The 71,392-nt window shown below is 49.8% G+C and overlaps 1 protein-coding gene across 1 annotated transcript; it reads left to right on the forward strand.

The window, feature by feature from the left end:
- Positions 1-24,696: 24,696 nt before the first annotated feature.
- Positions 24,697-51,409, forward strand: Neurl1b (neuralized E3 ubiquitin protein ligase 1B). Its single transcript, XM_051180995.1, has 5 exons — positions 24,697-24,857; positions 41,243-41,788; positions 48,043-48,735; positions 50,284-50,409; positions 50,790-51,409. The coding sequence occupies exons 1-5, from the start codon at positions 24,827-24,829 to the stop codon at positions 51,032-51,034; spliced, it is 1,641 nt and encodes a 546-aa protein (XP_051036952.1). The 5' UTR covers positions 24,697-24,826; the 3' UTR covers positions 51,035-51,409.
- The last annotated feature ends 19,983 nt before the right edge of the window (positions 51,410-71,392 follow it).

The raw sequence follows: 71,392 nt of genomic DNA on the forward strand, positions 1-71,392 counted from the left end.
GAAAACCTGCTGGCCAAGGGTGTGTAGTGGAAAGCTGGTGTCAGGAAGCCCTATGTGGTCAGCCAAGGGACCACTGACTGCTTGCAGGAGCCCCAGAAGGCCAGGCAGGAGCCCCAGAAGAAGGCCAGGCCTAACTCTGCAGCCAGTCCTGTTCTTGCAGGGTTCTGAGTCTAAGTGGGGAATGTTTGGGCTCTCTATCTGTGGTACCAGTGGATTGACACAGGACTGTTGGGATGGCACAGCAAGTCCTGTCTGACTGGAAGGCAGGGAGGTGGCCCTTTCTACTGTGCACATCTGCACAGCCCATGGCCATGTGAAACGGGATCCCCTGACATGTCTGTCTGCAGTAGCTGTCTTCTCTTTGGTCTACTCAGAAGCATGGCTGAAAGCTCACAAATCATTCCCCAACCCGTCCTTCACAGAGGGAACACAGTGCTCACTGCCTGTGTGCCTGTGTTTCTAAGGATGTGACCCAGTGGGCCTCACCTTACAGAATTAGTTGTATTTTTTTTTTGTCTTGATCCAGGAGAGTAGAACTTAGGGGTGCTGCAGGCACCTAGTGAAGAATTTTCTAACTTATCAAATCCCCTACTGTATGTAGCATCCAGGCCATGCACACCTAGTGACAAACTCCTTTTGTTATCATAAGGTTGTCAATGTGTGATGGTTACTGTCAACCCTACAGAATCTAGACTCACCCAAGAGACAGGCCTTTGGGTTCACCTTTTGGGGGATTATCTTGGTCATGTTAATTGATGTGAGAAGACCCATCTTGACTGAGGACAGGACTAGTCCATGGGCTGGGATCACGCATAGAAAACCATGGAGAAAGCAAGTGTGTGTGACACTCTACTCCTTGTCTGGGGATGTAGTGTGGCCAGCTACCCCAAACTCTTGCATTCCATGGAGCTGCTATGTGTGTTGAACTAGCACACAGTGGGAGACCCACAAGCTGCTGGTCTTATCAGCAGATAACCTTATAGCATGTGTATTTTAAGAGCTTATTCTGGGTCAGTGAGATGGCTCAGTGGGTAAAGGCACTGGTCATACAAACCTTATGACCCGAGTTCAGTCCCTGGAATCCATAGTGGAAGGAGGGAACGGACTCCTGAAAAATGTCCTCTGATTTCTACATGTGCATCACATCATGCATGTGTGTGTCCAATCACACACAATAATAATATAATGATAATAATAATAATATAGTTTATGTAATGTGTCGGCTGCCTCCCTCTCCCTTCCCCTTTCTCCCTTCCTTCCTGTCCCCTTTCTTCTTTCTCTTTCTCTTCTCTTTCCCTCCCTCTCCTCCCCTTCCCTAATTAGATCTCACTATCTAGTCTAAGTAGCCTAAAACCAGAGATCCTCCTGCCTTAGCCTGCCCTATGCTGGAACTCCGGGTATTTGTTCCCCCACCCAGACACTTTGAGGTTTTCTTCTCAGAGTGGCTGAGTTGCAATCACAGATAAGGGCAGGTGACTGGGGTCCCTGACTCATGAATGGTCAACGTCAAAGCATTGCTTCATGGGGAGTTCTCCCTAAATCATTAGATGGACACATTAGAATAAAGGTTCCTCCCATTGTCCTTTTAAAATTGATTCATTTAAGAGAAGTGTTTTGCCTGTGTTTATTCTGAACCTTTTACCTGCCAGGGCACCCTTGGCATCCACCTCTTCTGCTGGTTCAATCTTTACTACATTGTATGCATCATGCAATCAGAATGGTCTCATTTTGTACATGCTGATTTTTTTTTGAGAAAGAGAAAGTGTGTGTGTGTGTGCATGAGCCTGACCTGCTCTGGTTAAATTTCAAAGCATTTGGTTCATGAGTCTACACAGCTTCTTTCCTGCCCAGGCAATCCCATGGTACTGACACTATCCCGGTGGAACCAGCCTTCTTGGTCTCTCTCCACTTATCTGATGCCTGGAGCTCCATCCATGCACAACTGTGTGCTTGACCGATCGCTTCTGTGAGAAAGAACTTCCTGTGTCTATGGTTGAAGCAGTTGCCAACAACAAATACAGCTCTCACAGAAGCCTGATGTCAGGTTTTGACTGACAAGTAAGCATTCTAGCGGCCCTGGCCAGTTCCTACAGGATGGCAGGTCTGTCCCAGTAGAAGCAGTCTCCCCTGGAACTTGTGTTTTCCCCCACTTGCCAGATCAGCCTGGGCATATTTTGAATTTGCAACTCATGGTTTAGCTCTTCACCTGTAAAGGTGCTGGCCCGGTGTCCTGAAGGATCGGTGCGACTGAGCATGGCTTTGCACTGTCATCAGACTCCCCACATCTGCTGTGGCTGGCCTGCTTACATTCTCCAGTGTTGTACTGGTTGCTCACAGCATTCTCTACCCATTTAAAGCCAGAAGAAGAGAGGAAAATGCTTTCCTGCTCAGAATAAGCCTGGTGTGGGCAGAAGGCAACTATCTACCATGTCTTGCATTCTGGGAGGCTTGTGAAGTTGCATGAGTCCAGATTCAAGAGGCAGGAGTGGCAGGTGGGCAGCCATTAACCATACTTGGTTAGGGTTTGGGCCAGAAAGGAGCCACAGACTGAAAGCAGAATCCTGGGGAAGTGCTATTTTAGGCTAGCCTCCAGTCCTTTGATGTGAGCACCGCTTTACAGCCAATGGAGACTTCTGCAGGCAAAGATCACTGCACAGGACAGATGGATGTAGGTCTCTACCTAAGCTCTGTTGTCACATTGCTAGGTGCTGATGGGTAGACTACTTCACCTCTGAGCTTTCCCCCTCCCCCATGTGGCTCAGGATCTTCTGAATGCTAGGAGGACTATGAACTTGTGGGTTCAAAAACGAAAGAAGATCCTAGCAGTAAAGAGAGCCAGAGCGAATGTCTAGAATGTGTAAAGCCTTGGATTCGGATCCCATCAGACAGAGGGAGGCAGAGGTAAGGGAGTGGGAATGGAGAAGGAGAGAGAGGAAGACTGGATAGATACTGTGATCTAATCCCAACTCTGACATGTCTCTGGTTCTCAGTTTCCCCATTTGGAACGAGGGGCTGGGATGCTCCCATTTGATAAGGATTCGTCTCTGGCAGGGTAGGATTCAAAACACCTCCAACTGTGATTAGCCAGTGACATGCCAAAGTGAATTTGAGGGACTGAACCAGGGTCACAGTGCCCTCAGGTCACAAAGACACAAGTGTCAACATATCAGAAGCTCTTGGCTAAGACAGCCAGCCCTTGGTCCCCGCAGGCACACACACAGCAATTCACCAGCTTGCAGTCAGCAGGGAGATTGTCTTCTTGGCACAACTTCCTTGTCTGCAGAATGAGACTGATGGTGTCTGTGTCACTGATGCTTGACATACGCTGGTGATTCTGCTGTGTCCCCTATGTGACATGCTGGCTGGTATGGAGAATGGGAAGGCAATGGCTTCGAGACAAGTTGCATGTCTGCAGAGGTCTTCACCTTGGTCCAGATTTCCTGGGCAGCAGCCCCTCGACTCCCCTTTATTCTGTCCCCCACATTGGATCCCTTCAGAGCATGCCTTCCTCTGTGTGACCCAAAGCAGTGCTCAGGGAACTGTCCCTAATTTCCCAGGCAGCACTGTGGCTCTTCCCCACACACGGAAGCTCCACTTGTGGCTCAGGATTTGCCCTCCCCTTTGCAGCAAGTTGGACCAGTCAGGGCCACTGTGTAGCTGCTTAGTGCACAAAGGCCCCCAGATAGGAGGTAGTGGACTGAAGTCCAGCCTGCCCAGCGTCAGGCCAACAGGAGGCATGCCATCAACACAAGAGACACTCGGGCTTTGAGGCCAGGCCACTGTCCTCTTACCTTCTTCTCAGACAAGAAGATAGAGGCACATATTCTCCTCAAGGAAGAAAGCAGCCCTGGGGGCTAGGAAAGGAGTCACTGCTGTCCTGACAGGGGACCACATCACATCTGGGGATGCTGTAAAGGCCCCACCCTAATGCCAGATGCACTTACAAGACATGTCACTTGCCACACACAAGCACTGTCTCTGACCTGAACTCTCTCACAAGCTCTTCGGGCATGCATGGCTGGCCTGGCCCAGCCCAGGCCTACACTGAGACCTTCAAGGGCGTCAAGTAGGGTGTGGCTATGAGATGGGGAGATGAATGAGTCCCAGTGTGGGTGCTATCTACAAGGAGACATCTTATGTGTCATTTTAAAGTGTGTGGAGTATGGCTCACACATTGTTTGAGTCCTCTGAGTGGGCTGGGTGTCCATTCTGGCCAGGCTTGGAGCATTTGGTGTGTGGGGACAACTGTGTGTCACCTGCTCAGGCCCAGAAGCAGCTTTTTCCTTAGAATAACTGACTCCCCTCCTCTTGGTCATTTTTCCTTCCAGTGGCTGAGTCTGTGCTTAGGTTCCCCTAGGCTTCTCTAGATCCTTCATGCAAGGGAAGAGGTTGAGAACAACAGGGACACAGACTAGAAGAGGAAGTGTATGGGGTTGGTCCTCATGCCATTTGCTCATTTGTGCTTCTTAGGGTCTGGCTGTCCCCTAAGCTTACTTGTTGGAAGCTAATCCTCAGTATGGTGGCACATGGGGCAGTCAGGGTTAGTGATCAAGCCATTACAGAAGGACAGGGGACAAGTGAGAGGGTGTCACTGTGTGTGTGTGTGTGTGTGTGTGTGTGTGTGTGTGTGTGTGTCTCTGTATGGATGTCTGTCTCTGTGTGTGTTCTCTCTGTGTTTCTCTGTTTCTGTGTATGTATGTGTGTATATGTATGTCTTTGTGTGTGTGTGTGTGTGTGTGTGTGTGTCTGTCTGTCTGTCTGATTCCCCGTCTGTGTGTGTGGGTGTGTTTTCTGTGTGTGTGTGTGTGTGTGTGTCTTGTGTGTGTATTCCAGTCCAGGGAACAGGGCACACTTCTTAGTGGACTATGAGGTAAGCCCCGAAAGATCAAAATGGGCCTATGGTAGAGAGAATCCTCCAAGACAGTAAGTGCTGAGACAGCCTGCTCCTTCAAAAGAGACTTGCCCCTCATCATCTGGGATGGTCATGACCCAGAAGACAGAGGACACGTGTGGGGAGGGACTGGAGAGAGGATGCTGAGCGCTCCAGGTGAGGAAGCAGTGAGGCAGCCCCTCAGAAGCCCCACAACCAGCCAGCCCACTCCTGGGTAAGAGTCCACTCCCACGAGAACGAAACACAAAAGTGTAAATGTAATTTTAAAAAAATAATGGAAAAGTAAATGTCCATAGAAAAGCTGCCGACGCACATAGACAAAATGTAGAATCCCCCTAAACATGACTGAAGAGATGAATATCAGATGTGCTCTATCCATACGATGGAGTAGTATTCAGCCGTGAAAGGGGATGTAGGGTTAAGACACAATAGAGCATGGGAAGGTCCCAGAGACTGGTGTGTCCAGTGAAGTCCACTTACCAATGGCCATGGTGGCATGGTTACTCTTGTGATGTGTCTAGGAAAGGATTTTATAGACAGGAGGCAGGCAGATGGCAGCCTACAAGCTGTGACAATGGTGAGGGTGAGGGCAGATAGCTAAAATCCAGTTTTCCTTTTGAGGTTCTAAGACTGCTGCTGACAATGGTGTGTGTTTTGAATGGGTGGATTTAGGATATGCAAACTGCATGTCAATAAGTCTGCTTTAAAAAAATAGAGCTGCATGAAGATGGGTACATGTTTGTGGACTTGTGCAGAGCCTGGGACATCTGGGAAGGTGTCACTCACACCTGTCTGCTACAGTACTCTGGGAGGCTCTGCCTCCCACTGTAAAGGGCAGTGGGCCAAGTCCTCACCTGTGGTTTCAGTGCAGTAGAAAATTGTGTCTGCACCCAGCCATTAATCTTCGCTTAGCCCTCTTTTAGGGGGCTCTGCTGCTGTGAAGCCATGGCACAAGAGTTTCAGAAGCCCAGGAACTTGCAAGCCCAGAGGTAGGTGTCTGAACACAACAAGGGCAATCGGCTTCCTGGAGGCAGTGTGAGAACTAAGGCTGCAGGGGGCAGCCATGTTGCCCACTCCCTTCAGCTAATGGTGTGGGAACTGGCAGCATCATGTATATGAGGAAAGAGGCTGAGAAAGGGTATGTGGTCACCGAAGTTACCATAGCCGAGGCTATAACCTTACCCTTTTACACTACCTGTCAATCGCGGACTAGTGACGGATCAGTACTTGGTGAGGTAATGCACTCTCAAGAGGCTAAAACAGAGTTTAAGCCAGCCTGGACTACACAGCAAGACCTTGTCTCAAAAAATTAGACTAACAACCCAAGCACAGGCATCTGGTGAGGCTGCATCAAGGTTCTGACCCCCATCTTCAGCTGAGTTCAAGATGGTTCTCCTCCCCCTACCCACACCAAGTTTCCACATGTGGTCATGTGGCATCTATCAAGGATATTGTGGCCTGAATTCCTCCAGGGAAGAACAAGTATGGCTGTCTCAGTGTAGCCAGCAGACCCCACACTTCATGACTGGCCCATGCCGTTCTTTAGAGAAAATCACAGTGGCTAGGGCTCCGGCCTGAAGACCCCAAGACCCAGCCCAGAGATGGGAGGGCGTTGGCCCTGGGTGTAGTGTGGGATGGGACATAATAGCAGGTTGCTGGGTGAAGGGATATTGTAAACATTCCAAGATCTGTGCAGCAGGATGGGATATGGTGCGATGGAGAGTACTGTCCAGCACCTGGGAGGGTGGAGCTGCCACTCTGTATCTGAGGGATGCTCCTGGTGGGTCAGGGACAGAGAATGGTCGTCAGCCACATGCTACACCTGCCTCCCCTGTGGTCATAGAACAGAGGCTAGGGACTCAGATGGGGTGGAGCTAACATTTTCTCCTGCTCTCTCAGACCATTGTTTCCCCCACTAGATTTCCCCATCCTGCCCCCACTCTACTCTGCCCAGCATCTCTCCCTTCACAGGCCAGGCTGTCCCCAACAATCATCCTGGTCTACATAGCCCAGGGCTCCCACTCGAACCAAGGGGCTATGAGCCATCTTTGCCTGCATCCTACCAGTTCCTCAGAGAGGAACAGGGCACAGGGCACAGGGAGGGGACAGAGGGAGGCCAGGCAGGCAGTTTCCATGAGCAGTTCCCTGCTACTCCCCAAAATAACCTCGGTGTATATCCCTGGCCTCACGCTGTAGACGCTTAGGATAAACCCTCGTAAATCTGTGTCTAGGGCTGAAAACCAGAGGCCATGCCAGGGTCCAGACCCTCAGAGCTCTCTCTCTCTCTCTCTCTCTCTCTCTCTCTCTCTCTCTCTCTCTCTCTCTCTCTCTTTCCCTCCCCCTCTCCCTCCCTCCCATATGCCTCCTTTTCTGTCTGTCTACCTCCCTCCACCACATCTCCACAGTGCCTTCCCCCATCATGGAGCTGTGAGGCCCCAGCCCAGCTCACGCCCACGGACCACATATTTTAATGCGCCTTCACAGTCTTCCAGAAAAACAGCTACAGCATCTACGACATTCTTCCGCCTTCTTGGAACAGCATTGAGGGATGGGCCTGGGGGAGGAGGGCCTGGGAGATGTGGGGGAGGAAGAAGCGAGCTTCCTGCTCTCCTCCCCTGAGGAACCAGAGAGAGCAAGGCTCTTGCCTCCTCCCAGGCCCCAGACATCCAGAAAAGCACCCAGAGTGCAGAGATAGAGCAGAGAGCTCTATCCCACATTTCAGTGGGAGCCTCAAGTTCAAAGTCCATGAACAAGCTTCCTGGTTCTGCCTTTTGGGTCCATGTGAACCCAGCAACCTCAAGGCATTCTCCATTCAGAACCCAATCATTCATTTACTGTGTGCCTAGGACTGGGAAGGGAACACAGCACAGAGGAAGCAGTCACAGAGCACAGGGAATGTGTAAAACTGACCCTCCCTCGGGTGACCCTTGGGAGCTAAGGCAGTTCTGCATTAAAAGACTAGGGCTCCCACGTAGGTGCTATAGCTGACACACAGGAAGCTGGAGGTGCACTGGTGACAGGAAGGCCCCTGAGGGTCATAGGTTAGGGCCTTCCCCTTGAGCCCCCATGGCAAGCCCTCATTCCCAGACAGAGAGTATCTGGGAGGAAAGTGGACAGCCGTCTTTCTAGTAGCCTTGCTCATGACTCCTCTTTGGTGAATGCATTAGCCAAACGTTGCCTTCGTCGTTCAACAAATCCATCTTCAGGTTGCACACCAAAGGCAGCCTGCTTACTAAATAGTGGAAAGGAACTCTTTGGGGAAGGTGCAACCAACTCTCCAGGCTGAGGGGAGAAATCACTGAGTTTCTGGATTATAGTAGGTGAGGGGATGAGGGGCGAAGCCAGAGACGTGGCCAAGGGCCAGATCCTGAGGAGAAGGCACAGAAAGAAAGCCATTCTCTGTTTGCTGGTTAGTTTTCTTGACATTCGCTTCCTCGGAAAATGTGTGAGTTCAGTGACTATGTGTAGAGTGAGAGCAGATCTGAGTCATCCGCTTGTTGGAAGGATGGATGTGTGAATGGACGGGCAATTTGGATGACCAGGTGGAAGATAGACAAGTACTGGATGAATGAGTAGGGGATGGATGGTAGACGATTGGGTGATGGACAATGGACAGATGGGTGCTGGAGGGTTGTGGGTAGGTAACGAGTGGATACTGGGTGGATGGAAGATAGATGAGTGGGTGATAGTTAGGTGCTGGATGGATGAATGATGGGTGGGTGATAGGTAGTGTGTGTTGAATTAATGAATGAATGGAAGGGTATATGCTGAAAGCCCCAGGAAGCATCTCAGGCCAGGGTTACTGACTGGAGGAAGGAGAGGAGGCAGAGGTCCCATCACACTGCTGTCCCCACGCACACAAGGCAGAAGGGACCAGAATGTTAACAGGAGGAAACCTGTAACTGTGCTCTGAAAATGAACTGTTGTGTTTGCTCAAATGAAGGGTCTGAAGTAAGAGGTTCCATGGTGGCCAGGCCATCCTCAAAAAAGACTGTTTGGATCTGGCTGTGTAAGGTTTGTGCTGACCACACTGACCCAAATAGGCAGGGGAGGGGAGACCTGGAAGATTAGATGTCAGGGACCCGTGGTTCAGTACATTCCCGCAGTGGGACAGTGATGCGATGGGTGTCACTTGTTGCACACTGTCTTAGGGATTTTGTTGCTGTGAAGAGACACCATGACCATGGCAATTCTTATAAAGGAAAAACATTGAATCGGGGTGACTCACTTACAGCTTCAGAGGTTCAGTCCATTATCATCATGGCAGGAAGCGCGGTGGTGTTCAGGCAGACAGGGTGCTAGAGGAGCAGCTGAGAGTCCTACATCTTGCAGACAACAAGAAGTTGAGTGACAGGGGGGAGCTTGAGCAAAAGAGACCTCAAAGCCCACCCCCACAGTGGCACACTTCCTCCAACAAGGCCACACCTAATAGCGCCACTCCCTGTGGGGTCCGTTTTCTCTCATACCCACTGTGTGCCAGGCCCTGCGCCAAGCGCGCCAAGCCCACTTGTTCTCCCACAGGTTGTACTTCCCAGCTGCCCCAGTTTTGTAAACGAGGGCTCAGACTGGTGATCTAAGTTGTCCAAGGCCGCACAGCTGCTGAGAGCAGACAGGCCTGCCCCATGACATGTGGTGCACACACAAACACAGTGTGTGTACACGTTCATGTTGAAGTGTACACGTGTGACTACATGCCTGCATGTGGAAGCCAGAGGGCGATGTCAGATAATCTTCCTCTGTGACTCTTCAGCTTTCTGTTTCGTTCTGTTTTTGACACACAGTTTCTTACTGATCTCACCAGTTCTACTAAGTTTAACAGTCAATGGGCAACAGGAATCCTCCTGTTCCCACCGCCCCCCTCCACCACCCAAGCACTGGAGTTACAAATGTGCATAGCCATGCCCAGCTATTGGGAACTGTGTGGGTACTGGGAATGAATTCAGACTCAGGTCCTCATACTTACATGACAGTGCTTATTGACTGAACCATCTCCTGAGCCCCTATCCTTAATTTTTGCAGATGCCACCCAGTTAGGCTTCTCCTACCCAACTCTCAGCCAAGGGGCTGCAGGAGCAATGCCAGGTGGCTTTGCCTGAGACAAAGGTAGGACGATAGTGACGGCACAGAGGGTGGGGTGACCATGACAATGAGGGCTTGAGCAACACAGCCAGGTGTCTTCTGGGAAAAACCAGACACTGTACTGGGGAAAGAGAAGGTCTGCAGTTTGTTCTCATCAGTGAGTAAAGCAGGGCTACAAGCCAGGACTCCCAAATGGCTCCTGGACAGTGTGACCTCAGAGCCTCCACAGACTGAAGGTTCCAGGTGGTTTTTTTGCTGAGTCTTAAGCCTTGATGGTGTTTGTTCAGAGCAAATGAACACAACAAGCAGCTACCACTGATGGAGGATGCAAAGGAGAGCAGGCTGGTTGGAGGGTGGGGTGGGACCAGCAGCTGTCACTCCCTGCAGGCTGATGGTCTGATAGTGATAGTATCCTCTGAAGCTGGCTCTATTCACCAAGCCTCCGGCTGTGTTACGTGGTAACATACATACCAGCTTGCTGTGGGGAATTCATTCTGAGTGAAGGAAGACAGCACACAGTGCCAGATTGCATCATGGGCGGGGCTTTGTGTGCTGAAAGCAGCTCACCCAGATGAGCCAGGACCAAGCTCTGTTGGGAACATGCTGGTGCCTTGCAATCAATGCCAGTGTGGGCATGGACATGAGGATCTCAGAAATCCTGCAGATCTGAAGCCTGGTCGTTCATATCTAACCTTGCTGGCTAGCCTTGACCACAGATGACTAACCTCAGCAGAAGTGTCCAGTAGTCAGAGACTGATGCCTTAAAGGGAAGTTCAAATCCAGCAGAATGGCAGTGGCCAGGAGGCAGCAGGCATGGGGCAACAACCCTGAGGGAGGCTGGAGTAAGAGAGGGTTTGCAAACACCCAGCTGACAGCAAATCTCCAACATGCGCACACACACCTGGGTAGTGTGACTGAAACTCCAGACACCTGCACAGAAGCAGTAGCATGGTGGCATCTAGGTAGGGTCTTCTGAAGATAGGGATGAAGGGCCACCTCCTTTCCCCAGCTATGCTGGCCCCTCTGGAGACTTTCTTATGCTGTGCCTTCTGTTTGAGATGAACTCCTCTTGGCCATGTCCCTCCCCAGCACAGGAAAGATAGGTACATCCAGTTGCTGGCTGCACTTGGCATCACTGAGGTCTCAGAAATGGGCTGTCTTGGTCAGTATTCTATTTCTGTGAAGAGACACCATGACCATGGCAACTCTTATAAAGGAAATCACTTAATTGGGGCTGGCTTGCAGTTCAGAGGTTTAATCCATTGTCATCATGGTGGAAAATGAGACACCATGCAGCCAGACGTATTGGAGAAGGAGCTGAGGGCTCTATATCCAGATCTGCACGCAGCAGGAAGAGAGAAAGCTGGCCTGGCTTGAGGTTTTGAAACCCCAAAGCCCACCCCCAGTGACACATTTCCCCCAACAAAGTCACACCTACTCCAACAAGGCCACACCTCATAATCCCTCGCACGTAGTGCCACTCCCTAATGACCAAGCATCCCAATACTTGAGACTATGGGGGCCATTCTTACTCCAACCACACAAAGGCTTGTTAGTTGAGTGTTTTAGCTTTGTTTCGTTGCTTTTCTGGGTTCTCTGTGTGTAAGCTGCCTCTTGTATTTGGGAAAATGACCACCTGATTCATATGCTACATCTTTGTATGGAGCAAGACAAAGGACTGTTCCAAGGGGTGGCTCCAACTGTAAGGGATGTTGAGCCTCACCCTTGCCAGGAGATGCTCTGAGAACTGCATAAGCCATCACTCCAGCTACACAGAGGAAGGATCTGGCTGGGCATGAGAGCAAATGGTTGCCTTGCTTCACCAGCTGCATGTACACTTCCAAAGCATTGGTTCCTCCCAGAAGGCCAGAGGTTTGTGTTATGGGGAAACAGCAGCCCTCTGTGCTGACTGAGCACCGAACACCTACACCACGGAGTCAGGGTAAACACCTGTGAACTACCACTCTGCCTTGGAAACAAGGGAACAGATACCATTAGCAACAACATGGATGAGCCTGGAGGACATTATGTCAAGTGAAAAAAAGTAGACGTGGAGAGATGACTGTGTAAGTGGTCTCTGAAAAGGGCCAGAGGAATCAGGTTAGCAGACAAGATGTGACTATTATACAGTTGATAGCAGCATAACGTGGGCTTGAAAAGGCAAAGAGGAAATTGTAAGTGTTCATCACCAAATAAAAGAGTGTGCGAGGTAACTGGCTGTTGGCGACTCAGCCTTCTTGCAGGTGTGGCTGTACTTGTGTCTTCCCTGGAAGAGTGCTGGGGCTAACCCTGATGCTGCTTCACAAGGGTGGGATTAGAGGTAGAAGCCAAGAAACAAACCGCTCAAAGTACCAGCCTCTAAGAAGTAAAATGAGTTTTGACCCCTAGATCCAAGATGACAGAAAGAAAGGGAAGATGGAGGTGTCAAGATGACAGAAAGAAAGTTCCTGAAGTGACCGTCTTCCAGACTTGAAGCAGAGTTACTCCATGGACTGTGCCATTCACAGCAAGGTGTGCAGGCATCCATCAGGGTTTAGACCTGCTGGTGTTGCCGCAGGACCTTCATCGAAGCCCGTGCGGAGAGCTGGATGGGGGGAAATCCCAGCTTTGGGAGAAGTAAAGTAAAACAGAAATCTAAAAAGAGGCGTGCAAGGAAGAATAGAGGGGTTGTCCAAACAAATACGTCCCCTTGGCCTTCTGTCAGCTGTGACATAATCCTGGCCTTCTGGGGCAAGCAGGAAGCACTTTCACACAGACCTGTCAAAGCAGCCATTCCCCTGTTTCAGCAGGTCGTGGCTCCTGTGGCAGGGCCTTCTTCCCTCCCCTGGCGGGTGGGCTCAGCATAAGTCTGCTTGCTGTCCCCTCCTCCACTCACCATGTGTGCAGAGCCCCCACAGCTTCCTGTCATCCTTAAAGGATCCCCAGCGGGACAGCCAGAGCCCACAGGCAGGGCTCCCTCCAGCGGGGTCCCATTCCCTCTCTGCAGGTTGGGTTCAGTGATATGTGGGAATCTGTAGAGGACCACTCAGGGCAAGGCCAGCTGACCATTGGTAAGCCACCTGCTATGTGTCAGGGCTCATTCAGTTTACTGTGTTCCCACCTCTCCAGCAACATCTGGGTATGGCTTGAGCTGCACCTGGAGATAGACTGAGCTGCTTGGGTCAAGCTGTTCCTTAGCAAGAAAGTGTTTCCTCCCCCAAACACCTGGACCACATAGCTGTACATGGACCCCAGGAAGGGCTAGGGTGTGGGGTGGGGGCGGACAAGGGCTGCATACTATAAAACCACATGGGATCCAGTTTTGTGCCAAGAGAGAGTAAAAGACCCTGTCAGCCTAGGTGGGGAGGGATTCTGTTCAATGGTGGCACAGGGCTAGTTATCTTGTCCCTACTCAGCGATTCACTGCTAGCCTGTCTTTAACTGCCACTCCATGGGGCAAACATAGGGTCAGGATTAGCTCAGTGCAACCCTTTCAGGGTCCCACAGCAGAATCCTTGGTCAGGGTGACACAGGAGCCAGGCCTGCCTCAGACCTGCAGAACAAGAAGTTGCAAAGGTCCAGCCTCTCTGGCCCCTTGTGATGCTCACATCCACTGAGGTCCCAGACTCCCAGGGCATTCCATTTGTATCTCTGATGACTGGCAGGAGGGGATAAGCCCACCCCTGATGCATTTGCAAGTCTTGTTCCCAGCCACACACATGCTAGAGACCTATCTACAGAGCCAACGGCAGGGTTGCATTAGCTACCGGGGAAGATAGACAGTAGTTGGGCAGTGGAATAGAGGGTGTCAGCCCAGGCAGAGACAGCGGCACCGTGGAGGCAATGGGCAGTGTAGAAGCATCGAGGCAACCATCATAGGTCTCACTGGGCCTCGGCATGTCAGTGGCCCATTTGTAAATGAAGGTATGTATGCCGTGGTTCATTTCTCTGAAGCTCGCTGCTCCTTGTTTTCATGTGCCTGAAGCCAAGGTGGGCTTCATGGTGGCAGTGTCATGTACAGGTCATGGGTTTGGGGCAGCAGGAGGTGGGATGACTGGAAGGAGCCGTCTTCTGTGATGCTGCTGACATCTGAGCCCTTCATGGTGACAAGGGAGCCTGTCATAAACTGACTTTACAACAAACCAGAGAACTGCTGGCCAGTTAACGGCCTCAATGACACACTCTTACGGATGCTGTTTCCGTCCCATTCTCTGTGGGCTACACTCAAACACCTGTCCTCACAGCATGGTGTCCAGCAGCAGCTAATTAATGATGCTCACGGTCCTTTCCCAGCCTGCCCTGCAGAGGAGTGCTCATCTTCACAGAGGAGAAAGGGAGAGGGTGGGCTCAGTGATGGGCACTCCCCGCCCTGGACTCTCTTGGGAGGATGCCTACATATAGGCTGTGTGACCCTGGACAAGTCACTGACCATTCTAAACTTTGGTTTCTTCCGTCTCTTCATCTCTAAGGTAGGAAACAGCTTTGCTGGAAGTTGAGAGGGACCTGCCCATTCACTCATGCAATGGGTATTTATTGAATGTCTACTAAAGAAGGCCTGAGAGGCCATGGTGGTGGACAGTGAAGGTGAAAGGTTCACCTTCACACTGTGGGATTCAGGGGGAAGGGAAGGTAGCTGGCAAGCCACTGGGTCAGAGTAGCGGAGCCTGGTGTGTAAGTGAGGCAGAGGGAAGAGAATGGCACCAGGCTCCCGAGAGTATGGGACAGATTTCATGGGCCTAATCAAGATGGTCAGGACTGTGAGACTTCAGAGAAGACATGAGATGAAGCTCTGAGATTGGGGAAAGGACACCCTGGGGACAACAGGTGCAGACACCCTGAAGCTACGGGAGGCCCAGTGTGCCTGCTGAGCACAGCTGTGGTGGAGGAGGTTATGGGACTCCCCAGGAGCCAGGCCAGCCAGGCAAGATCTGATGGGCAGGTGGGAAGGTGGGTTCTATCCGCTGCATAAGGCCACAGTAGAGGCCGTGGGAGAGGGAGTCTGCCCCTGGACTGAGGATCCAGGAAATGGATCGCAGTGGCACCCAGGCCTTGTTATAACTGCCTTCCCTGTCCGAGGATCAGGAGAATCTATCCCCGAGGCAGGCCACCAGGACTGTGCACGGCCTGCACATTCACGGAGCCCACCCATCTCGCCCCCATATCCTGACACCCCAAACAGTGACTCATGTAACAAGACAGCAACCATGCACTCAGGTTAAAATTATGCAAGCCACGTGCATGATATTAAAAACCCAGGGAGCATGTGTTTCTAGTGCTGGGAGGGGGTGGGGGGAATGCCAAAATGTAGCTGTTTTATTTAAGGAATTTATTGGGCTAGTGTGAACGGATGTTTGTTGAAGGTTTTTCTCCCAGTGGGGGAGAAGCAGGTACCTGCAGCTTGACTGCTAAAAATAGGGGGAACCTCAGCCTGCTCCATGAGATGAGTCCCAAAATACCATGTCTTCCCTTCTCCCCCGCAGCAGCTCCTGCAATGCCTGGGCTGGGGACCATCAGAGACCCCGGAGCTTTTCTTAAGAGCTCTCCCTCTACTCCCTGAGGCACAGGCTTGGTGTATGCCCATTTCAGGTGCCTCGGAGAGGCAGGCCAGTGTCTATGGCATCAAATCCCTGGCCTGACCCTGATTCTGTCTTCCTGTGTAACCTTGACTTCCGATGCTGAGGACCTGACTGCAGCACCTTTGGCCCTTGAGAGGCTGCAAGCACAGCTGTGCAGAGAGGGGATGCATCTGTCAAGAGTGGGCCCAAGAAACGGTGACAGGGCCGAGTGTGACCAAAGCTTATCACAAAGATGTCCTGTCCCGTGGGGCCTATTATTGCATACAACCAATATACACTGTTTTTAAAAGAAAGATCTGCAGAGCCTGGCTTTTTCCTCGACACTCCCACTTCCAGACAAGCTCTACCTGACTGCCCAGGTGCCCCTCTGCCATTCCGCTACTCCTCACATCCGCTCCTCTCTCACATGCATCAGCAACTGTTCTCGGGCCATTTTGCAGGCCTGATCTAGGATCTATATTAGAATCTCATTGCAGTGAAGTGGGGTGGGGGTGGGGCTTTGTCCATTAGACGGTCCCAGAGAGTGACCCAGAGTGACCAGGAGCTTCTCTGAGGTCTAGCCCAGGGTGGGTCTTATCTTGGCACAGGGAATATGTGGAGCACCCTGTGCAGTGGCCCCTGCTCTCAGGGCCATTTGACTCCCTTTGGGAAGGCATACCAGGCAGCCTGCTTTAGTGGGACACCTCAAGTCTTGGAGGTCAGAAGGACCAGCTAAAATCTCAGCCTGGCCCCGGGGTTGCTATGTGACTTTGAGATGGTTTCTGTGCCTTTTCTTTGGAGACCTGTGTGAGCTAGTCGTGGTGGTATATATGAAAAAGGAAATTGGCCCATGTGGCCTTCAGACCACCCATCACCACCGCGACAGCCCCTGTGAGCTCCTTGGCCAGGTCACACTTGCTCAATATTCACCTGCTTTCTTTCCTCCCAGACCTCAGCCCTTCCCCGTGTGCCCCGGGGCTGTCCACCTGCACACCATGTGGATACCGTTCCCTCACATGACTCACTGGTCTGGTGTTACATCACCTGCATCTATTTCTTCTGTCACTCACTAGCTGGGAACACCCTTAGGAACTTCAGCTCCCTCCTGGGAGGAGGTAGTAGCCAGTGTGCCCTTTTCTCCATCAATGGGGGACTCACACCATGGAGGGTCCTGAGGTTGGACATTGTTCCCAGCTTCAAATGAAGCAGGTGTGGAATGAGGTTCAGAGAGGTAGAGAATCTGTCCATGGTGGCATAGCAGTATTGAGACTGTCAAAGTCTGGCTCTTGTCTTTAGAACACACAGCTTGTGTGTGTGTGTGTGTGTGTGTGTGTGTGTGTGTGTCTACTCCCCTTTGCATTGATAATTTTATGAAGAGTGATACAAAGGACAGAGTGCCCCCCTCCTGCTGCACAAAGTTTCCTTGTTAGTATATGTTCCCTGGCCAAGTGATGAGCTGTCCTTCCACCCCTCTCTCCTCCCCCTGACCTGATGGGAGACTGTGTCAGTCAGAGAAGTGGACCAGCATGGGCCTCTCAAGGCAACTGCTATGGAGCGGAGCGTGCTTTGTCCGACCTTTTTACACAGTGCGAGACCTTTTTTGCTTTCTGCCAAACCACTGGGCCATCTGTTCCCCAAAGGGTTCCTCCCATTGACTCTAAGGCTTTAAGGTGGCTTTGCTTCCACTCCCAAGGTGGTCCCACAGCCCTGGCAGACCCACCCTGCTGCCCACCTCTATTATAGCATAGCTGCTGCCTTTGCCAGGAGGGGTCCCACAGGCCCCGGGACTTGAGGAAACCACCCCGACACACAGTTGTAGCAGGATGTGAATGAGCCCTTCAGTATAAATGTGAGTCATCTCCCGGCCTGCTTGCAGGATGTGGGCTTCACGTACCCGGATGAGCCCAGGGCTTGGATTCCGTGCCCCTGCCTTCCACCCTGGCCCGGAAGGTGCCAGCCAAGAGGACCATGCAGCTTGGGGAAGCTCTCCTCAGCCCCAGCTCTGACTCCATGAGGCCACCTCATACCTCTCTGGCAGTTCTCTGGCTTGGCTGCCAGAATCTTTGCTCTCAGGATACTTTCACTGTGAAATTCAGCACAGACAGCACAGCTCAGAGAAGAGTACAATGTGTGGTTCTGAGATTTCTCTAGAAGGCAACAAACTTCCCAGCTCCCATAAGCCCCCCATGCCATGCCCAGGTGGCTACCACCCAATGCCACCCTCCTCCTCACTCCATGTCGTCTGTTCTGCCAGCATGACTTAAAACAGATGACTGTGTACATGGTCAGTGTAACTGCTGCATCATGGAGGCAGGCTAGCTACAATAGATGCTGCTAAATAGATATCTAAAAGATATAGATAAATAGGAATGCATGCTAAGTAGGTATGAATAGACACTAGATATAAGTAATTCAATATATAAACGACACTGCTAAATGGTTTTCTAAAGTGTAAGATTTCCTGTTGTGCCACAATCTAGTCAACACTTAGTATTCTCAACATTTTAAATTTTAGCCATTCAGTTGGGGTGCTGTGGCTATGTCTTTGTAACCTTAACTTTTGTTTCTCTAATCATTGATGAAATTCAGTACCTTCAAGTTCCTTGGCCGCAGAAATAATCTTGTGAAATTTTGCCCACTTTTACACTGAATTAATCCCTCCCGTGTGTGTGTGTGTGTGTGTGTGTGTGTGTGTTTGTGTTGTATACTTGTTAGTCTGGGCGTATACATAGTTTTTGGAGCCCAGAGGTCAATGTTGGATGTTTTTCCCCCATCTCTCCACTTTATTTTTTGAGGCAGGGTCTCTCACTGAATCTGAAACTGTATCCTCTGCACCCCTATCCCAGTGCTGAGGTTACAAGTACCTTTTCACATGGGCTCTAGAAATCCAAACTCAGGTCCTCATGCTTGCAGGCAGTCAGCTCACACACTGAGCCATCACCACAGCTGCTGGTCAGTTTTGTTGTTGTTGTTTTGAATGTCATACGACAAGAAGACTTTTAGGATTGGGTATGTTGAGACAAGGGTTCATGTAGCCTAGGTTGACCTTGAACTTGGGGCAATCCTTCTGCTTCAGCCTCCCTACTGCTTTGGTTAAAGGCAGGAGTCACCATGTCCAGCTACATTTTTCTTTAAAGGATGAGGTTTATTTATTTATTTTTTGATTGATTGATTGATTTGGTTTTACTGATGTTGTTTTTGAACTCCCTGTGTAGCTGACTCCTCTTTCTAGTTCCTGAATGTGGTTTTGCAGGTGTGTGCCATGCCTGATATGAAGATATTCTCTTTGTGTTGGTTTGTTTGTTTGAGTGGGAGGGGTAGGATCTCATGTAGTCAAGGTTGACCTCAAATTCCATGTATAGTCAAGGATGACCTTGAACTTCTGATCCTCTTGCCTCCACCTCCCAAGTGTTGGCACTGGGATTAGGGGTGTGCATCACCTTGCTGAGTTTATGAGGGTTATGGGATTGAAGCTCTGTGCATGCCAGGCAAGCAGGAACTGGCCTGCACTCCATCTCTGAAGACATTCCTCTGTGTCATTCTCCTTTAATCTAGATCCTTCTGTCACTACTGTTGTGATGGTGTGGAGCAGGAGTCTGTTCCTACACGGATAGCCAACTGGACCAACAGGAGTCATTAAAGACTGTCTTTACCCTGTGCTTGGTATAAACCACATGTCTATTTGTGTCTGGCTTCTGTCTTCTACCCAACATGTCTGATCATTTATTCAAGCACAATGCCACACTGTTTTAGTTAGTTTTATAATTGGCATTAATATTCAGTAAAGCTGGAGAGGGCTGGGGAGATGGAGGAGGGAAGAGGGGAGAAGGGGGAAAAGAGGGAGAAGGGTAGAAGGAGGCGGTGGGGGAGACTCAACAAAAGTAAAGTAGGTATAGAAAGTCCATAATGGAACCTGTTGCCTGTATGCTAATCAAAATAAAATTAAAATAGCACAAAACCAAAAGGTACCCACTAAAGGAACTTCACCCATTTCGTTCTTCCTCTTCTTCATTGTAAATAGCTGTCTTTCATCCTTCAGTCTCTAGAGTTTCGTGAAAATTAGAATGTTTTACACACACACACACACACACACACACACACACACACACACACACACACACCCCAGAACTTTGTTATGGTTGTATCTACTGGATCTGTCAATCAACTTGGAAGTGACTTCTTTCAAACACTGGGCCAACCAGGCAGTGAATAGCATGTGCCCCTTCATTTATTTTAGCCTGTTTGGATTCCTCGTAGCATGTTGATATCCAGAGTAGGCCTCCAGTGATCCACTGTTAGATGAAGTGAGAGACCTTGCTGCAGCACAGGAATGCAATGAAAGCCAATGCCTCCCTGTTCATAAGGATGTAGTCTCAGAGCCCAGAGACCTGTCTAATTGCCCAGCCAGAAGAGGGCAGAATGAGGACTCAGATCATCTTGCTTGACCATTCTGAACCTCTTGACAGAGAATGCTATATCAGTCAGGCACAGAGTGGCTGGTCCAGGGGTGATTAGCATCCTGAGTACACACTGACTGCTTCTCAAGCGGTGGCTCCTGTGACTGGCTGATGACCCACTCCTCCAGTGCTCAGAGACATGTATGTCCTGGCCATATCCACTTCATGAACAGCATGCTTGTGACTCACCCAGGGTCTGCCAGCCAGTAAGGATAATGCTGTTTGAAGCTGGGCTCTTGAGTGACACATACTCCTTTATTCTAGTTTTTCTTCAGAGGCCCTTATCTCTGGGCCAGTTTTCTACAACCCCAGGAAGCCATTTGGACCCTGGCTGCTCCAAGTAGGACAGGCTGGTCCCTCTGCAAACTCGCAGCCACTTGCAAGGCCAAGAGAAAGGAAGCAAGGGCTCTGGGTCACACTGGGTGGGCTTTAGGCCTACTTGTGCCATAGCTGCCTCCCAACAGGGCAGAAATAATAGCCCCAGCCTTGCTGAAGGCAAGGGGGTGAGCAGCAAGTCCTCTCAGTCCATGGCTCCTTTTCTTACCTCACTTCGAGATGTGCCCCAAGGCTCAACAAACCAGAATCAGGATGTTCCATATCTCTTCCTGTATGACCACAAGCGCTACCCACATGTGCTGGTTTTTACCTTTCCCCATCTAGAAAAAGAGACACACTGATGGAACTACATCCTTACACAATTGCAATCTTAGTGCACACAAAGGGCCTTGGAGGGCCTGGTGCTCACTCAGTGTGGGCCTCCATTGAATTGTAACTACCCACAGTACTTACACAGCCAAGGAAAGCTAGGATCACAGACTGACACAGTCCACTCTGCCTCAGCCTTCTGCCCTGTGCCCACAGATTGAGTCAAAACACCTCCACTCTGGCTTGGTACTATGGAAATATCTAGTCTGGGCACCCATGACCCAAGCTGTGGCAGAGCTTCCCCCATTGGATTTTAGGTAAATTCCCATCTTGACATCTACATCCATCTGAACATGGTTGATATGCCTTTGGTAAGAATGATCTTCTTGTTGCCCTTAGGTGAGCTCCCACTACAGCTATCTTCAGGACCAAACATGCATCCATTAGCAAACAAGGAAAACCATGGTACAGCCTTCTTTCCTTTTTTACCTTGGCTGCCAGGTATGTGGTTGCTGGGTTCTGTGCCATGTAGAAGGGATTTTGCTCATTGAGGGCAGTGCAGCAGGAGTGAATCCTAGAGCTAGAGAAATTCAGACCCCCTGGCCCCTCCATTTAGCCCTGTGGCAGGTGGCTTCATCACTCTGCACCTGCCTCTTCCTCTATAGAGAAATGAGGACCTTCTGAGTTCTACCTTCTCCTGACTGGGTGAGCCAGACAGCTATCCCACCTCATTTCTGAGCTTGTTTTCTTTCTGAGAGGTTCATGGTCACCTTGTCAGGTGGTGGTAAGTACTCAGAGGGTGCTGCCAGGCTCCTGCTACCCAGCTGCTGGCACTTTGTAAACAGCAATTGATAAAATGCAGGGTTATGACCCCAAGGTTTGCAAATTGAGGCTTTTTCTTCAGTGCCAAGGACCAGATCCGGTGCCCTGTGCACGTCGGGCAAGCACTCTGTCTTGGTGTTAGGAGACAAGAGCTTTGCTCTGGAGCCCAAGCTGACCAGGAACTCACAGACCTCCTGCAGCCTTCCTGCAGCAGGTGTAAAACAGCTTTATAATCCAACTGCAGCCTGGATTCTGTCCTCCTGAGCTGGTAAATGTCTGTGGTGGGCACCCCAGCTCAGGGGAGTGTTTGTAGGTGTACCTACTGCTGCCAGGACTGGACCTGTCAGAGCTGGCCCCACAGATGCAGAGCCAGGACCAGGCCTTTCCTACCCATTGCTCTAGGAGTTCCTGACATTGTATAAAAAAAACTACAGTGATGCTCACCTAGAGCCTATAGCCTATGTGAAACTGATACCAAAGGATGGCAGCCGGCTCTGTGCTGGGTGGGGCAGGTGACGGTGTGTTCAAGAGTAGTTAGATTGAAAGCTATGGCCAAAGCCTGATGGTATCCCATTGTACCATCTCTTGGGCCCAGTGGGGATACTTCCACCTGCCACTCATTCCTGTAAGTTCCAGTGCCCTGGGCCCCAGTAGAGCTAGCTGTCTTTTCTCACTTTTGAGGCACACACACTGTTTGAAGCCATTCTGACCTGGGCAGCAGTCCCCACTCTCTTAGCAGCTGAATGCCCAAGGCAAGAGTCTCTACTTTCTGCGGCTCTGTGTGTGCAAGCTGTCTTCTTTGGTGTGGCACGATCCATCTGTCTGGAGAGGCAGGAGAGGGTCACAGGATGCTATGGTCACGAGCCCCAGGCATAGCACATGAGCAGGGCCCCACATTTCCCCTACCCTTTCATGCTTTTGCCCTGGGTCTGATCCAAGGTCTCTTAATGGTTCCACATTTTCTCAGCTGCCCCTGCTGAGGAGCTAGATTGGCAGGAACTACAGAAGCAGGGCCATAGGAGATCAGCATGGATGTGTGGTTTTTCTATTCTGGGACTCTAGAATGGCCTACCACAGTGCACTCCCGCTATTCAGAGAATTCTGGAAACCCATGGAGGTTCTCACAGCAAAGTTCCTCTCTGTTTCTCACCTCCTGCCACAGAGGTCTCCTACCTAGCCAAGCCACTGGCCCCACCCTCATGCAACAGCTTAGCCTTTTGTTTTGTTTTGTTCTGTTCAGGGGTGGGCTCCAGAGACAAAGCAAAGTATAGGAAGAGTAAATCAGCCTGTACTAGAGTGGCCACACCCTTGGTTATAAGACTACATTTGTGTTTTAATGCATTACCCACACCTGTCATGGGGTAACCCATTCCTTTGCAATTGTTTGCTTCCTCTCATCTTTCTCTTTTGCCTCCCTTCCTTCTTTTCTGTCTTGTCCCAGCAAAGCCAGGCCTCTCTGCAGATATCTTACTCAATGTGCAGTGAGTGGGGCCAGCTCTGTGTGGGAAGACAGGGATGAATGTGTCTTCCTGGCAGTAGAAAGGACAGGACCTCAGTGAATGAGAAATTACCATATACACCCTAATATAAGACAGTCTACAATCTGTCTAGACTCTAGATAGAGGGCTACCTCCATTCTCCCCAAGAGTCCAGACATGTAAAGTTGAATAATCCAAAAAACAGGAGGGAAGAGGGGCAGTCAGATTTCCACTTATAGGGTTAGTGTATTACTCACACATCCATATTTTAAGTTCATGTTTAAGACTCTAGTTTGGAACTCTGGATCTTTGAGAAATTCTTTGATCCCAGTTCTTTTCTGTATGGGTTGTTGCTATGTCATCATCACAAAGGAGGCAGCATTTTCCCAAAGCACATCTTCACGGGGACAGAAAGGCTGTCAAACCCACGAATCCCATGTGGGTACCTCCTATACTACACCAGGATAGCAGAGGGCTTGGTGGCTACAGACGAGCATCCATGACCAACACAACCACTTGCTGGAGGTTCTGAAAGTAGGCTTTAAAAGGCCAGTGAACGCAGCCTCCCACCCTGTGGCCGGCCAGGAGTCGTTTTATCTGAGCGAAATTCCTCCCTCGATTCCTTTTATAGCAATGGTGACCTCTATAAGTACTCCAGGCTCACAGAGAATGAAGGCCACCCAGCTAATGGACCTTCCCCCCATTAGAGTTTAGGGTGAACAAATAAATAATGGAGACAGTACAGAGCAGGCCTAGACACAGCTTCCTGAAGGTGGAGTGTTTGAGGACACCTGAGAAGCTTAAGGCAGAGGATCTTCTTGGAGTGCCCCATTTTATTCACACAGCTTCAGAAGGAGCTGGTCTTCAGCACCTGGGAGATAGGTTTGGGCATCTCTGCCACTCACTAAGCCTCAGTTACACTGTCTGTGATACGAACATAATAACCCCGCTTTATACGGGAATACAGAGCATGGGAACTAAAGTCTGAAAGCAAAGGTTAGGGACAGGGTGTCCTCACACAAGTCATCACATCTCCCCCACCTTGGTGTTCCATCCTACAAATCTGGACGAGGGAGGGACAGGCTGGCTGACTTCAGTATAGGAGAGTAGCCAAGGCCGAAAGGTTCTGAGAAATCCACTAGGAATGCTTACCCCCCCCACTCCCCACGTTACACACGACCACATTCTCCCTCAAACACCCATAACCAATGCTGTTTGACCCTCAATGTTGTTACTCTTTCTTGTCTCTGTCCTGACTACTGTCCCTTCCTGGAGGGCAGGGACCGTATCTGGGGGCTTAGCACAGAGCCTGGTGCATAGGGTGTAGCCAGTATTTTAATGAAGGAAGAATAATGAACTAATGATTGAGGTCCACGTCCCCCCACTCCCGCCACACCCTAGCTCCTCGCCTCGCATACCACGGAAGTCTCCCCTCCTAGGTACGTGGCCTAGGGAATGGAGAGTTCCCAGGCTCCCCAGCTCACACTGGCTGAACTGTCACGGAGTCCTTGACACTGTCCGGGGCGACCTGCCTGTGTGACCGTCGCCCCTGGTGTCGGGCACCGCCCAGAGTGGCCCAGCGCCTGGAGGAGGCCTAGGTGCCCCTCCCGAATGGCAGAAAGAACCCGCGAAACCCGCGCGGGAACGGCAAGGACGGGAGGCCAGCCCCGCCTCTCCCACGCCTTGCCGGTGCAAACTTTCAAAAGACGCGGCGGTGACTGCGGCCCCGCCCCGGCACGGTTGGCGGCGGGCGCGGGGGCGGGGCGGGCGCGCCCGGGCCGGTGGCTCCGCCTCCTCTCGCCGCCGCCCGCGCCGCCCATCTGCCGCCCGCCGGTCGCCGGTACAGCGGCAATGCCCCTCAGCCCGGCCGCGGCCCCCGGCCCGCCCAACTAGCCCCGCGCGGGGACTCTCGGAGCAGCGATGGGCAACACGGTGCACCGGACCCTGCCAGGTACGCGTGGAACCGCGCCCCGAGGTGGCGCGGAGCGCTCGGTCCTCCCCGGGCAGCCCCAGCCGCGGAGCGCCGGGTGCACGCGGGAGTCTGGCTGCCTGAGCTTGATCCCGGAGCCGCACCCCTGCCGGGCGGTGCAGCCCCCGCCTGGTTCTCCTGGCCTTGGCCGTGCGCCCCGCGCCTTTGTTCCAGCCCGAGGTCGCTGAGAAGCGAGCCAGGGGGCATCGGGGCTTACCCCGGCCGGAGCCTCCAGGGGGGCTGCGGGACACCCGAGTCCCCGCACGCAGCCCTCAGGCGCCCCCACCACACGTGCTACTTCTTGGCGGCGTTCCCACGCGCGCAGCGCCGGGCTTCGCCCAGTTCGGGTGTCCGCTCAGCTGGGGTTTCTCCAAGCCCCATCTGAGCCACTGCTGTGGAGCGCATCGCCCCCTAGTTAAAAGCGCCCTAGAATTTGCCAGACCCGAAAAAGGCGGTGGGCGAGGGGCGTGGGGCGGGCGTGCGGAGGCCGGAGACATCACGCCTCGTTGAAAATACCTAGTGATGGTGGAACAGGTCAGCTCGCTGTGGCTGTGTGCCACTGTCTGTCTGCAAAGAAGCGTCTTCGTGAGGAAGGGCACCCCGATTTTACACACGCAGAAGTTGAAGCTTGGAATAAGAGAAATGACCTGATATCAGGCAGTGGTGGGAGACTGCATGGGTTCTGTCAGTCTGTCTGCCCCGCCCCCTCCCCCAGTGCCCTAAGTCTTTAGAAGTGTTTGGGCATGAAGCTGGGCATTCGCAGCATTTTTGGGCAAAGGCTGGGTGTGTGTTTGGTGAGGGGTAGCTCAGAGAAGAAACAAGTTGGTTGTAGGTCAGATTTAGTGAGGCTGGACTGACCCCCCTCCCTTCCCCCCGACACACACACAGTCCTTCCTCCAGCTTATTAGAAAAGAGTTGTCTCCTCCTCTGGAAGGGATTGTTTGCATAGAGCCAGCCTGAGAACCACGCACTGCTGAGGAAGGACACAGACCCTTCTACTAATAAGCCCCTGGGCAGCTTTTACTCAGGGGTTCCTACTGTCAGCCAGGTGGGGTCATAGGCTATCAGCCGCAGAGGTGGATGGGTCAGTACTAGAGTAACAACTGCTTCTGGTGTACATGGCTACTGCTAGGATGGGGAGACCCAGCCACCCATCCTGAGGGACCTGAGGTGTAATCAGCGATGGCAGTCACAGAAGACCATGGGTGAGATGCTACTCCAGGGCCCCGTACCAATTCTTAATCCAGATTAGACTAGTCTGTGCAATCTAGTTAGTTTTTAAAAAGTCATTCTGCCACCTGTGGGTCACATTTGGAGTCAGGGAAGGGATGGTCAAGTCTCATTGGGTGGCCACACATTGCTTAAGACTGGTGCTGTGTCCATTCCCCTGGGGCCTGGTGCTGTGGGTGGGGCACTCTAGGCTGGGGGCTCAGGGTCAAGGCAGGTCATCCCATGCTGTATGTAAGTGTGGGAGCCCCCTAGTGTCTGAAGGACCAAATGAGGGTGGAGGAGGCAGGTGCCAAAAACTGTGAAGGGCTGTATATCTTCTCCAACCTACCTGCCATTAGCTTCTTGAACCTCTATACACAGCCCCTCACACCTGGAACGTTCTTCCTTGTCCACTCAATGTCTCACATCAAGCTCCACGGCCACTGTTGGCAGAGACCCGTCTTCAGCTGCGCTCTGCTCTATGGCCTGGACATACTCCTACGATTGCTTGTTCATATGACGATGCTGCATTGTCACTGTTTCTTACTGTGACTCTCTATGGGGTGCCATGAGGACAGGGCCTATGCCTTGATCGTCTTGTTCCCTTACCCATCTCAGAACCTAGTGCCTGGCGCAGGCTCAGAACCGGGTGGTGGAGCCCAAATGGAGCCTGCATCTTTGGCTGAAGGAACACTTGGCTCAGGCTTGCCCTGAGGAAGCTTGTGCTTTCCTTCTCAGGGTAGGGGCACGTGCGTGGGGCTCATCCCACAGGACTGGAAATAGAGAGCTGGCATTTGCTGAGCACCTGGATTCCATGCCAGGCTCCCTCTACATGTGTGGCGGCAATCACACAGCAACTCGCTTCTTAAGGCTGCTACACTCCCAGGGGACTGCTTGGCAGTCTCACTATGACCCCTATGTGGTTTCTCCCTTCCCTTCCCTCAGGCCCCTGCTCTAGACTGGGTCTAGACATTGTCATTCCTCCCCGCCCCCCTTTTTTGCTTTGTGATTCTCCTGAACACACATATGTCACTGTGTGACACAATATGTGTATGTCTGATCATGTGTATGTCTGATCACTGCTATATGTTGAGTTCCTGGAGAAGAGGCTAGGTTGATCAGTGAGTGAATAAATGGGTTTCATTCTCCCAGCAACCCTGCACAGCAGGGTCATCACTCCCATTTAATGGATGAAAAAATCAAGGCTCAGAGAGGTCAAATGACGTGTCCTTGCCTATAGAACTTCTTTAGTTGGCAGGGCCAGAATTGAAACCCAGGTTTATTTAGCTCCAAAGTCCTCAGTTCTTCAGCCCAGGCCTAGATAACACGTATTATGTGCCCCCGTGGTTTAGATAATGTTTATTGGGTGTTCCACCTTGCACATGGCTTGCTCCGGAGCACAATAAGGAAACGTCAAAGAGAAGTTCCCTTTGGTGGCAGGAACCCATTTAGCAGCTCTCTCAAACTGCACCAACATATTCCAGCATGTGTACCCTTGACCCAGGAGTGGGCATGGGTCAGCAGGAGACCTTGCATCTGCTAAGCTCCTACTGTGTGCTTCAGCTTCCCTTCCCAATTTAGAGGACACAGAGAGACTGGGTAAGTCCAGCTCACACAGGCTCTGACCAAGCTGGGGCTTAGCTGACTGAAATCCATCAGGTTCCTAATGCCATTTAGTGTTCGTTCTTCACTTCACTGACCTTCCCCGGGTTTTCTCAGGGGAAAACAAACATATAACAGGTAGAAATGAGGGAGGGCAGCATTCCAGGATAGGGTGGGTAGGAGGGGGAGTTCTCTCTTCCCTTTTCTCCTAACCAGCACATTCTAGACCCTTCCCCATGTACCTCTGGGGTTCACCCAGCGCTGATTGGAGGAGATGCTGAATTCAAACTGTAGGCTTGGTTTACTCTTTAAATTGGCCAGTGTTTGGCCTAGCCAACAGCTTTCAGGGTCTGCTCATCGGCCAGTTGTGTGGGAGTTTTAGCCGAGGAGGTATGCTGAATCTATATAGGCCACCACGGTCAGGCTGGACCAGATCTTTGTTGTGTGTGTTTAAAAGGGACATCTTTCATTTCACAGGCAACAGATGAAGTCTCAGAGAGGTCAAGAACAGACAGAGGCACTACCGCAGGGGAGAGACAGAGAGAGAGAGAGAGAGAGAGAGAGAGAGAGAGAGAGAGAAAGACAGAGACAGAGACAGAGACAGAGAGAGGCACAGGCAGATTCAGGCCTTCAAACCCACCACATAACTTGCAGATGCTAAGTCTAGAAGGTTTGTACTTTTACCTGCCTTAGACAGTCCTCTCCACAGAGCCCTTTTCCCCGTCTTCCAAGACAAGACAGTCTTGGACTAGGTGCACCCAAACAAGACCCTCCTAGACAAAGCAAACCTGGTCAAATCGTGTAACTGCTAGCATCCTGTTTGGTCATGGAGATGATGTTCCCTGAGCAAGCAGCCACTGGTGTCCCTGAACCATGACTTTATCGGCCTCTGGGAAGGTAGCAGTCCTGGTCACCATGCCAGCCAACAAGGGACAATGGCTTTTTTCTTCACACCCTCTGCCTTCTCTCAGCTGAAGTTTGGAGCTGAGTTGACTTTCCTTTGTCCTCATGGCCATGTATATCCTCACGGAAGTCATTAGAATTTCTTTTGTAGTGTAGCTAAGCTGAGTCTCAGAGCCACAGCCGCTCCTTCAATTTCCCTAAGACTTACATGCTGCCAACAATGCTCAGGAGGGCTGGACAGGACCCTTTGGTGAGGCCCTGTAAGGATGCTTTGGACCTGGCTATGCAGATAGTGGATGTAGGAGGAGGAACTAGGGTGTCTCCTGTGTGATGGAATGGCAGAGAAATGGTCTGTGGACAGAGCATGTGGGCTTCTTCTGTCTCATCCTCTCTGGTTCCACCCCAACTGTGGGAGATCAGGAAGGCTTCCTGGAGGTTACTCTGGAAGGAAGTCCTGCTGAGTACCTGCTTGCCCTCAGGGTCTTATGTGGCTTTATGGCTTGGTTACTCAATGGTCACTAACACCTGTCATGTGCCAGGCATAAAGTACAATCTTGAATGCCACAGTCAGAAGGTCCACATGTCCCATAATGTAGAATCAGCTTAGTGCCACGTTATCCCCCACCAAAATGCCTGTCCACTGTGGGTCAGCACCAGCTACTAAATGCTCTTTAATGATACAGCATAGAAAAGATATTAGCATGCACTTGTTATACAAGGCCTAACTTTAAATATGTCTTGTTATTGTAATTATGTATTTGCATGTGTGTGAGGTTGAACACATGAGTACAGGTGTCCTCAGCGATCACAGATGTCAAGTTCCCTGGAACTGAAATTTCTGTGGTTGTAAACCATCTGTCGTGAGTGCTGGGAACCAAGCTCAGACCCTCTAGAAGAACAGCAAGTGTTCTTAAATGTTGAGCAGTCTCTCCAGCCCTAAAGATTTGGTTTTATTTACGTGTGTGTGTGTGTGTGTGTGTGTGTGTGTGTGTGTTACCTGCAGAGGCCAGAAGAACATTGAAATCCCTTGGGACTGAACTTACATAGATATAAGCCACACATTATGGATCTTAGGAACCAAACCCTGGTCCTCTTCAAAAGTAGTGCAGACTCTTAGCCACATAGCTGTCTCTACAGACCTGGTGGATTCTTTTGAGACAGCGACTCACTCTGTGTGGTTTACACTGGCCTTAAACTCAGCAATCTTTCTGTCTCTGCTTCCTAAATGCTAGGGTGTCCCTACCACCTGTCCACATGACAGGTCAAACGTATCCCTCTGATGGGCATAGCCTGTGTTGAAAGAGGCCCCTTGGCTGCAGAAGTCCAGACCTTAGAATAAGCCACACTGCACCCAGGATCCTCAGCAGGAAGCAGGATCATAAGGGGCAGCTCCCAGGCTGGCGGGGTGAACTGAGTAGTGTGCTGGGAGCAGTAAACAAGAAAGATCATGATCATGGTTGTCACTAGGGGAAGATGTTCCAAGTCCTGCTCCCGGGGCCATACGGGCCGGCTGGCAGGTGGCTGAGTGACCCTCAGCCTCACACCCAGGCCTGGATCGGAGGATTCCCTTCAAGCACATTGGTCTCAGGTCCTCAGGCCCTTTCCAGAACACCTACTTTTGAGAAAGGAAGCTGACACTGGGCAGTTGGTACACTCAGCTGCGACGAGGACCATAGCCTGGTTTTAAGGAGTTAGGGCAGACACCAGCAAAGACACAGCAGTGATGATGGTGACAGAGGAGACCTGAGGAAGACGCAGGGAGCACTTCCCGGAGGAGGGGCACTCTGTTCAAGAAGAAGAGACTTTGTCGGGAAAGTGGGAGTGAATGGCTGGTGAAGGCAGAGTGCTTCAAGGTCAGAAACCCCGGGTCTGGGGAGAGGATGGGAGCAGAGCTGCAGAATTCTGGGAGCCAGTTCTAATGGGGTGACAGGAAGGGTTGTGGTGGTAGAAGGGTTTTGCAGATGGGTGCAATCTGCTCACTAGCTTCCCCATCAGGGCCAGGGCCAGGCTGTTTAATCCTCCATGGGTGGAAAGAGGCAGGCAACTTTGTACCTCATATCTGTATTTAGTGCTGTGCTCTGAGTGTATAAAATAGAAACATAGAGGCTGGCAGCCGTTGTGTTTGAAGCAGAGGGTAAGGCGCAAGATGAGGAAGCAGACTTGGAACGGTAATGAAACCTGCCCTGGGTCAGGTGGCTGAGAAGTGGCAGGTGACCAACCCAATCCCAGGCCTGCTCTTGGGAACCTTTGTCTCTCTTCAAGTGGCTGCCCCTTGTCCTCATCCTAAGCATCTTGGGACACACCTTCTCTGTCATCTGGAAATGACATCTCTATTCCAGTTGCCTATGGTAAAAATATCCCCTCTCAGTACTCTGGCTTTGCATCTACAAAGGTGGGCGTGGCTCTTCATTGGTCATTTTGAAGTTGCATGTTCCTGCTCAGTGGAACTGGAACACCCAGGTGAGGGCAGACACTACAGGCTGGCATTTACTCACCTGAGCTCAGTGAGCAAAGCTGAGAGACTGGCTGTCAGGCAAGAGCAGCCTGTCCCCATGCCGGCCATCACTGACACACAGGCCAGGGTCCTTCATTATCTAACTGGATCTGTGACCTGCCTGTCCTTCAGTCAGCCAGGTAGCATGACCTTCCAAGCTTCATCCCGCTCCTGGCATATTGAGGTGATGATACTTCTGTTCAGGTGTTCCAAATTCTGAACCAGTAGCGTGTTTACCTGCTGGCAAGCTGCTCCATGCTGAGCCTGGATCAGGTGCTCCCGAAGGAGACAGACAGAGGGAGTAATAAGAACTGCTAAAACGTGTGTCCTGCAGCCTGCCTGTGCCAAACCTGTTCTAAGCCAGTACACTTGTTTAACCCTCAGTCCAGGCCCTAATAGCCTCTGTGTTAGCCCCATATAACTGGTGATATAACAGATACCATAAGGGACAGTCCTTGCTCTAGGGCATGCAGCTTCTGCCATTTGGAGTGCAGGAATGCTCTTCTAGGGACTGTTGGGTAGAGGAGGGTCCCCCTGCAAGGTAACTCTCAGCAGCTCCCTGTTCTTTGGTTGTTTGCTCTGCATCCCACCTGCAGAAATGGAGGGTTGGACATGCTCCAGGTGGCCTGTGAGTTCACCATGGTGACCCACCTGAGAGTCCCCCCAGGTCTGATATACATATCTCCAGTGTCCAGAGAGACAGATTTTAGCACGGAAGGACTTCCTCATGCCAGGGCCCCCAGGGCAAAGGTGAAGGAGTGCTTGTCACCGGAGTGGCTTGGCATTGTCATACATCACATGAATCCTGGGAGGCCAGCCCACTCTCAAATCTTGGGCAGAAATTCCCTGATGAGTCAGGGATGCCTTCTGTGGCCCTCCCAGCCTTGCACCTATGCCCCCATAATAGTCTGCAGGGGTTAGACCCGTTTTACAGATCTGGACACTGAGGTGATAGGAAGTTACCTATCTTAGCTTATCCAGCCAGCCTGTGTGAACTCGGCTCAATGGTTCAGCTGTTTGTGAGTATGTCCTGGAAACTCCACCCAGGACAGCTGCCAAGTTCCCTAACCCTTCTTCATTCTTTCTTCTCACAGGGACTCTACTGGCCTTACCTCAGGCCTCCCCACCCCATGGGGAAAGCTTTTTAATGAGTAAGCCATTTGGGGAAGTGGATGGGTGGGGGCATCTGGCTGTGTGCTGGCAGAGTGCCCAGGGCATTTTGTTTACACCCTCAACACCACCCAGTTTATACCACAGTTATAGCCCTTGGGCATGTGTTTTCCTCCCCTTGGGCCCCCAGGATGATGGATTTATGAGATGGGTAGGCACACTTCCACCTTGTGCCTCCAAAGTTGGGCTCAGTAATTTTCCACTGTAGGCAGCAGCTACTTGGGCCTGGGGAGAGCTACCTTTCCCTTGGGGTTCTTGGTGTTCAAGGACAGGAGATGGCAGAGTGGAATTTCCATGTGTCTGGGTTATGACGTTGGACTCCATCCTGGACATTGGGGCTTTGTTCTCAGAAGCAGGGAGTCGTGTGCCACCTTGACCCATCTCCCATTTATCAGACTGAGCCACTGAGGCTGGAGCCTGGCCCAGGGTCTCAGCAGTCACTACTATCCTTTGGCTAGAACTCCAAAGAATCCTGGTCTTAGAGGCACTGAGTTCAAACATCTGTCTGTGTGTCCTTGGGCAAGACAGTTGCCCAGTCTGACCCTCTATCCCCTTGTTATCTTTAGGGTGAGAATAACGATGGCACCGCCTCCTTCTCGGGATTTAGAAATGAATACCAGATGGGAGTCAGGGCCCTGCACACAGTAAGAATCCATGAGTGCCCTTTATTCTTTGAATCTGTACTCCTAAAATAGCTGAGGGAGTAATACCAAGTTGCCCTGTCATATCTATTATCTCATGTCCTGTCCCATGGAAACAAGCGTGGGCTTTCACTGAGGTGTGGTTTACCTGAGCCCTGGCCATGGCCAGTCCCTCTCCATCCCTGGAAATGTGCTTTGAGCTACAGAATGGCCACAGGGAGCCAGGACCCAGTAGGAAGGAGAATTTCACAGGCCCAGCACACACCATCACTTCTTAGGGCAGCAGGCTGTCCGGTGAGACACCGGAAGAGCCAGCCTGAGTGCAAAACCAAGCACACCCCGGCCTGCAGTCATGGCATCTTGACCCCAACTTTCCTGGCTGCTCAGAACCTCCCTGTCAGTCCACTTCAGCCTGCTGGGCCTTAGGCAGGTCCTCCGCCTCTCCAAGCCCCTCTTCTTCAGAGTTAGGGTTTCTAGCAGCGGCCTCTGTCGCAGGGGCAGGTGGTGGGCCTTAGCTTCCAGGATCTGCTTTCCCAAGGGCTCCCCTCTAGTTCTTTTCTGACCTCAGGGTTGCAAGTCCTTGGGACTCCCCTCCCCCATGGTCATTGCTTCCCCTTTTTAGAAACTTCGCCTTTGTTCATCCCAAGTTCCGCCAAACTATGACCTTTTTCGAGGCTGTGAACCAGCTGATTGATGGTTTCCACTGCCACCCTGCCCGCCCCAGCCAGAATCCCTTTCTGTGCCAAGATCCTCAATGCCCCCCATATCTGCAATGTTCTCCTTGCAGGTTGGGATGTTAAGGAGACTTGGAGTGAACATGCTGTGCAGTGTGGGTCTGGGGAGAGAGGCAGCCTTGATAGTGAGCCTGTTCCATCCTCTGCTCCATATCCACCCTGCGAGGTGATGAGTGAGTGTGTTCCCACAAACACCCAGCTGCTAGAAGGACCTGCAGGTGCTCACCTGGCACTGAGTTTTACAGTGCGTCTGTTCTGGGCACCACCCAGGTTTGGAGAGTGTTGTCTGCAAGACAAAGAGAGAGAGAGAGAGAGAGAAGGAGGGAAGGAGAGAGGGAGAGAGAGAGAGAGAGAGAGAGAGAGAGAGAGAGAGAGAGAGAGAGAGACAGGCCTGGGCAGCTCTAGCCAGCTTATCAGCGAGTGCTGCCAGGGCTAAGTGCCACGTGGGGGTGGGGGACTGGACCAGGCATGAGTATGCGGCAGTTAGACACGGTGTTCAAAATCTTGGCTGCCTTTCTCATGCCTGTCCTACCGGGCCATTTTGACAGGCAGGTTCACAGTTTGAAACTCATTCTTCAGAGAGGTAGATCCATTGTGAACGTTGTCCAGCTTCAAACTTTTCAGCAACCCCCAAGCGTTCCTGGAGATCTCCTCTGCCTGGCTTTAAGACCTTTGGTGATGCAGCCCTTGACTCCCTCTGCATCCTCCTGCCCCCTTCTACCCTGTACTCCTCAAAGGTTCCCAGTGCAGTGTGCTTATTCTCCGCTCTACTTCCCTGGTGCCGTTCTCCATACCTGAACATATCTCTCTATCCTGTACTGCACCTCTGCCCTTTCTTTTCTCTATGGGGCCGCTCTTTCCAACTTTCCTTGTGCTGGTTGTCTGTATGTCCTTCCTGCTGCTTTCAGCTCTAAATCTACCTCCTGGAGGGAAGGAGGTGGCAAGGGAGTCCCATATGTGACTCATTGGGACATGTACCCCACAACCCACACAGGCACTGGCACAGAGTGGATGCTACAGAGCTGTCAGACGGAGAAGGAAGTGACATACTGGGGAAGGAATGAGGGACATTCCCTCTGGCCCTCACAGCACTGGGGCCCTAACCCTGAAGTTGGTGCCTGTGAGGCTGGAGTTTCCTGGGTCCTTTCATCAAGAAGTGACCTGGCCCAAAGGCCTGTGCTTTTTGAGGGACAAAGAGATGACACTGCATGGGCACCCGTCCCAGCCAGCCCAGCTGGGGGGCTACTACATTGAACAGTCCCCAGAGAACAGACTAGACTCTCCCCAGCATCCTGGAGAGACCCCCCCCCCAGAGCTGTTGACTATTGATAGTTGTTTGCAGAGCGAAGGGGAGGCAGCCAGTGGCCGTTTCCAGCGCGGGCTGGCCCTCTTCCACCCAGGGTGCTGGCCAGCCAGGCCTCTGAGGCCAAGAACAAAGTCCCTTGTGCGCCTGTTGCTGTGTTTGGCAGGGGAGCCAGCGCGGGTTTGTCTTTTTCTAGCCACTTCAAACCTACCAATGGAAAGATCCTCTCTGCTGCCAGGGACACCCAGGTCCTTTCCCTTTTGGTATGGCAGGAAGCCTTGCTTTTCTCATTTCTGAAGCGTGCCCCCACCACACCTCCATGTGCGCAACCAGTGTTGTTTTGGTCTGCCTGCAGAGCTGGTTTGCATTTTGAACTTGAGAAAGTATTTCTTGAACCAGACATTTCTGCTCAAGGTCTACAATCTAAGAATTGTTGATCCAAGGGTCCAGGAAACCTCTGAAGTTGAATGTCAGATTCTGTGCATGAGGTATGGGTATGTTTCTGAGGAGAGATGGCTGTGTACTCTTCATAGTAGCTCCCAGTAAGGCCTGTGACTCTGCCATACCCTTACCCAAGTGTTTCAACCATTTGTTCTGACAGAGCAGGGCTGGGATCCTGGCCTCACAGCCTCACCTTCTCCTCCCTGTTGGAAATGGAAAGTAGTGAAAAGGGTCGCAGTGTTGCGTTTACAGTTTAAGTCCTAGTGTGAAGACCTGTGTCCAGCACCTCCCTCGTAGGAACCCAGTAGGGATCCCCAGCAGCGGGCATGCTCTTGCTAAAAGTGGGTGAGCCTTGCTCCTGGCTGGAGCCAGAATGCTGTCACTACCAGCACTGGGAAAACTCCCAGCATGCCTGGCAGTGGGTGCTGGCTCCTCAGTGTAGGCCAAAGGCTCAACAGCATGAGGATTGGGGATAATTGACAGCACACCTCTACCTGACACAGGATGGCTGCGTAAGAATAGGCCTCTGTCTGTGGACAAGAGAGGAGGTAACACTAAATGTCTGGGGTAGCATTTCCTGGACAAAGCCATGGGCCCTCTGGGAGAAACTGTGTCCCTAGTACACTGATACAAAAAAGGACCAAAATTTTTACAACTTCCCACTGTGTGCATGTCATGTGAGCCTGTGCCATCCTCGAGACAGACTAGACACGACTTCCACTAGTCTTCTAAGTCTGTTTGAGGCTCAGAGATGTTAAGCCCAGAGTTTAAGGTCACACAGCAAACATACAACACTGCCTTGTTTTAACTGGGTCTGTGTGACTCCAGGTCTGGGCTGTCTGGAGCCACTTTCCACATTGAGACCTAGTTGGAGGTGAAGAGCTTGCCTACTGGTTACACTTTGATGGAGGGGGTGGCTATTTTCTACCTTTCTGCTAAGAGCCAGACTTTGGAAGGCATCTGTGTATGTTCTCATCTCCACTGCCATCCACCTCATGGTGGAGATCTAAGGTCACCCACTGTTTGCAGATGACAGAGCCTCATCTTTGAGAGACAAAGGGATTTGCTCAAGGGCCCTCAGGCAGATCAGTAGCAAAGTGCAGACTGAACCAGAGCCATAGCAAGAGCTATCCAAGGAACATTCATAGGTTTGCCCAGGACTGGGCAGTGGAAATGCCTCATCTGCCCACCCCAGCCTTGGATCTGCATGGTTTAGTGTCAGGCATTGTTCCTCCAGCTGAACTCTAGACAGACCCCTACCACACCTCTGGGTGGGGCCAGAGCTACTGGCTGTGAGGTTGTCAGGCAGAGACTGTCCCTGCTGTCAACCACAAGGGTGACTTCGGAGATCCAGGTCCGATCTGTTCCACCTCCCAGAAATTCCCTTCCTGACTGGCTGTCATGGTTCCTAGACAGGCCTTACTAACCAGGGACCTTGACTGTGTGGGGGAGGAAAGGGTTTGTCCCTGCTATGATTTGGGAGCCTCATCCTAGCCAAATGCTCTTGTCTGAATCTTGTCCTGGCTGGCAGCGGCAGAGAACCATATTCACAGCTGCAGCTCAGCAGCTATGATGGGATGGATGTTCTGAAATGAAGTGCCAGGAAGGCCGGGCCGGGGCAGGATGGGGTCATGCCAACAGTCTTAGCAAAGGTGGTGAATGAACTGAGTCCTCTGGCTGCTGCAGAGAAGGGGGTCTGCAAACTGGAGCTCATGCCTCAGCACCAAGCTGTGTGCATCATGGGTGATGGCTGCCTGCTTATTACCAGAAGTGGGGACAGTAAAGTGAGGATCCACCTTACAAGCCAACTGCAGTTGCTGAGACACCTCCATTGTGAGGGATGCAGAGTGGGGGGCTGTGGCTTGAGGCGGGACCAGCACAGAGATGAACAGTGAGCCGGTTTGAGGCTGGCAGGACTGGTCTCTCCCTCCAGTTTTCTGCTGTTGATTGCCTCTGTTGAAGTGACTGAATTCAGTTTCCTACTGACATGCCCAGAGCCTTGGCTCTCCTGCTAACTCCAGTCCCCTGTGTCCCTGGGCCCAGCAAAGCAGGTGCTAGAGGCACATCAGAACACCCATTGCCCTTTCTTTTAAGTGTCTTCACTCTGTGTCAAGATCACATCCTTCCTACCAACCACCACTCTGGTTTTCTTTGCCTCTCCTAAGTCTCTGGCCTCAGTGTGTGTTGGGGGTGGTGGGGGAAGCAGAGTGTTTATCCCTCATTCCCTGAGGGAAATTGGGTTGTGTAATCAAGATTAGACAAATATGTCAGCCTGTGGCCATTGGGGGAGTGCTATCTGAAAGCATAGTAGTGTCTGCAGGGAACTTATCCTAAAGTTGCAGAGGCTGGATCTCCCCCATCTCTCTGCCCACCCACCTGCCCGTGTCACCAGACTGGGCTCTAGAAACACCTGCTGAGACTCCTGCTGTTTGATGAGGAGATGCAATGAAGAGATAAGACGGGTGCCCAGAGCGGAACAGGAAAGAAGTAGTCACCCAAGGTCACAGTACACTTGGGTACTCTGAAGGCTTTGATCTGTGGTCCTATTAATGCTTCCTGAAGAATTTGGCAGATGCAAGAGACGTTGGTCTTTAGGCACTGGGGGGAGCTGTAACCCATGTTCATTGGCCTGCCCAAGGCTGCATGTGCATGCTACCCCTACTCGTGGCTCACAATGGGCATCCTGCCTGCTTGGATTTCATCTTCTAAACTCCTATAGGTCTCTAATTGGGAGTTCTTCTTATTGCATTGATTCCAAAGATGGCTGCCTCTCCAAAGCCATCCTGCCCTGCAGGCAGTACTGGCTGGCCAAAGGCTGTTCTGCTGGAAGCCTGTGCATAGACCCTTCTCGCCTTGGGTCATTCGATCTGGTCTGAGCCTCCTGGCTTGCATTTAGGACCATCCAGCTGAGTCCCAGGATATGGACAGCACATGAACCAACCCTTCACACAGTGGCAGCCTAGCCTTGGCACCCTGAGCCACCACTACCACTGTCCTCTGCTTTCCCCAAAGCAACCAACTCCCTGCTCTGTCCACAGCACTCCCCTCTGATCTTTCAAGAGCCATCTCTTTGGACATCACTGCCACCTGAAGCTCCTGGGTGCTGGGGCATGTGTTGGCCTTCATATGCTCCTTGTTGGAATGAATCCAGCTGTGACAGTGGAGAGATGCCAATCACTCTGTGGGGTCTTTAGAGAGTATGAGCGGGTAAAGGAAAGTCTGGATGAGCAGTGGATGGAACACTTGGCCTGCCTCTCTCATTTCACTCCAGAGCCTCTTGTGAGCATTTCCTACAGCCCTCCTGCCCAGGCCCTTGTTGCTTTATTATGAGTGGAAGGGAGAATACAGGGCAAGTACTACAGACTAAGCAACCCCTGGGTGTTTGCTGGATGTGTGGTAACTGCCCAATTTATAAATAAAAGCCTATTCCAAGCAGAAAGGTTTGCATTGGCTATCCACCAGGATTGCACCCCAGCCTCTGGATTTGAGTGCAGTCACCCCAGTAGCTGGACATGGTAATGGGAAGAAGGAGCCATTGGGGGTAGGCAGAACAGCAGGTACATGTGGCTGATGTAGGGTGTGTGGGAAAGGATGGAGTCTAACTGCAGCCCAGGTCTGGAAGGTGTCCCTGACAGGCAGTAGTGGCCCTGACACTTGTGCAGCTACACTGGGGTGGCCTAGTAGAGTCCACAAAAGGGGTTCTGCATGCCTTGACCCTGATTGACCTGAGCTTGGGGCTTGCTTACAGTCCCTCCATCGGCCCATTTCTGCAAGTAGGCTGTTGGAGAAGCTAATCCCTGGAGGTAGCTAACATCTAGGCTCTCAGGCAGCAGCTAGCCTTTACGAAGGACCTGGTTTGGCCAGGCTTTTGATGGGGTGTAAGGTGTGATGGAAGCCCTCTGCCCCTGGGTCCACACCTGCCACAACCCCACTCTTTCTCTTCGTTCTGCTCTCCTTCAAACATGCCCTCACAGAACCAAAACACCTTTAAAAAGCAGGTTCTAGTCATTGAGTATTGTTTTAATGTTCAAAGCAAACACAGCAAGTGTTTTTATTTCTGTGTGGAAAATTTCTTAGGACCTTCATATCTCCTCTGTCTTCAAGACATACTTAGAATCTGATCCATTCTCACCACCTGCTGGCCTTGTGATTCCCAGGTGTGTCCCAGCTGTGGCTCACCCAGCATCCCATGCTGCCCGGTCTCCAGGGTAGTCTTCCTGTCTCAGCTCTGAGCTTGCAATAATGAAGCTCCCTAGAGCCTAGAGTTGTTAAAGAAAAGGCAAAGATCTGTAAGTCCTCCCCCCCCCCAGCTCTGGGCCCACTAAGAACCCACTCTCCAGTTTGCCTACACTGGTTCCTTGTTCCCTGGTCTCATCAGTACTTTGCTTTTTCGGGGGTCTTTGCACCGCTGTCTGAGCCTGGAGTTCTCATTCCTAAACTTTGCATTCCTTCACTTCCTTTGGTGGTCTCTGCCGAAGTCACTGATCAGAGAGGTTCTCCATGCAAATCCCAGGGCAGGCTCTGAACTCTTGTTTTCTGCAGTGTACCTGCAGCAGTACAGTATACTTCATTTGTTGTCAGACTTATCAGAGGGGACTTTTGTCTGTCTTGGGACACTTGTATCCCCACTGACTAGCACATTGTGTGATGCATAGTAGATCCTTTGCTAAGCAATTAATTGACAGCAGAGCCTGAAGGTTTTTGTTTTGTTTTTAACTCTGTCTTGCTTCTTGGCTTGGCATCACCTTTGGCAGGTGGGTGCCTTCTGTCTGAAGAGGCCTGCTTCCCTGCTGGTTCTTTTCCCTTGCTTTGCTACCTGTCAGCCTCAGGGTTAACCAAACCCTCCGCCTGCATCCCCGAGAGGACCACAGCACAGTTCTCGCTGGGTTGAGTGTGGGAGGGGTGTCCCCACAATAGCCTGTCATTCTTCTCAGAATGTACTGTGGTGGCCTGCTTTGAAAATGGCCTCTGCTGCTGTAGTAAATGCAGGACTCCTCCCTGCGATGACCTCCCACCTGCCACCTCCCTTGAAGTGGAAAGAGGAAGGAGGGGGGGATGACTCCCACTCCATTCTGGGCCACCTGGGTTGTGACCAGTGGCTAGGTTCTCTGAAAAGGCCCTCAGAACAAATCCCCTTAGAAATGAATTCTCAGAATGTATAATCTAGAAAAGCTAACCACCTGACTATCAGAGAAGAGGGGAAGCCAGCACCCTGACTGGGACAGTTATGGGGCAGCAGAGAGACGTGAGGTTGTAGTCCAGCACAGACGTTAGCTGGCCCACCCTATGTATGGATTTGACCTGCACGGCTTCCCAGCACTGACGGGAGTTTACTGAGCCCATGTACAGACAAGAAGATCAGGTGGAGAGACTGACAGGGTTGCCACTGTTGCCAGGAGCCTGGGACTGCAGACTGCTTTAGGGATTCCAGAATGTGTGCATCCCAGATCCCTACCTCTCTGTGAACACAAATTTTAAGCAGCCACACACGCAGGCTCTCCCCTGTCCAGTACCATCCATGCCCCCCCCCACCCCACTCCTGTTCCTCAAGAATCCTGGCACTCTGCAGCTCAGATGTAGTCCTGGGAGGAAGCATCTTGATTTGGGGTGGTTTGCTGGAGATGAAGAGGTCACCTGACCCCAAGCCAGGTGGTGATAAGCTAGGTGTGCAGATGGAGCTCTTCACTACACACCCAGCATTAAACCTTGACTTGCTATGATATGGTATAGGGGTAGAGGAATTCTTTAGGTCTAGGCTGGAACCTTCTAAATGTATCCATGCCCAGTCTAAAATGGAATTTATGGTTAATGAAATCCCTGGCCACGTGATTAGTGTACCAAGTGCTGACATGCTTTCTTTCTGCCCATAGACTCCAGCCCTCCAGCACGCCTCCTGGCCACCCGGTCTTGCTACGGCCCTGGCCCTGAGAGGCGGGCGGTATTGGGCGAGGCACCACGCTTCCACGCGCAGGCCAAGGGCAAGAACGTGCGGTTGGACGGCCACTCGCGCAGGGCTACACGGCGCAACAGTTTCTGCAACGGAGTCACTTTCACACAGAGGCCCATCCGCCTGTATGAGCAGGTGCGGCTGCGCTTGGTGGCTGTGCGTCCTGGCTGGAGTGGTGCCCTGCGCTTTGGCTTCACCGCCCATGACCCATCACTCATGAGCGCGCAGGACATCCCCAAGTATGCCTGCCCCGACCTGGTCACACGGCCTGGATATTGGGCCAAGGCGCTGCCTGAGAACCTGGCGCTGCGGGACACGGTGCTAGCCTACTGGGCCGATCGCCACGGCCGTGTCTTCTACAGTGTCAACGATGGTGAGCCGGTGCTCTTCCACTGTGGCGTGGCTGTGGGAGGCCCACTCTGGGCACTCATTGACGTCTACGGCATCACTGATGAGGTGCAGCTGCTGGGTAGGTCGGTTGGCACAGCCTGTGCATCCACAGCGTTCACAGCCCCCTGAGTGGGGCGAGGTCTCGGCTCACCTGTGGGCACCCAGCTGCCCAGTGTATCCCCATGTGCCTTGATTCTCACAAAAGCAATGATGTTCAGTTTCCGGAGGAGGAAACTGAGGCATAGAGAGTTACTTTTGTTACAGGTGGGCTGGGTCCAGAGTCCATGCTTTGGCTAGCCAGCTTGTCACTCTTAGACCATTGCTCACTCATCCACTCACTCTCTCTTTCACTCCTTTGTTCATTTGTTCATGTACCACCTCCCCCAAATCCCAGCATGCATTTCCTCTTCTGGCTCTTATTCATCCAGTAGATGAACCTATGTCAGTGGGCAGTCAGGTGCAGCAGCCAGAGCCAGGCTAACTGCAAAGGAGCTCAAGGTGGACTGGGGCCCCCCTCCCTGCCCCCGTGATGCTGAAATTCTGACTGCATGCCCACAATGTAAGTTTTCTCCCATCATCTTGAGACACTGTATGTGGTCTCGTATATATTTGTGATATATACATGTATGTATAAGTGTATAAATATGTATGGCTCACCCTATCACTGAGCATGTAGGAAACACACACACACACACACACACACACACACACACACACAATCTCCTGACCCAAATATTCTTATCTCAATCTGATCATATGACTACAAGGACTGCCTAAGATCATATGTGCACAAGGACCACCTAAGAACATAGGTGTGTGTTACTTTTATTAAAAAATGATGTAGAATTTGGCCAGGGGTAGGATGGTGCATGCCTTTAATTCCAAGTCTTGGGGGGCAAAAGCAGGTGGGTCTTTATGAGTTTGAGGTCAGCCTGGTCTACGGAGTGAGTTCCACGACAGCCAGGCTATATTTAAAACCCTGTTTCAAAAAAAAAAAATGTAGAATTAACACAAACAGGAAAGTAGCCATTTAAAAAGTCATAGTTGAGTGACTTGAATTGGTGCCCATTACCTCTAGTTCCATACTAGTTACTCTTCCCAAAGGACAACAGACCCCTTAGGCTATTCTCAGTTCTCTCCTCCCCCCAATGAATGGCAGTTTCTTCTGCAGCTGCAGCCTGCACTTGAAACAACCCAGCCTAGACTTGGAAGGTATGAAGGGAGAGTAGGTTTCTCAGGGACCTGGACACAGCTCTGTGTGTAGTTTACCTGCAAGGAAATAGAGAGGGTAAAGTGAGTTGAATAATGGATAGACAGATTTACCCAACAGTCTGTAGCCTGAAGCTGGCCTCTCATAAAGTTCTTGACTCTTTGATCTTTCTGTATAGCCTGTTTCTTGACGTCCTGTGAATGGACTGATGCACACCCTGCTGCTGATTGCTTCTTTTTGATGGGAAGATAGTACACACACACACACACACACACACACACACACACACACACACACACACACCACTGGGCATGGAGGTCAGATTCAGTGTCCAGGAGCTGACTCTCCTCTCTCTCCCAAAATAATGAGGCTGAAGAAGTTATAAGTGGTTAGAGCAGACAGGGACATGAGAGTCACAGAGACTTGTGCGTAGACCCTGCTCTCCACATGCCATCTGTGTGGAATGGACACTGAGACAGACCCTCTCTGAGCCTCAGTCCTTTTTACCTGTAAGGCAGGAGCATGCTGGCACCCACCACATGGGAGTATTGGCAGGGTTATAGGAGGCAGTGTCTGGAGGGTGCATGGGCCTGAGACACTGACAGCACTTGACCAGCAGCTGGGGAGCAGGACCTCTGCTGGCTCACATATATCCCAGGTTTGGGCAGCTCGGACTGGATAGCTCCTCTCTGTGGCCTCACTCGGGCATTCTAAACACATCCCTGCCTACCCTTATCCCTAAAGGTTTTCCATGAAATCTCCAAGAACCGCAGCTTTCCTAAATATTGCTAATCTCCCACCACTTCATCCCTGTAGAGCTTGGAAACAATCACCCCTGGTTCCCCAGCCCACGTCTCTGAGCAGGCAGGAAACCACAGCCACAAGGGAACAGAGCAAATGGGTTAGGAATATTTAAAAATACAGACTGGAGGTTGGCTTTGATGACTAAATGAGGCTGAAAACACCCAGGGACACATGGATCCCCTCCTTTCATTTTCTTACTCAGCAAACTTGCATGGAAACCACCCCCACCACAACAGTGTCCTATGACCCTTCGGGGGAAGTGGGCAGGGCCCACCATGTAACTGAGCAAACCTGTGCTTTAGTTTCCTAATTTGCAAGTCATCCCTGAGCTGTGCTAATTGATGTTGACATACAAACCATAATGGAGTAGTAAGAATAAGAGGCTCTCTATCTCTAGGCCATGGGGGTCTTGGGTGAATTTCCCTTCCTCCTTGCATCTCTAAGAGTCTCCTTAAAGTGTATGCTTGTGTATAGTTGTGTTGCTTTTTTTGTATGTATGAGTGTATGCCTGTATATGTATATACATCATGTGTGTGAGGTGGCAGCCAGAAGAGGGTATCAGATCACCAGGGACTAGGGTTACAGGCAGTTATGAACCACCGTGGTGCTGGGAACTGAACCTGCTCCTCTGCAAGAACACTAAGTGCTCTTAACCCTGAACAATCTCTTCAGCCCCAGTCACATTTACAGTTAGAAAGAGCAACACAACCGATTCTGGGGTGATGTGGGGGAGGCTTCTGGCTCCTTAAGCGTTTCTTTCCATCCATGGGAAAAGCAAGTTGATACTGGTTACATAGTAAGGAGACAATGGGGGAAATCAAGAGGCTTTAGAGACCCACCCTTTCTGAGGGGTCACAGAATGCCCAGGCGAGGCCCCGGGGTGACCAGTGGTTAATAACAAACTGTGTGATGTTTTCTTTCTTTCCTTCCCCAAAGAGGAGCCTGGTGTGGTGGTGCATGCCTTTAGCCCTAACTCTTGGGAGGCAGAGGCAGGCAGATCTCTATGACTTTAAGGCCAGCCTGAGCCACATAAGGAAGTTCCAGGTCAGCCAGAGTGACATAGTAAAACTCAAAAAAATCAAAAGAAAGAAAAAAGAAAAGAAATTGTGGCTGTAGCCCAATAACAGAGCACTTATCCAGGTTCTAGGTATTGTCCCCAGCACTGAATAAAGTGTTTTATATAACAGCAAATAAAAAGATGTTAAGCCACCATGACTTAATGCTAAGGATGGGCAGTGTGTTAGGGATGGTGTCATGTATAACCCTGGGAGATCCCTGAGAAAACTTGGCTTGGGGAGAGAGGTACCCCAGGACTGACCAATAGATGGATACCTCACAACAGCCAGTGTCTGACTCACCCTGTGCACCCCAGACTTCTGAGGAGGCAATATAATTACTTTAAAATTCTCAGCCATGAAATTCCAGAGTAGAGGAAAAACCCAGTACCTTTCTTTGCCCCCTCCCTTCTCATACACCACTGAAAAAAGCCTGCAAAGCAAAATCCAAAGATGGCATCAGGCTAGGGCCGTCAAATGGAGCAATAAAAATATAAGACATCTAGTTAAATTTGAATTTAAGATAAACAAAACAAAAATTTATGTATGGTCTATGACAGTATTTGGAACATGATCATACTGGGGGGGGAGTTGTTTATCTAAAATTCAGATGAACCCAGGCTTTATTTCATCCAGCAGCACAAGCCTGGGAAACACTCCTTGTCTTTGGGGACTGCCCTCACTGCCTCAGAACTTGAGCCAAGTCAACAGGGGCCTAGAGGCTGCACACAGCTTTTGGCCTGGTGGAAGTGTGTGTCCTGCCCTGCATCTTCCCTCAGTGGGTCCAGCTACCACACTGGTACAGCCAGGTCCAGGGTGCAGCCTGTTTAGGTGAGAATTTGGGTTTTGAGAAGGAAAGTGCCCAGCCCTGGAGCTGGATTTGTCTGTATTTGGCTCACTAGCTCTCAGCCCTGGCTGTACACTGAGTCCCCTGAGACCTGGAAAATCTCTGCTCAGGCTGCACCTAAGCCAATGACTTAGGTCTGGCTCCCAGCACCAGGCTTACCCAAGGCTCTCAGCCTGCAGCAGGACTGTAATTCTGAGGAAGCCCTTTGCGTTGGATGTCTGCCCCCCCCCCCCCGCAGCCATCCTGTCACTCTGAGATGGAATGCCTTTAGATCTCATTTCCCCCTGTATGTATGTGTGATCATGTCACATGTGACAGGCCTGTCTCATCATAGTGCATCCCAGGATAAGGAAAACTAGGTTCGCATCTGCTAAGGTATACTGGCATTCCAGCTGTCCTCTTCCCCCAGAACACTGCAGGGTACCCAGGACTGGCTGAAGGAGATCCATCCCTCTTCCCAGCACAAAGGGTTTGGGTCTGAGTGGTCCCCATCCTTCCTCTGCCCTGTGGCTGGTCAAATGAAACATGGCTAAGGCCATGGCATTGCAGGCTAGATGGTCTGAAGTGGTTGCTTCAATATCATTTAAGTGAATAAAAGGACACAGCAAGGAACTCAAGCAGTTAGTGACACTTGCTGCTCTTCCAGAGGACCCAGATTCTATTCCCAGAATCCATATGTGGCTCACAAACATCTGTAACTGCAGTCTCAGCGGCTCCAATGCCCTCTTCTGGTTTCTTTGGGCAACAAACATGCAAATGGTACACATACATGTATGTCGGCAAAACACACAAATATAAAACTAACAAAAATGTTTTATATATATATATATACACATTTTAAATATATATTTATCTCTTAGAGTCACTTAGAGTATAGAGGCCTGTGTGTGTGTGTGTGTGTGTGTGTGTATCATGAAGATAGGTATGTGTTAACAACTATAAACTTGAGCAAGCTCTTGTTAAGCAAGAGCATTTCTCCTTACCTACTGATCTGGGGACATCAGCAGGCCTTGAAAGCCATTCCTGAACTGTTGGCTTCCTTGTTAGTTGCTCTTCCGTTTGCTGTAACAAAGTACCTAAGGCTCTGCTCTGACGTCCATTTGGCATGTTGTGCAGGTTGAAAGAGCAGATCAGGCTGCCTCCCTGATCTGGCCTCTGGCAGGGCCTCTGGGAGTTGCCATCACAGTGATGGGCACAAATGAAAGAGATCATAGCAAGACAACCATTCTTACAGGACAGACCACCTCAGCCCATCATTCACCCTTAGGGACCAGTACCTCCAATAGCATGCATTGAGCCCCGTCTCTCAGAACTTGTACAATGTAATCATGCAGGACCTAGTTCCCAACACAGGAACCCCAGGGGACTAAGCAAACCAAAGTTCCCAAAAGCACACCCTGCCCTGCCCGCTGCCTCCCTGCCTTTCTGACAGGCAGCCTTGCACTGAGCGACTCTCTCCTACCCCTCACTCTTCAAGTACCTACTGTCAGCAAAAGGCACCTCCCACTCCAGACACTGGCATCCACACTTCCTCTTTCCTTCCCACTCTGTCATGTTCCCTGCCACTTCTGTTCCCAGTGTCATTGTATGGAAGAGCCCTGAATCTGGACAAGACAGCTTGGGTTGTGTGCCAGGTCCTGGCCCCTACACCCTGTGCCTCAGCTCCCATCTTTGCCAAATGGCAGCAGTGATAGTTCACACCTGTCAGCTGAGGTATTAAGTGAGATATATGAGCTCAGGTTAACCTGGCACGTGCTAGGGCCCTGTTATAGGATTAGTTATTTAGGCTGATGATGTTCTGGGGAAACAACAAAGGCTCAAATGACCAGATGTGGGGAAAGAGAGAGGGACAAAAGAAGGAGGCAAGAAGTTGGGCTTGGTGCATGGACTCCAGGGCTTGGGAGACTAAGACAGAAGATCACAAGTTTAAGAACAGCCTGGTCAGGGAGGAAGAAAAGAGGAAGTAAGATGGGGGAGGAAGAGAAGGCCCTTTCAAAACAATGGGAAGTCAGGTACAGCAAGGAGGGAGGCTCAGGTAGCATTCAGTCTGAATACCTGCAGGCCTCAGCGCAGGGGGACCTGGGGTCATGAGGATATGGGGTGAGGTCCAAGGGGACTGGGGGCCAGGCAAATCTGCAGTCCAGGGAATTAGGTCTAAGAGTTCAAGAATGGGGCTTTTAGTTCAGGGTTAAGATCTGGAGGAACTGGGGTCTGGAGTCTCATGTCTGATGGTGAGGTGGGGTGCTATCTAAGGTCCAGATAATGAGTTTTGGGGGTTAAGGAGTGTGGAGTTGGAGGTCTGGGGAAACTGGAGTCTAGGGCTTAGGGATTGGGTCTGAGGGTAATGGGATCCAGGGTCTGAGCCCTGGGGTGCAGGGTGCCAACAGGTCTCCTGATGCTTCTCCTCTGTCCCACAGAGAGCACCTTTGCGGACACACTGACACCCCTGCGCCTGGGCCAGGCACGCCTCAGCGCCTGCCCCCCTCCTGGCAGCCACGATACCGCCAACTTCGACAACAATGAGCTAGAGAACAACCAGGTGGTGGCCAAGCTGGGTCATCTGGCTCTTGGCCGTCCGGACGCTACCGTCCCGTGCGTGGCCCGCGAACGCGTGCGGCCCGCATCCTCACCTGCGCTGCTGGACGCCGAGCTGCGCTTCCACGCCACGCGCGGCCCCGACGTGAGCCTGTCTGCGGATCGCAGGCTGGCCTGCGCGCCCCGACCCGACGGCGGCCGCACGCTGGTGTTCTCCGAGCGGCCGCTGCGGCCAGGCGAGAGCCTGTGCGTGGAGGTGGGCCGGCCGGGGTTGGCTGCACCCGCGGCTGTGGCCTTCGGCATCACGTCGTGCGATCCTGGCGCGCTGCGGCCATCCGAGCTGCCCGCCGACCCTGCTGCGCTGCTGGACCGCAAGGAATACTGGGTGGTGGCCCGCGCCGGGCCGGTCCCCAGCGGGGGCGACGCGCTCAGCTTCACCCTGCGGCCCGGAGGCGACGTACTATTGGCGGTGAACGGGCGCTCGCGGGGACGCCTGCTGTGCGTGGACACCTCGCAGGCCCTCTGGGCTTTCTTCGCGGTGCGTGGCGGAGCAGCGGGCCAGCTGCGCCTTCTGGGTGAGTGACCCAGGGTCCCCAACAAGAGCTCCCTCTAGCACGCAGTTGCTGTCAGGGTTTGGCTGGCCGGTGGGTGTAGTTTTTATTTCCCCCAGTGATTAATTTTATTAGGTATTTTTCTTTTTAGAAAGTGAATAATGCATATTAATTGTGTGTGTGTGAGACAGAGAGAGAGGGGGGAGGAGGGAGGGAGGGAAAAGAGTGATTGAGAGAGGAGGGAAGTCACTGATACAAGAGAAGCAGCTTCTCAACACGTGCAGAGAGTGGAGGGAAGGCTTGAGCCATTTTGTTTTGAGATGATTCTTGCCTTTCTTTGCTACCTGGCCTGCAAAGGAAAGGATACCTACCTACTGTATGTGAGACTCGGACAGGGACAGCTGCACAGTATGACATTTGCTGCAGCAGAGGGGGTACCTTCCAAGTTTGGGGGAGCGAATGGTCCAGAGAGCACAGTGCCATCCTCACAGCCCAATTTATAACAGGCACAGCCACCATCTCACCATGCTTCTGATGATCCCAGCCACCTGTGAATGCGCGTAATTATTCCCGTCTACACACAGAACTACAGAAAGGCAGCCCTTACAATCCAAGGGTCGCTCAGCCCTGAAGTGCTGGGTAGACATCATTCTCTTGGGTCTTGGTATCCTGGGTGGAAGAGAGTGCTGTGTCCATGGTGATGTTGTCATGGGTGAAATGATGGGCTGCTTTTCATGCCCCCAGGTGTCTGACATAGTATGTAATAGACATAGCTACAACCTGGGTGTCTGAAGGGGGGCAGAGGAGGAGCGGGTGTCTGTGGTTGTTGGCTAGAATTTTTTTGTTTTTATTTCTGTGGTTGTTGTTTACTCACCTAATGTAGTATTATAGCCTGAGACAAGTTGCTCAAGCTCCTGCTATGTTAGCTGGCCTTCCATCAAGCCAGAGTAATGGAGGCATCGCTCTTCTTCATGAGGAATTATGAATTAGCAATGAGCTTGGGCAGAGAGAAATACTCACAGCACAGGATCCTGTAGCTGTGAAAAACCCCATTCTAAGTGTCCCAAGACACCAAGGGTAGTGTAACTCAGAAGTGGGGCATCTGTTGGATGATTTGGGAAAGCTAGGTCTAGGCAAGGAATACTTGTCATCAGGATGAGCCCTGTGCTAGCTCCACTCTCAGGCAGAGGGGCTTCCTCCATGCCAGGCTACCTTCTCAGTGCCATGAGCCTTTCGTTTCCCCGCAGTTCTAATGGCAGTGGCAGGGTGACCTCGCTTGGATTATGTGTCCTTCCTTAAGTCACAGTGGGCTTGAAGAATGAAGGGTCTCTGGACCTGGTCTGGCATCCTAAGGCTATTCCTGAATTAGGAGTAGAGTTATAGCCATACCACTGTGAATGGACCCACGTAGGAATGGAGGCTTGGCAGGTAAAACACAGATATCCACCACACTGACGGAACCCTGCAGCCTAATCGGCTCCCTAGTCAGAAGGATGGCAGAGCGATGGGGAACAGGGACTAGCAGGGCCTGTGCCACCCTCATAGCCCTAATAGAGCCCCTTTGGCTCCCAGGTACCCTGCAGTCCAGTCCTGAGACCACAACCCCATCGGGGTCCTTCAGTGGCTCCCAGGATGACAGTGATTCAGACATGACCTTCGGTGTCAACCAGTCTTCCTCAGCATCAGAGTCATCTCTGGGTAAGGAAATGCAACACCCCCCCCTCCCCAGGGTGCAGGGGTTCCTGACAATATGGGTCCTTTGGCAGTGACAGTGACCTTGGCCTTTGCTGGCTAAGCAAGCTGCTGCATTTTCCATTGCATCTGCTCCTGTCTTCTGCTGTGCTTGGCAGGGGCATAAATATGGAGATTCAGAGGCCCACTGCTGACGAAGGCAGTTTACCTTTGTTCTTTTGGGGACAGCAATAAAAAAATGGGTAAAACTCAAGAGGTGAAAGAAGATGGGTCGCCCTCTACACTGTGCCCCGTTTCTACCATGGGAACACTGTGCTCTCGGGATTGCCCAGCAGAGCCCTCCTGAGAGCCATGTCATTAATGATGTCCTATCTCCCTTCTGGCAGTGACAGCCCCCAGCTCCCCACTGAGCCCCCCAGTGTCCCCAGTCTTCTCTGCACCTGAACCAGCAGGCAGCAGGAATGGAGAATGTACAGTGTGCTTCGACAGCGAGGTGGACACGGTCATCTATACATGTGGACACATGTGCCTCTGCCACAGCTGTGGCCTGAGGCTCCGAAGGCAGGCACGGGCCTGCTGTCCCATCTGCCGGCGGCCCATCAAGGATGTCATCAAGATCTACAGGCCATAGCTATGCAGCTGGCTTGGCCAAAGCGAGGTCACCTTTCTGAAGCCCCTGTTAGGTGGGTGACACCATGGCTACCAGGGAGCCCAAGGTCAAAAGCCATCTCTCATCTGCCACTCTGCAGTGATGAGCAAGGCAGGACAGGTGTGGAGACGAGGCCCTGGGGGCCAGAGCCCAGGCAAACATTGCTTCTGGCTCAAATACACTTTGCCCCCAAAAGCCTGTCCCAAGATTCAGCTCAGGAACTGCCTGGCAGATCACCTGCCTCTTGGTGACCTTCAGCTGGGAAAGGGTGCCCTCTGTCTGTGCAATGCTTGTTTGGGGTTGGGTTGAGTGTGTGTGTCAGGGTGGGGGGGAGGCAGCACAGAAAACGTGAGAGCGAGTGTGTGGAAGTATGCGGGGATCTGTCGTCTCCGTCTCCGGGAGGGTATTTAACACTAAGGAATGTGCAATCCGGGCCCAGATGTTAATGTGACAGTTGTCCACTTTCTGGGGATGTAGTTTTCTGCAGTGAGCTAGCTTTGAACACGGGAGGCCTGAACCTACACAATATCTTTCCATATTATAGAAAGAGGCACTCACATTTTCTAAGGAGAAGCAAAAATAGCTCACTGTTTACAGCTCTGAGCGGCGGCTCCTGCTGAGGGGAAGGTGGGTGGGGGACATCAGAGTACAGGTGGCTTTCACTGCTTACTCAGTAGGAGTTGCCTTCCCCTGGCAGCCGAGGACAGGAGCCCCCAACTCTAGCATCCTAGATTCCTTCATCCCCAGCCAGGCGAACAGTGAGCACCTCAACTCTCATCATCCCTACATGCTCTGGAGTCTTATAATGCCCCCTTCCTGTTCTCTGGGGAGACTATAACTCCCGTGGTAGAATTAAGGCGAGCTGTGGGCATGTCCTAGTGGCCAGCTGGCAGAAGCTAGAAGACCCAGGCTCCCCATCTGGACCTTGTCCTGACCCTCTCTTTTTCCTGTTGATTGCTAAGGTGTGAAATAATACACTTGTCAGATACTTGTGAAGAGCTGACTGAGATATTCCCCACTGCTGGGCCTGTTTGCTGGCATTTCCCAGAACCCTGGCCCTGGCCCCTCTCACTGGGCCAGAACTGTTTCTGTGTGGGCTCCCAGACCTTGCCATTGCTGATGCTCTGGCCAGGAATGCTTCTCCCTTCTGAAGAGCCTAGGTTCCAGGGTTACACCTGCCTGCTATGAGCTGTACCTTTAGAAAGGTTCCTTGGCCTCTCTGTTTCTTGGTTCCTACTTGGAAGCCTGGTGCCAAGACACCCAGGAGACCCACACACTCTGGGAAGCTTGAGACAGATTGTGGGGAGCAACCTTTTTTCATAGCTCCTAATCTGGCCATCTCTTGCTGTGAGGGAGGAAGAGGGGCAGAGAAACATTCAAGAAGTGAGTTTCATGGAATCGGCTTTGACAGGAACTGTGGACCACCTGACAGTGGCCCAAGCCATAGGCAGTGCACCTGGGTGGTTGAAGGCCCTGTACTGATTCTCTGTCTGGAAGTGTCTGGATTTAGCCCAATCACCTTCCCCCTTCCTGTCCCCAGCAAGAGCCTCTGAGAGCTGGCTTTTCCAAGTGGACTGAAGGGTGCATATCTACCCTTTCACTCTGCAGCTAGCTGCATCTTTTTCTTTTTCTCAAGAAAGGGTTTCTCTATGTAGCCCTGGCTGTCCTAGAACTCATTCTGTAGATCAGGCTGGCCTCGAACTCACAGAGATCTGCTTGCCTCTGCCTCCCCAGAGTTGGAACTAAAGGCATGTGCTACCACTATCTGTATGCAGTTAAATCTTTTAAAGAGCTACAGGAACCCTTGTTTGCCTGGGTGAGAGTTGGAGAATCAGGTGCATTGGGTATCTAGCTCAATGTATTCATGTTTTTGGCTTCTCTGTGTGCTGGGCACGGGCAAAGCCACCTTATCACCAGTGCTGGTAACTGGGTTTTCAGGCAGATATGACCCCGCCTGATCATAGTCTCTAACTGCCCCAGTCTCAGTGGCCTGGGAGAGCCAGCTCTGCTTTGTCTCTTGCTTTCCTAGCTGGACCCTAGCATTGCATCAAGGGTCACCCACAGACACTGACAGGAAATCAGGAGCTGAGGTCCTAGACCCCAGGGGTGGACCAGGCATGTTCCTGGTGACCTGTCACCAAGGCAGAAAGGCACCCCAGGCCTGTTTAACCTGCTCTGCAGCCACTATAAATAGCTGCCTTGTTTTCCACAGAGCAGTAGGGGCTATTTCCCTTCTAAAAGCCAGGTGTTTGCCAGTGCTCTGAAAGATAGAGGCTGTGTGTGTGTGTGTGTGTGTGTGTGTGTGTGTGTGTGTGTGTGTGTGATCTCAACAAGGAGCAGGAGGGCAAAGAATGTCTTTCATTCACACCTCACATATGGCTGCACAGTGAGTTAAAGGGACACCTTGGACAGGACCCTGTGTACAGGTTTGAGCACCATCTTGAGTGCCATCTGAGACGCAGCTGGTTAGGAGGCACGTCGTCTTATGAGTAACTGTGAAAGCCACATCTACCTTAGCCACAGGACGCTGGGATGCAGCTTAGCTGTGGGAAATGGGTCCTCAGGATCTAGGAAACACAGTATTGTCCTCATTTGGTGGGGGAGATCCAAGGTCCTGTGAGAATCTTAAGGCTCACACAACAGGGTGTGATGGGGCTAGGATTCTAGCCCCACATCTAGTCCTGGCAAGCCTGCCTCACTTCTCAGGAAGCTCAGCACTGCCCGAGGCTCCTTACCTAAAGCTCACCTGGAGAGCCTGGGCATCCACATCTGTGTAGAAGGTCCTCCTGCTGCCCACACCCTAGAGGGGACAAGTGTCCTCTAAGGTGCCCTTCTGCACCAGGGTGTCATGTGGGGCTGCTCTGGAGAGGTACCTTAGACCACTCCCCTCTCAGGCAGCACCCCATTCCATTTTCCAAGCTCACTGATGATTTTGTGCCCTGTGAGCTTCAAAAGCCAAAAGCAGGATGGGGGAGGCCAGGTGACACCCCTTCATTTATGGCAGCCATATCTCTGCCCACTGGAACTTCCTGGAAAATGGTTGTTTCCCAAACAAAGTGGGCTTCTCCTCCTACTGCATCCCCAGAGCTGCCTTGGGATTGGCTTCTTGGGCTGCTGTCCTTCACAGATTGTGACACATGCTTTCACTTCTCCAGCATCCACTAGCCATCATGGCTCATGACCAGGACATGAGGTTGAGGAATGGGACCGAAGGCAAAGCCTGGGAGCAGCTCTCAGGCCAGATGCTGGAGGCCAGATTATAAACTGACTTGATCCCTCTGGAGCTGGGTCTTGTGCTAGCAAATAATAGTTACTTAGTAAAAGACTGCAAGTCAAATCAGGATCCAGGTTATGAGTAGTCAGGAGTTTACGGAAATAGCATCACACATATATGGACACAAAGTCATTCAACAAACATTTGCTGAGTGCTCTCTGGATACAAACCGCTGTGAGGAGGGAACAGAGAGGGTGTGCCCAGCCCTGATACCAGAGTGGTGCCATCAGCAGGGTAAGATAGGGCAGAAGAAGTGGGATTTCTTGACCATTCTGTTGCCTTGGGTCCATTTAGTTAAATGCCCACAAAGCTTCCCACACCCACATTAGAGACGTGGGATCCCTTGTGGTAAGTGAGCTCTTGCCAAACGGCCAGAACCCCACCAGGTGATGACCACTTTCAGGTCCTGCAGGGAGTCTCTGGGGAGACATTTTCCTGCTTCTTCCTGGCACCGGGGACCACAAGAGCCCCGAGTTCCAGCTGAGAGTATCATTGTGCAGCCTTGGAGCATGGGAAGCAGTCACTGAGCTGCTCCGTCCATCCTGCCCTGGCTGGGGACACGGCTCAGGAACACACAGCCTCCCAGCATTCCTCAATATTTTAGTGTCCCACTGTCTCACCCGAGCCCCTAATGGAACTACCCATATGACAATTTGTCTGTGCCTTATGGAGGTCTGTGTGCGTGCACTTTTTATCCTTTAAGATGCAACCCTTCAAAGTGGACAAAAAGCTAGCAGATGTGGTAGGGTCCAGATGTCAGCAGGGAGTCCCTGAGACCCTCCTGCAGTTTGCTGTTGGACTTATAGTGTTCGTTCCCACCCCACTCCCACTACCTGTGTACAGACCCTTTGAAACATGTCTGTCCTTTCTGATTCAATACTGTGACTCCAGTCCTGTCTGGTATTTGGGGAACTGTACTAAAAGCCTGAGAGCTTGGGGGGAGTGAGTGGGGAAGGGTTTGCGCTGATTTTTTTGTGTGTTGTGTGTTCTGATATTTGTCTGTTTTTATCTGTTTTATATTAACATAACTTTCCTGTTTGAAAAACAAATACAACTCTGGCTTGATTTAAAAAAAGAAAGTCTCATCAGAATTCATTTTTTTTAATTATGTTGCATGTTGTGTTGGTGAGTGGAGGGAGAGTTCCAAATCCTGCCAGCCTTTGAAGCAGGTGACAGCACGTCTGAAGAGCCTTAGTCCTTTCGTCATGTCACTGCACATCTGCAAAAATACTGCAAAGAAATCCTTTTGTTGAGGGTGAGCTCTGATCATGGTGATGCTGGCAACAGCATTGGTTAGCATGGCAGAAAACCAAGACCCCGAATTGAGTGGAGTGGTGCCTTAACTTTGTAAGAGCAAACTGCCTGAGGTGGGAAGACCAGAACACACTGAGTAGATTGCTCTGCACCCTGCCCTTTGTTTTCCCTCCCTGCCCAGGTAGGTTCTCAAAACGGCTTAACTGCTCAGCCTGCATCCTGCCTTCCATCATCCCTTAGTGGACCAACCTGTGTGGTGTCCCTTCTTGAACCAATCCCTAACACCAGGTTGATGTGGGCTCTGATGGTCAGACCGAGGACATTGGCCTTTTCCTGGGAATATTAGAGCAGTGAAGGAGTGCCTGGACAGACAAACTGACACACATCTCTAGGAATAGCTGAGTGAACCTGTAGGGTGAAACCAGGGCAGCCTGACCCTGGTACATCAAGAGTCACTTGATTTCAGGGTGGGTGTGACTACTGTTGTGGTCATGCTCAGAGATGATCTGGGCATTGGTGTCTAGCACTCACAGGCAACAAATGTTAGGTGTTTACACCACAGGACCTGTTAATGTTAACAAGACATGGGGACAGAAGCTTGGAGGGCAGAAGCCTGTACAAGGCCACTCTGATCAACATAACAAGTCCAGGTCAGCCAGGAGAAAACAGGGTCTAAAACCACACACACAGTCTGACCTGATGGATGTGGGGAAGCAGCCCAGTACCCCCCACAACTGGCCATGGATCACAACCACTACAGAAAAGTATCCAGAGTGGGCTACCCTGAGCACTCATTTCATGGTGGCTGCCAAGGGTCCCATCTTTTCTCGCCCTTTCTCCTTCTCCTTCTCCTTCTCCTTTCCCTCCCTCCCTCCCTCCTTCTCTCTCTCCCTCCCTTCCTCTCATTCATCTCACTATGTAGGCAAGGCTGGCCTGGAACTCACAGAGACCCACCTGCTTCTGCCTCCTGAGTGCTGGAATTAAAGAACTGTACTGCCACTGCCCATCTGGTTCTAACCTGTTCTAGAGCAAACAAGTTCATTTAAGCTTGAGGTTAGAGTGAAAATTACCTTCCAGTTCAGCAAAACCCACAAAGAGCAGCTGATCCCATCTAAAATTTGTTGGAATTCCCAGGCAGCCAGTGTGAATTTAGGATCTGCATTTAGTCATGATGAGATAAGGCCAGGCTGGCTGGCTTGCCTGGGCTTCCTGTAGTCCAGGGTTTAGGGCTCAGATGACTGGGGTGGGCTTGCAGCCCCACCAGAAATGGAAAGGGGAAGACGGAGAAAAGTACACATGTCTGCTCTTCCCAACCTGTCAGAACATCCTGGCTGGACCACTGCATTAGGAACAATGGGGCAAGAGAAATGCACCAGCCTTTAGCTAGCCACAGAAACCACAACACACACAGGATGTCTGCAAGGCTTTTTCAAGGCTCTTATCCACAGGGGAAGAGACCAAGGACTCCCCAGAGGAAGAAATAAATCTTGTCAAAGCAAAATCATTCAAAGTTGTGTTTGCTCTCCTTTCAGAGCTCAGGCTCCTCCTTTCCCCATGATACCACCTGTTTCTTTGGGACTGGGGGACATTTTCATGAATACCATTTAATAACCAGGACTTTTTGGTGGGTGATTTCAAGACAGGGTTTCTATGTGTAGCTGTGTAGACTAGGCTGGCCTCAAACTCACGGAGATCTACCTGCCTCTGCCTCCCGGGTGCTGGGATTAAAGGTGTGATAACCAGGACTATTTTTTCTAGTAAAGAAAAATGATCACATTACCCTAGGTTCTTTGGACATGGAATACATTGTGAGATCTTGTAAAAATAAATGGATAGACAGATATAGATAGGATAGATGATGGATGGGTGGATGGATGGATGGATGAGAAAGAGAGAGGGAGGGAAGGAGAGCCAATTTAAGTACAAAACAGAGGGAAAATTTATTGATTTAGCATATTGAACCTGTCAGCTCTAGATGGCTTCAGGGACAGCTGGAGCCAGGTGTTAACCACACAACTGCCTCTCTATATTCTTCTTTCTTCTAGGTTAGTGTCATGGTAGGCAGGTTTACCTGTGGCAATTAAGGTGGCCCCACCGGCACCTAATATGCCATGGCAACTTAGTAAACGTGTTATAGAAACATGTCCCATTGTGGAGACAAGAAACCCGACAAAAGCTACTTAATGGAGGGGTGGTTTGTTTTAGTCCACAGTTTGTAGGGATGAAGAAGACAGGGCTGCAGGAACAACTTGGTCATACTACATCTGCAGTCAGGAAGTAGAGAGCTTGCGTTCTTATTTCCTATTCAGTATGACAGTTAGAGTGGGTCTTCCCACCTCAGTTAACCTACTTTAAAGAAGTCTCTCATAGACACATCCAAAGATTTGTCTCCAAAGTGATTCTACATCCTGTCAAGTTGAAAGTCAATATTAACCACCCCAAACCCACCTCTTGTCAACTTAATACCGAGACATAACAAACATTTTTAAGCTGTAATCTTCAGCTCCATCAAGCCTGTATGTCCATGGGTGTCTCCTAATACAGCACACCCGCAGTCCAGCTTCAGAAGTTCCCATAGGATTTAATGGTACAATACTTTTAAAGCCCAAGTCTCATTTGAGACTCAAGGTAACTGCTTCACTGTGAGCTCCTATAAAAATAAAAACAAGTTGCATGCTTCCAATATGCAATGGGACAGAATCAACAATCCCATTTCAAATGGGAAAATTGAAACATGGTAAAGAATAACTGGACCCAAGCAAGACCAAAACCCATCAGGGCAAACAGCAAATACCGCAGCTCCACATGTCACCTGGAACTCAAGATGGACTCATCTGGATTCCAGCCTTGCTCTGTGCAGTGTACATACACTCCCTCTTGAGCTGGCTCTACTCCATGCCTTCAGCTTTCTTCAGTGGACAGTCCATGATTCTCCCATTTTCCGGTATCCCGGGTCCCCACTGCAGCTTAGGCTTCACCTTCACACCTTCATGCGAAGGCTTCTTGGGCCTCTTCACCGGGACTCCAACCCTAACACACATTATCTGGTCTCAGATGCTCTCTGGAACCACGGTACAAGACTCCATGACCCCTTCAATCTTAACTCTTCCGTGTGTGTAAAGCCACTTAGACGATGGAGCCTGGACCTTTTGACCCACAGTTTTGCATCTCGTCTGCATGCTGACCCTGGGGAAGCACTTCCATGGGCATTTGCCTTCCAGGAGGAGCAGGATTCCCCTTCAACACAATCACAGTCTGATTGTGGGTGAGGTCTAGCCATCAAATCACCTTTTCTAGTGTCTGGGTGCAGTGGGAAGTCTCTTTAATAGTTCTGCAGTATGTGTCTTGGCTGCGAATTTAAATATACTCAAGATCTTTTCTTCAACAAATTGGACTTTTAAATATCTTTCCTCCCTCCTTGCCTGCACTAAACAAATGACTCTTTACTCAGGCCCCATTCAGCATACAGAGATAATACAACCAGACTGTCGGACTGTCACACAAATGACCTCTAGCCCAGTTGTCAATAAAGCAGAGTTCCTCGGAACCCTCACAAGCAGGGCCTCTGCTGTCAGTGTTTCTTTAGCTTACCCATCTCCAAACTCCCACCAGATCAGCCCATGAGCTGACAGCACTCAAGGGCTTTTCTAGTCAAGGTTCCAAATGCTTCCACACTGTTTCTCAGAACACTTTCAAAGGCCTAGGAGCTGCATGGTCAGGGTCCTTACAGCAACAACCCCACTTCTTAGTACCAATGTTCTGTATTAGTGACTTGTCTCACTTTGTGACAAAATATTTGATAATAGAAAGGAAGTGAGGTGTTGTTTTGGCTGATACTTTCAGGGGACACAGTCCATCATGACAGGGACAGTATGGTAGCCAGGAGGCGACTGACCATATTGAGTCCACAATCAGAAAGCAGAAAGAGATGGATGCTGGCATCCAGCCCACCCTCCTCTTTTTATTCAGTATGTCAGTTAGGATCTTCCCACTTCAGCAGCTAATCTAGAAACTCTCTCACTGGTGTATCTGGAGTTTTATTTCCAGTGTGATTCTAGATCTTTTCAAGTTGGCAGTTAATATTAACCATCACAGTGACTCTGTATAGAAGTTTCTGGAAAAGTCTCAATGCTTTCTTTTCTTTCATCCAATGAACCAAAAGCCCAGTCCCCAAACCAGTCTCTCTCTGTCACATGCCCACACCTGACACAAAGCTTTATTCTCTAAAGCCCCATCCCTAGAGGGGCAAGCAGACCCAAAACAGACCAGTTTGGGCCAGCGTGTTACCGAGGCTGAGGGATAGGCCCATCCAGATACAAAAGCCACAGTGGATCGTTTAGTGACATGCTGGTTGTTGTTATTAACTTGACACAAGCCAGGACAGTCTGGAAGGCAGATGAGAAATGCCTCCAGCAGGTTGGCCTGTAAGCAAGTCTTTGGGACATTTTCCTGATTAATGACTGATACGGAAAGGTCCAGTCCACTGTGAACAACGCCACCCCTGGACAGGTGGTCCTGAGGTCTGTAAGAAAGTAGGCTGAGCAAGCCACGGGAGCAAGCCAGTAAGCAGTGTTCCTTCATTGTCTCTGGTTCAGTTCCTTCCTCCAGGTTTCTGCCTTGAGTTTCTGCCCCAATTTCCCCTCATTATGGACTATGAGCTGTAAAATGAAATTTTTTTTTTTTTGTTCATAGTGGCTTTATCACAGCAATACAATAAGAAGTCATCAGTATCCCTCTTTTTCCCGGTCAGGCACACTTCTCCCTGTCCACCCCTGTTTGTTTGTTTGTTTGTTTGTTTCTAATGTGTAAGGCCAGTACCTGGGCCCCACCTCCTGCAGAGGAAGCTGAGCCAACCTGGAGTTTGCCTATAGCACACACACACAAGCTTTGATTTCCCTCACTCCTGGGGTCCTGCATACAGAGTGCTACACGGAGCTAATAATAAGAGGTTATATAGTGAGCACTTCCTCCATGTGAAAGACTTCCATTTCATCCCTAGGTCCTCACAAAAGACTCTGGAATAGGCCTTCCTGTTGCCTGCATTCTATAGGCACAATAACTCTGTGCCTTAATGTGCAGCTCAAAGGTTTCTTCTCTGATATCATAATTATGCCCTGGGATCTAGTCCCAGTGGTTTTTCCAAGGCATCTTATCATAGCCCACTCCATCCCGCAAGTGCTCTCACCTCTAGTGCAGGGGAAGGAGAAGGAGCATGTGGAGGGCAGGTTCTGGGGAAGAGCTGTGAGATGGGGTTTAAACACACTGACTCTTTGACTTCAGCCCAGCTGGCCTGTGGGTAAATCTCCAGCAGAGAAGAAGGGAGAAGAGAGGGAAGGAGGAACAAAAAGGCCCCAGCCAGTCTGCATCACAGGTGGGCAAAGAGCAGCAGTGGGCCATGTCTGGACCACAGGGTACCACCCCTCCTCCCAGAGCTGGGATCTTACCTAGGTTTCCTATAGCTCAGTCTGGTCCTGCAAGTTGTTTTGGCTCCTTTATGGGGGTGTGGAAAATATGAGTATTTCAGGCATCCAGTTCTGGGAACAGAATCTGACCTTGACTATTACATGCACCCAGGGAGAAGCTTCCAGAAATCCTAGGGAGGAGGCACCAGCCATGTCCCCTTTTTCTTCCTGCTGTCCCAGATGTGGCCTGCCTAGGCCTAAACATCTTTCCCCAGACTGGCTGAGGCTTTTTTCTGCAACCCCAGCTGCTCAGGTAACACAGGATCAGCTCTGGGGTCGCTAGTCAGCCCTGATGCCCATGCACCTGCTCTATCCCTGGTGGAAGGCCTCTCCGGGGGTCCCAAAAACCACTCTGTGTGTGACTTCACCCTGGAGCCATTCACAAAGGGTGGCCCTTCACTGAAGTTCATCTTCCCTCCTCTGGGTGGGCATGTAGCCTGGGGCTCCTAGTGTCCTAGCTAGCGCAAGCGCGCTGAGGATCTGACGGGATCCAGCATGGTGGACAAGGGAGCATGGACACACAAACGGGTCCAGGCGTGCTTCTAGGTGAGACCCTGGACGCGTTACTTCCCTATCTGAGCCTACTGGGTCTCTGAAGAGAGGGCATCTCCCACCTTGTGGGACATCACAGTGATGTCATATAGTCAGTACTCTCATTCTGCTTCCCTTCATGTGGTTTCAGTTACCCACAGTCAACACTGGTCTGAATACAAAATGGAACTCTCTGGTAATAAATAACCCATAAGTTTAAACTGTACCTTCTTCTAAGTGTCCACAATGTATATGGTACCCAGCCTGTAGTCACTGCGAAGTTAACTGGCTGATCAGAACCACTGACCCCCTGAGGGCAGGACTCAGGCTGAGTAAACCCTACTTACTCCATAATGGCCCAAAGTGGAAGCAGTTGAGTGAGGTTGGTGCCAGCACAGGACCCATGGGGGGCAAGTGGCTGCTGTCCCTGACGCTGCAGGGCCAGGAGGAAGGGTTATCGAAGCACGTGTGCTTGGCATATGTCCATGGGGGTGTTAGAAGATGTTTCTTGTGGATAAAGGGGACTAGGCAGTCTCTTGCTCACCCAAGCAGAGCCAAGGACAGACAGCCTGCCGGGCTTGCCTTCAGCTAGCTTTGTGGCTGTACTGCCCAGACTATGTGCAGCTCTGCTCATAGCACACAGTTGCCACATGGTGACGCTATGGAGTTCCATCCCAACTCCATCAAATGGAGCCTCTGAATTTAGCGCAGGTCCTACCAACTAAGAATGAAAACGGGGTGCTGAGACAGGGGCTTACCAGGCCTGTTTCCGAGCTTGCCCTGGCCCCGCGCCCCTTGTTTATTTTGGCTCCTGGTCAAGAATGCTGGTCCAGGCCTGGGAGGCTGACCTTCTGACTCTAGAGGGAAAGTCACACTTTCACTCAACTCCCAGGAGCAGTCCTGCATTCCAGGAGAGGCGTGGGAAGGGCCAGGCCTTCCCCAGTGAAGGCAATGGAGCTGCCTGCTCCCCGGTCATCACTTCCAGCCTCTGCACTGCTCCCGGGGATAGCCAGCCCACCCCAGTGGGAAAGAGATCCCCCTACCATGGGAGATGTCATGAGCCAGCACAGGGTAGACATCGGAAGACCAGAAGGGAACCATCCAGACACTCCCAGCTCGCTCTCCTCTCTCTATGCCAGTCTTGCCTCCACATGGACCCCATTTGGCTGCACCCTGACAAATGGCCCTGTTCAGGGAGGCCTGCCCACAGGTGCGTTGTTTTAGCTGCTGCAATGGCTGTACAGATGCCTGGACTTTCGGGAAGACTCCCCCGAGGCGTCAGAAAAGTCAGGTACTGGAGGCAGGCAGCTGTTGGCCAGCAGAGAGACTGTCTTGAGTTCTGCCCGCAGAGAGGGGATGCCAGGCCAAGGAGCAGAGGGCAGCAGGTTGGCTTGCTGCTGGTGCTCGGGCAACAGTCCAGATTGAAGTTCTCCTGCCTCACCCGGCTCTTCTCCAAGACGTCCCCAGACGCCTTTCCCTGGTGGCTCTTGAGCAGGCTTTCTCCCTAAGACGACACAACAGCCCCTTCTCAGGGACAGGCAGCCATGAACACGAAGTTGGAAGGGGGTCTTTGGCCATTTGAAAGGAAGGAACTGGGGCTTTCTTTTCGGAAGATGAGGCATTATCGCCCTCTTGCGGTCATGATGAGATGTGGCACCTTCTCCCGCTCTCCTAAGAAGCTGGAGCTCCAATTCCAGAGCAACTCTTCCACACCATTCAACACCCTCCAGTGACACCCAGCAACCAGGAAAACTCCTGTGATTGACTTTGCAGGTCTGTGTTAACATGAGGTGGGAATGTCAGGGTGACATTGGGGCTGGTTTTGGATGGTGTAGCACTGGCCTGGGAGCCTACTGGAGTTGAGCCCAGTCCAGGATCCCAGGATTGCTATAACCTTGAGGGACCAGGAAGTGGTGCATATGCCCGAATCTTGTCCTTATCAGGCTCACTGTAATTCACTCGGACAGCCTATTCCAGGAGCAGTGAAGAAAGACGGTGGGACATAGACAGTCATGGTGAGGGTGCTAAAACCACAGCTTTGGCTATGGGAATATGACTATCCCAGACCTTGAGGAATTTGAGACCCAGTGACTCAGAGGTCTGCTCTGGATGTGTGGCAAGTATTTGGGTGGCAAAGCCAATTACTTTTAAGGTGGTAATTGAAGCTCAGCGTGCACAACTTGAATGTTCACCTCTGCACATCCCTAGAAAGGGACTGTAAAGCTCTTAAGTCCGGCTGGATGGCAACAGCAACAGTAGTGCCAGCCTGCTCTCTCAGGGACACAGTGGCCATGGACAGATAGGCCACATCCTCCAAACAACAGGCCAAGGGCTCCTCTCTCCAACTCTACAGTGACAGGTCTGAGATTCACTCTCATGGGACTAGCTTTGATATGACGTCATGAAAGCATCTGTGCAATATGACGTCATTAAAATAAATATATTAGTAAAACAAAATAGAATACATACACAGAGGCTGGAAGTGTAGCTGGGGGGGCATGTGCTTAACACACTGGAAGCCCCAAGTTCAGTCCCCAGTACTGCAACAATAAAATAAAGAAATGTGTTCATAAAAACACATGATTAGTGAGTCCTGGGGGAAAAGCTGAAGGCAGGCCAGCAAGATGGCTCAACAGATACCGAGGCTGAAGACCAAAGTTTGATTCCTCAAACTGCATGGTGAATGTAGAGAATTGACTCCAACAAGCTGTCCTCTGACCTCTTCATGGTGTGTGAGGATGCACCACACACACACACATACACACACACACTACCACACACATGCACATACACACATACACACAAATTTACACACCACACACATACCACCACCACACACATGTACACACACACACAGACACATGTACACACCACACACACACACACCACCACCACCACACACATGCACACACACAGACAAAGACACATGCACATACACACACACACACACACACACACCACCACCACCACCACCACACATGCACACACACACAGACACACATGCACAAATGCACGCACATGCAGAACTTTGCCCTCTGATTCAAGGTTTAACTTTATTGGCAGTCTCAGTGTGGAACAAATCTCCCACAACATCTCTCCCTTTTGGTCTAAATAATAAGGAATTTTAAACTCTAATACAGTGATACTATGTACAATAAGAACAATTATCAGTTATTGTCTAAATAAAAAGGAAATATTTTAAACTTAACAAAGTAACAATGAACAATTACCAAGTAAAAATTACATTCACAATGTCCAGTTCATTTGCATTTGGCAAATTAAGAGAAAATACTCATTACCAATTCTATCTTGGTGAGTTCAAAGTTTTGTACATAATTTACTTTCTATCATAATTTGTATTTCCATCCTAAAATATCTTTTTAAACCTTGAAACTTTTTTTTATAAACAACATAAGCTTTTATGTTTCTCTACCTTACAAACTTTACACCTCTTTTATAAGCTTTCTTTTCTGAATTTATTAACTGAATTTGGGAAACTGAAAAACTACACTTATTCTTCAGACCCAAGAAGGATATATTACCTAAGTAAACAGGAAGTGCAGAGCAAACTACTTCCGAAACTAGAGAAATGACAAAGGTATCTGGCTGCCTGGACAGTCACCCCAAGTTTTCTTTGCATTGTTGGGGCATCTATCTTTGGCTTACAGGCCTAAAAATCTGACAAACTTTTCTATGGAGCAGGAATTTTGAAGGGCTCTCCTACCTTGTCTTGGCAAAGTTTGGCAGTCACTTTCTTTTGTGTCCTGCTTGACTAATTTGGACAACATATCATCAGCAGTCAAGGCAAGGCCATAACTTCCAGCAAACGTGTGATTACAGAATCAGCCTTTTCAAAACCCATAGCAGTTGTCTTTTGGAATCCTGAATTGGTATCAATGGTGTGGTGTACATAGTTTAATTTTCCAAATCCTACAAAATGAAACACATCCATCTGCCAGATTTTATTCATTTGAAGTACTCTTTGAGTTACTTCCTGCTGGTAGTGGAGTTTGGCTGAACAAAGAACAAGTAGGGCATTTCCTTAGAATTTCCTTGGCCTGTTGCCAAGTGATGGAAAAATCATTTTTTAAACCTTTGCTATTGACATGATGGTTTTTATGAAATTCTGAGGCCTCCAGCAATTCTCTATCAATAATTGATCAATTTCTTCATTACCTTGTGCTAAAGGGTCTGGCAGACTCATATGGGATCAGATGAATATATATGATGATGCCTATTCCTGATTATTTCTTGTAACTGAATAAATAATAAAGTCAATTCTCTATCATCTGGTATAAATTCAGCAGTTTCAATATGTAAAACAACTCTTTTTTTGCATATTGCAAATTAATAACCATGTTGATAGGTTCCATAAAATCTAATAATGCCATGAGATAGTATAGAATTCTGACTTTTAGACAGAATCATAAGGGCTTTGAGCCTTTCCTGATTTATTTGCATCAGTATAGAATGTAGGGGCTCCAAATATTGGTGTTCCCCATACAATGTGAGGAAGGATCCAGTTAGTTCTCTTTATACATTGCATGATCTTGCTTTTGGGATATTTGTTGTTAATCTCTCCCCCCAAAATTACTACAGGCTCTTTGCCAAGGTTCACCTTCTGCCCATAATTTGTCAATGTTATCATTAGTAAAAGGTACTACAATTTCTGCTGAATCTATTCCTGCTAATTGACGAGGTCCCAATTTTCCTTTTAGAATCAACCCAGAAACCTTACCCACAAAAGTTTTAAGTTTTTTACTCTGATTATGTGCTAAAAAGATCAATTCTAAGATAATATCTTCCCTATGCATTAATATTCCTGTAAGGTAAAATAACCAGAATGCCATCAAGCTTTGGATCCAAATGACCCACGTGTGCGTCCTATAATTTCTTTTTCACAAAAGCCAATTCTCTCTCAGCTTCAGCTGATAATTCTCTTGAACTATTTAAGTCCTTGTCACCATCTAAGGTTTGGAACAAATTACTCAGTTCATCATTTTTTTTAAACCCCAGTAGTGGGCATAGATTAGAAATATCTCCTAGCAATCTTTGAAAGTCATTAGGAGTTTACAATCAATCTCTTCTAATTTGCACCTTTTGGGGTCTAATTTTTTTTTGCAGAGTTATTTTATATCCTAAATAATTCATAGAATATCTTCTTTGTATTTTTTAAAGACCAATTTGTAATCCCGACAAGGCAATTTTTTTCTTCCTAAACATTCTTTCTAAAATATCTACATTTGAATCAGTTAGTAAGATGTCATCCATGTAATGGTAAACTATGGGTGGGACTATTTAACAATTCTGTGGGAAGGATCATTCAGTGATATCTCTTAACAGGCTGAGAAAATTTGGCCCTGGGGAAGCAAATTTTTCTCTGTATTTTTCTTGTAATGGAATACACAATCTTTTAAATCAATAAATATAAGAGGCCATCCTTTAGGTAATAGAGAAGGCAAAGGAATTCCAGACTGTAAAGACCCATTGGCTGAATCACCTTAATAACAGCTCTTAGATTTGTTACCATTCTCCATTTTCCAGATTTCTTTTTAATAGCAAATACAGAACAATTCCAAGGGCTACTTGATTCTTCAATATACTGAGCATTGAGTTGCTTCTGTAACAGCTGTTCCAAGGCCTAAAGTTTCTCTGTTATTAAAGACCATTTCTCAACCCATACAGATTTGTTCATCAACCATTTCAAAGGTAGGGTTGTTGGTGCCTTTGAAAGATCAGCAGCTGTTGTTCCCTGTTCTTGTATACCTGAATGGCTGATAACTGTTCTTTATAATACCTTCTAATATTTTTCCCAGAAACACATTAGTTTGTGGTTTGTTTCTGAGCATTCCATTGCTGTAACAAATCATGTTTCATAAGTTCATTGCTATGCTAGCCACATATGGCTTTAATTTTCTCTCTGTTCTTTTGTCCCTATACATTTGACTCACCTCACCCTCTGATTTTATCTTAGATAATGTTCCAGTCCCTAAAAGTTGAACATTTACCTCCGGAAGAGGCCAGTTTGAGTGCCAAGATTCTGGTGCAATTATTGTTACATCTGCACCTGTGTCTACAAAACCTTCAATGACAATGTTACTTATTCATATTTTTAATTTTGGTCTTTGTTCATTTATAGAAATTTGCCAAAATGTTTGCTTTACAGTTTCTCCTGGATTTTTTGTTCTCTCTTCTATAGATTTTCTATCATCTAGAGCAGTATGGTTTCTTACAATAGGCATTAGGTTCTTTAATTTCTCTGGGAGGAGATTCATGCATGGTTATAGGAAATGACTAAATCAAATTTGACATGGGGGCGTGCAAGAGGCCCCTTAAGGCATTTCCAATGGCAAATTGTTGCCTTGAATGTCCCTTGTTGTCCAATGCCTGCCTTTGCCATACTTTCTGCATAATACAGGAGGGAGGGACATTCTGTTTGAATTATGCTTAGAAAAAAAAACATTGTTTCTAAGATTTCCCTGTTTACAATCCCTTTTTAGGTGACTTTGTTTGCCACAATTGAAACACTTAACATTTCAATTTTTCCTCAGACCTCTGGATATCAACTCTCCTATCCAAGCATCATCATGGGTGCTGATCTTGCCTTTAATGGCCTAATTACCACTTTGCATTGAGAATTAGCATTTTAAAAAGCCAGAGATTCGATTATTATTTGTCTAGATTCTGAATTTGCTATCATTCTATTTACTGCTGAAGTCAGCCTTTGTAAGAAATCTGCGAAGGTTTCCTTTGGGCTCTGTATAACTTTAGTAAATGACTCAATTTTCTTTCCTACCTCTCCAATCTGTCCCAAGCACTCAAAGCTGCTTCAAGGCATATAAAGATTGCTTTTCTGTAGTAGCAAACTCTTCTCCAAGAAGTTGATCTTGGGAGATTTCCATAACTCTATTCCTACTTCATTGTTGAATGGTCTTAGCCTCATCTTTCCACCAGGCCTTCCATTGTAATTGAGGGCCAGGTTCCAAGACTGCTGTAATCAAGTCTCTCCAGTCTTGAGGGATTATTCTACTACAAGTTGACTGCAAGTTTAATATCTGCTTTGCAAAAGGTGAATGTGTGCCATATGAGACTATCACTTCCTTGAATCTCCTTAAATCTAACATTGGTACAGGAATCCATTCAACTCTTGCACAGCCTTGGGGATGTCTATCACTTGGCAGTTGTTACTGCAAGGTGACTGGATAAATTAAGGTTGGTTGCTTGAAAACATTAGGCTGTTCCTGTCTAAAATTGCCAAGCAATGCTGAAATTGGTTATCCATTAAATTCCTCTGTCTGGATCTGAAGATCCATATGATCTGTTTTATTAAATCTTTCTGAAACTTATTGTATCTTAGCACTCATATTAACCAACATTTTAGCAATAAAACAAAAATGATAAAACTAATAAGGTTTATAATTGACATTATATAAATCCCACCTAAATTAGTTATTCTCTCATTTAATTGTTCCATTTTCAAACTATCCAGCGAATTATCATACAGAGACCTAACTCCCTCCATTGTGGAGAACACAGGTGGTGAACAGCCTGGCTGAGGACTGCTGCAGTTGCTAGCATGTAGCCATGAGCTGACAGTGGCAGCCTGAGGAGAGATGAATCCTGCAACCCACAGGGGAGAGGGAGCACTGTCTGAAAAATGCATAGGGGATTGTGTGTAAGAAGCACGCGTGCCAGGAGCTGCCTGAAGGCAAAGCCAACTGGTCTAGGAAGGGAAAGTCCTGAGCGTTTGGAGCTCAGGTGTGCCTGGAGTTTGGGTGGCAGCTGGATACTGTTGTAGCCTCACTCAGAGGCTTGGGGAGAAAAAGAAAACGAAACCTACTGGCGGGCACCAGTAGCTGCAGAGCGACAGGCAAACGGCTTTTTTTTTTTTTTTTTTTTTTTTTTTTGTGAATTTGTGAATTTGTGGCTTAAAAGTTGGGCACCAAGTGTAGCATGGTGATCTTAATAGTAAAATCCTGGAGTCAGATATAGCAGTAAATGCTGAAAGATCAGAGAGACCAAAGAGCAAGCCACAACCACACCTTACCTTGCCAGCTTCTCCGCTGAATGGAGACTGAGCTCCTGTCTCCTGCCACCTTACATTCCTCTCTCTTCCCAGCCATATCACTTTCTGTCTGTCTGTACAGACCTCCAGACCTCTATGGTTAACTAGTGACTAGCTCCACATTCTGATCTTCAGGCAAGCTTTATTTGTTAGAGTACAAACAAGATATCACCACAGGCAATGGCATCTTTAGATAATGCTGAGAAAATTGAGATACTGGTCCAAGTCCTGGGAGAGCTAGCTGTTGCCCAGTCTTCATGTGATGGGAAAGCATAGGGCTTAATTGAAGTCCTGACTGGAGTCGTCTATGAGGCTAGGCCACCTTAGCTAACTGCTTTGAAGTTGTTCTGAGAAGTTTGTAGTTCAAAGCTGATGTTTGGGTGGTGTTTTTCAGCTTAGTGTCATTACCAAAATCCAGGTAGAGCCATTGTTGCATGGCCCCATTGTCTTCTTAGAGACTTCAATGGTCACTGTCAGTTATGGTGAAAACTTAAAACTTTCAAGTGCCATATGCAGCAGATCTCCAAGTGGTTAAAGAACTGTATTTTGTTAAAGTAATCTGGAATACCCAGCTTAGTTCCTAGTTGTCTGTTTTAGACTCAAGCCAGAAATAATTTACAACAACCTAGGTAAAGCCATTTTCTAGAATTAGTTAGTACTCTATGTGACTATTAATGTCATGAGAGAACATTTAAGTATGCATAATAATTTTATAAATTTTGAGGTAATATTTGTACCTTAAGAAAAGTTTTAAAGAGTCAAAATAAAACCAAAGGACTATGGGATTAGCGACAGTAGAATAGTCCTTTTTTTTTTTTTTTTTTTTTTTGTTACATGCCAGCTGGCTCTTTTGATGTGAGACAGAGATTTTGCATTTTACTTTAACAAGCATGTTTGGGTTTAAAGAAGGAGGGAGCCAAAGAGCAACTCCAAAGCCAGCTTTAATTTTTAATTGGACTGGGATTACAAAAACAAAAAACAAAATATTTGTCTTACATGCCCTTAGAGAACAGCAGAAACAAACATTCAGGAAGATTTATGAAATTTTATCCTCTTGGAAATGTGCTATACATACATTAAGCTAATTTACTTTTTTATGAGGGAAATTCTTTTTGATGATTTGTTCCCCTTTTTGATGTCTCATGTGTCCAGTGGTTTTTAGATCTTTTTAGTTGGATGTTTTTATTCTCCTGGAAAGACTAAAACGAAACCTCATCCCAACCCTAACTTTGGGGAGTTTCCTTTTCTGGCAGGTTATGTGTGATCCAATGAAAAGCATTTGTTAGTGTGGTAAGTTAGACTGGATTGAATGGCCATGCTTTTAATGAACTATCATCTCTTCTAATCAAGGGGCCTCTATTGTTCTAACCCAAACTTCATCACTCTTGATGGTATCCATAGCTTTTCTTTTTCTGTGGAAACAAAAGTAAAGCCTCATTAACATCATAGCACATATCTTGGTTTCTATTCTGAGGTCAACACATCTTTAAATATATAGGCTGACTTAATTCATTACCTTTTTTTTTTTCTATCCAGTGTCTAACTGTAGGTGTCATTTTTGTTTGTTTGTTTGTTTTTCATCAGCATTAACAAAATTAAAGTTAATAAATATTGCTGTTAAATAAGGATCAGGATAAACAAATAGGCCGAATAGATGTTTATTCAGGGAGAAATAACTTACAACCTAGACAGATGAACACCAGCAAATTCCACCGGATGCTCTCCTGTCCAAGTCCCACCAGCAAGCGAGTTTT

The sequence above is a fragment of the Phodopus roborovskii genome, unplaced genomic scaffold, assembly GCF_943737965.1.
Source record: "Phodopus roborovskii unplaced genomic scaffold, PHOROB, whole genome shotgun sequence".
Taxonomy (NCBI): Eukaryota; Metazoa; Chordata; class Mammalia; order Rodentia; family Cricetidae; genus Phodopus; species Phodopus roborovskii.

Coding starts and splice junctions, on each gene's coding strand:
- Neurl1b (XM_051180995.1), top strand. CDS start 24,827: ATGGGCAACACGGTGCACCGGACCCTGCCAG. Junction 24,858..41,242: donor GGTGCACCGGACCCTGCCAG/GTACGCGTGGAA, acceptor TTCTGCCCATAG/ACTCCAGCCCTCCAGCACGC. Junction 48,736..50,283: donor GGGCCAGCTGCGCCTTCTGG/GTGAGTGACCCA, acceptor TTTGGCTCCCAG/GTACCCTGCAGTCCAGTCCT.